This window comes from Toxorhynchites rutilus, chromosome 2 (assembly GCF_029784135.1).
Source record: "Toxorhynchites rutilus septentrionalis strain SRP chromosome 2, ASM2978413v1, whole genome shotgun sequence".
Taxonomy (NCBI): domain Eukaryota; kingdom Metazoa; phylum Arthropoda; class Insecta; order Diptera; family Culicidae; genus Toxorhynchites; species Toxorhynchites rutilus.
In genome coordinates, this window is record NC_073745.1 from 271,473,624 (window position 1) to 271,545,712 (window position 72,089).

The 72,089-nt window shown below is 37.6% G+C and overlaps 5 protein-coding genes across 8 annotated transcripts; 3 read left to right on the forward strand and 2 right to left on the reverse strand.

Annotated features, from left to right (window-relative positions):
• Positions 1–969: 969 nt before the first annotated feature.
• Positions 970–34,586, reverse strand: LOC129770369 (SEC14-like protein 2). Of its 2 annotated transcripts, none has more exons than XM_055773157.1 (6): positions 34,509–34,586; positions 33,818–34,026; positions 8,831–8,900; positions 2,461–3,265; positions 1,660–1,814; positions 970–1,588 (listed from the first exon to the last, which is right to left on the reverse strand). In XM_055773157.1, the coding sequence occupies exons 2-6, from the start codon at positions 33,869–33,871 to the stop codon at positions 1,440–1,442; spliced, it is 1,233 nt and encodes a 410-aa protein (XP_055629132.1). In that variant the 5' UTR covers positions 33,872–34,026; positions 34,509–34,586; the 3' UTR covers positions 970–1,439. The 2 variants fall into 2 exon arrangements, with proteins under 2 accessions (XP_055629132.1, XP_055629131.1); XM_055773156.1 differs by having other exon boundaries at positions 34,488–34,583.
• A 7,534-nt stretch (positions 34,587–42,120) lies between these two features.
• On the forward strand, positions 42,121–43,106 carry LOC129771624 (NF-kappa-B essential modulator-like). Its single transcript, XM_055775460.1, has 3 exons — positions 42,121–42,277; positions 42,335–42,687; positions 42,762–43,106. Exons 1-3 carry the CDS (start codon positions 42,182–42,184, stop codon positions 42,937–42,939), a joined length of 627 nt encoding a protein of 208 aa, XP_055631435.1. The 5' UTR covers positions 42,121–42,181; the 3' UTR covers positions 42,940–43,106.
• A 10,435-nt stretch (positions 43,107–53,541) lies between these two features.
• On the reverse strand, positions 53,542–55,924 carry LOC129768474 (phosphoglucomutase). The gene is made up of 3 exons (XM_055770158.1): positions 55,591–55,924; positions 54,133–55,521; positions 53,542–54,070 (listed from the first exon to the last, which is right to left on the reverse strand). Exons 1-3 carry the CDS (start codon positions 55,666–55,668, stop codon positions 53,852–53,854), a joined length of 1,686 nt encoding a protein of 561 aa, XP_055626133.1. The 5' UTR covers positions 55,669–55,924; the 3' UTR covers positions 53,542–53,851.
• A 112-nt stretch (positions 55,925–56,036) lies between these two features.
• LOC129768477 (uncharacterized) lies at positions 56,037–57,625 on the forward strand. 2 transcript variants are annotated; one of them, XM_055770161.1, is made up of 4 exons: positions 56,040–56,177; positions 56,235–56,345; positions 56,405–56,698; positions 56,758–57,625. In XM_055770161.1, exons 3-4 carry the CDS (start codon positions 56,542–56,544, stop codon positions 57,174–57,176), a joined length of 576 nt encoding a protein of 191 aa, XP_055626136.1. In that variant the 5' UTR covers positions 56,040–56,177; positions 56,235–56,345; positions 56,405–56,541; the 3' UTR covers positions 57,177–57,625. The 2 variants fall into 2 exon arrangements, with proteins under 2 accessions (XP_055626137.1, XP_055626136.1); XM_055770162.1 differs by having other exon boundaries at positions 56,037–56,698.
• Positions 57,626–65,919: 8,294 nt separating this feature from the next.
• LOC129768475 (translocon-associated protein subunit beta) lies at positions 65,920–67,244 on the forward strand. 2 transcript variants are annotated; one of them, XM_055770160.1, is made up of 3 exons: positions 65,920–66,089; positions 66,165–66,400; positions 66,521–67,244. In XM_055770160.1, the coding sequence occupies exons 2-3, from the start codon at positions 66,205–66,207 to the stop codon at positions 66,904–66,906; spliced, it is 582 nt and encodes a 193-aa protein (XP_055626135.1). In that variant the 5' UTR covers positions 65,920–66,089; positions 66,165–66,204; the 3' UTR covers positions 66,907–67,244. The 2 variants fall into 2 exon arrangements, with proteins under 2 accessions (XP_055626135.1, XP_055626134.1); XM_055770159.1 differs by having other exon boundaries at positions 65,927–66,089; positions 66,199–66,400.
• Positions 67,245–72,089: the final 4,845 nt, after the last annotated feature.

Consider the following 72,089-nt stretch of genomic DNA (forward strand, 5'->3'; position numbering starts at 1 on the left):
TATAATAACGACGGTATATCTATTTATTTTGCACTTTTTGTTATACCTCGTGGGACTCACCAGCAATGAATAGAATAACAATTAGATATAATAACGACGGTATATCTATTTATTTTGCACGCAAGTCCCATACTCGAAAGTTTATTCTACCATAGCGTTATTTTTTTATTCGCGTTGCTGAGAATAATGGGTTTTCAGGCGTTCATTCCGCACATTTCTAAAACAAAAAATATGAACCCTAATTAACTTCTCCGTATCAAATTAATATACTGTGTAAATGGAAAAACATTTTTTACAGGTGGTGAAAAAATCTCACACAAAAATTGTGTCTGAAGATAATTTTAAAATGATTAATAATGATAAGTTCAAGTGGGAATCTCAAAAAAAAAAAAATAGAAAATAGTCAGGACAACTTGCTTCATATATAAAGTAAATAAGGTCAAGTAAAAATGATTATTCAAATTTTAGCAATTCAAAACTGCCTTCGGGCCGATTAGTCTGATACAGAGTAGTTTGCTTCGTAAAACCTAATGTTCTATCCCGATGTTGACATCGTTCTGGCGTCATCGCGGATACCTCTCTTCTCGACTTCCTTCTCTCGCAAAGACAGGGCGAACTTTTTAACTCTAGTCAAGCACAGGGTGCCAATCTGTTTGTATCATCCGGTGCTATGAATTATGCTAAGATCTTTGGAACAACTCAAGCAGAACTCAATTCAGGGGAACACCAACGGAAATGTCAGTGGGGAGCACGATATGTAGGCTCCTGTCAGTTCAAAAAGGGGTTCAATTCGGAGGACACTGGTTTGTGTACACTTGGTGCGTTGGAAGTATTATTTTGCTTTGTTCATTGTAAACGTGGCATATTAAAGTTCTTAAGTACAAGTATATAATTATGGTGATTTTTTCTGATATAATCAAGTAGTATGGATTTGGAACAGGCTTTCTTTTCATACATAAAACATTAATGTTTACATTAACCAGTCTATGTTTATTACCATTAAATTAAAATCACACTTTTCTTTGACATACCCACCATTGCTTTATTGCATGTGTTTTTATTGTATTTTCACGCCTCTTCCCTAGTTTTGCTATTTTGAAGCAACGATTAATATCTTGGAATTCAGCACCAAAAGATGCCAAAATCTTTGGTCGAAAATGAGCTCTAATGGGGCGAGAACAATAGGACATGTCATAAACTATATTGAGTGATGGACAGAGATAAGAATATGTCTGATAAAAATTAGTTTCGTCCATAAGTATGCTTCCACCAGCGCCTAAAGAGAAGCAAAAACTTCGTGTTTACATTAATAGTGCGTGGTTTTTCGGTTTTATCTACCCGCCTATATAAAAAAAGATGCCAATATTATATACAGATAGGAAAGTCTAGTTGATGACTGAATGTGATTAATTAATTTAATTTGTCCAACAGTGAACGGCCTAATCTTCCGTTTCGACAGTTGCCTCGTCTGTTACGGAAACGGAACTAGCTGCCTGCTCAATTTCACTGAGCGGTGTAGTGAGCAGGACCGAATATCGGATCTTTTTGTTCTTGAAGTAACTGTACGAGTTGTCAAACATCACGAAATCTGAAAATAACAAGCAAAGAACTGTTAGTATTTGCTCGTCTCGTTTCCTTTATGGGAAAAGGGTAGCTTACAGGTGCATCCCGGTTGACAGGTTATGAATCCAGATTCGTCCACCTGATGCGATGCAACGCGCTTCAGTGGAACTTCAATTTCGCTTTCTTGGGTCTTCTTGTTGACACATTTGATACCGAATTTAATGTCATGGTCGTACGTGCGGAACTCCCATCTGGAAAAAAATTAAAAAATGAAAATGATATACAAAAGCACAATTGAACTGTATTTTCGACAATGGAAAAGAGTTAGTCAGGAGAGAATGATGACATACTGCGAAAGCAACGATGGCTCCATGATTATAAATTGTATTTTTGGCTGTTTCAATCTCTCTGCGATACTGTTCTTCTATAGAATTTTATTAATCTTCACAGCAGTCGAATAGAGCACAAAAAAACTACGAATGTTAGATGGCACCACTGTTAATGAACCCAAATAACGTTAATTATCAACTCTTCAACAATGCACAAGTTAGACTGGGTTTAAGTGAAAGAACTGTTTTATTCAAAACGATTGGAAAATAGGATTTTCATTGCCCCGAAGATAATTTATAAAATTTAAACCGGAATATGACTTCAAAAGTGCATGGATCATCAGATAACCTCAATAATTTTAGATGAAAAATATGACTGAACACATTTCACATTCGTTATGCCTACTGACAAAGCGATAAATCATATTAAAAACTATTAGAAATAACAAAATGATAGCATTTGAATCACACGATCGCTAGCAATTTCTAGACACAACGCATAGCAAAACATTTAAAAAGTGTATTGATTTACTGTCGTTGCAATACAGTCATTTGTTCGAAAACTTACTTCAAAAAACAGCCCGCCTTCTCACAGTCGAATGTCAGCTTCACTCTGCCGCCTTTTTTAATCTCAGTCTCGGTAAATGTCAAATTGTTGTTGAAGCTATCTTCCTTGGATGTATACATCGAGGGTGGCACCTTCCCACCCCAACAGATTTTCTTCTCGCACCTTGGATTACCATCCTCGTCTGTTTGGGTACCGCCAAAGTACTTGGGAATCTGGTCAGCGTCACACTGCTCTAGAATCGCCGGGAGCCACTTGCTCTGGTCCGACTTGTAGATCTTTATTTTCTCTATCGTGTATTCCCCCAGTAAACCCTTTACCATGTTGTACGCAAATGCGAATACTTTTGGTGCGTTGATAATATAGCAACATTTGAGAATTTCCGGATAGTTAGCCTCATACATTTTGATGAGCGCAATGACAACCTCGCTAGCGGGTCTCCACACGTACTGCTTTAGGTTGAAGTTTTCCATGTCAAAAATTACCACAAATTGACGACAGATGGGATCGTCCAACTTTTTGCTCTGTTCATACGCAAGTTTCATGTATCCTTCGAGTGCCTGCAGTGTCATCCGCACGATGTCCGCCCTAGAAACGGTGTGCAGTAGGCCCCAGATGTCAAATCCGGCGAAAGGGATAATGATGATTGGAGATCCATCCTTGTCGAAGCCGGACACGCCGTAAGGGAACAGTTCTCGCAATATTTGTGGCGTCGGCCATTTGTCGATCTCATCGGCATTCCAACGCTCGCGGAACTTCATCGACTCGCGCAACATCTTCTCGGCAGCTTCGGGGTTCCATGAACGTGCTGAGAAAACAAACAAGATTCGCATCAGATGATTAAATTCATTACAGGTGCAAACAACTAAATGATTAACCAACAAGTACAATAGGTTCTTTGAACGAATAAGAATGATGAATTGAAGTACACGCTGGGATCAGCTATGCATGATAATGTGCTATAGCTTAGAACAATGCATTTGTGTTGAGGTAATGAGTACACATTCGCTTCAAATTTTCGCACGATGCTAAGATATCGCGCTATAGCTTGCACGCGTTTGTTTGACCTAACTGTAGAAACATGCAATGCTAACATCTCAGAAAGGTTCAGATATTTTCTTTCTTTTTAGTTCTGATTATCACCTTAAAGGTTCATTACGACTGAACATCCTTGGCATTATTTATATAAAGGGTGTGTCACATCAAATTGCATCATGGAAAAAACGCTGTAGAAATTCGCCCAGTAGACCGATCCTTTTGAAAATTTTAGACAGTAAAATAAAAACTATTAAACAACTTTTGGCATTTTCTTTTTATTCATACTTCGAGCCCAAGCCCGTATGCTCGCACCTTCCTCTTTAATCCGTCCATAAGGTTCTGTACAACGTCAGGTTGTAGTTTTTTTTTTGAACAGAAATCCATTTTCTCTTGAAGTCCGCCTCCGATTTGACAACTTTTGGGTTCTTCCGGAGGGCCTGCTTCATAATCGCCCAATATTTGTCTATTGGGCGAAGCTCCGGCGCGTTGGGCGGGTTCATTTCCTTTGGCACGAAGGTGACCTCGTTGGCTTCGTACCACTCCAACACGTCCTTTGAATAGTGGCACGAACCGAGATCCGGCCAGAAGATGGTCGGGCCCTCGTGCTGTTTCAATAGTGGTAGTAAGCGCTTCTGTAGGCACTCCTTAAGGTAAACCTGCCCGTTTACCGTGCCGGTCATCACGAAGGGGGCGCTCCGCTTTCCGCAAGAGCAGATCGCTTGCCACACCATGTACTTTTTGGCAAACTTGGATAGTTTCTGCTTGCGAATCTCCTCCGGAACGCTGAATTTGTCCTCTGCGGAGAAGAACAACAGGCCCGGCAGCTGACGAAAGTCCACTTTGACGTAGGTTTCGTCGTCCATTCACAGGGAATGCGGCTTCGTCAGCATTTCGGTGTACAGCTTCCGGGCTCGCGTCTTCCCCACCATGTTTTGCCTTTCGTCGCGGTTAGGAGCCTTCTGAATCTTGTATGTACGCAGGCCCTCCCGCTGCTTGGTTCGCTGGACGAATGAACTTGACAAATTCAGCTTATTGGCGACATCCCGGACCGAACTTCTCGTATCACGTCTAAACTGCTTAACTACGCGCTTGTGATCTTTTTCACTGACGGAGCATCCATTTTTGCCGTTCTTCACCTTCCGGTCGATGGTTAGGTTCTCGAAGTATCGTTTTAGTACTCTGCTAACCGTGGATTGGACGATTCCCAGCATCTTACCGATGTCCCGATGTGACAACTCCGGATACTCGAAATGAGTGCGCAGGATTAATTCGCGACGCTCTTTTTCGTTCGACGACATTTTTCCAAATTTACGAAAAATTGACAGTGAAGCATGGCCAACGTGATCTATACACTCTTATCTGATTATAAGCGAAAGCTGAAGATATAATTCCTAAAAATTAAATTTCTACAGCGTTTTTTCCGTGATGCAATTTGATGTGACACACCCTTTAGAGCATAAATACATTCGAAAACTGCAATGGAAATTCATAGGAAAAATAACAACACCTTACTTTTCAATATGATCGATGATGTTTGGAATAGTTTTGTATTTTGTACAGTATTCTCTGTGTACACTACAATTATTATGAATACCTTCCTTTCAGATGGTATACTTGAGGGTTGCTCAGTAGATCTTATTAGGAGACAGTTTAGCAGGTTAACGCCCTTCTCAACGAACCTAACTCATCGTATTCCATTGTCACAGTTTGGAGTGCCAAAATTTTATATTTTTCCTGGGATCACTGTGAAATAGATTTGATGTGACGTGTTACTTGAAGTAGATTTGACATTGAAGAATTAAAACGATAAACTGAATGCAAAATGTGGCCAAACCATTTGTTAAAAAATAATAAAAGAAAGCTTGCCGACAGACGGGAAATCTGGAACGGGAAGAAATCGAAAGCCGGAAGGCAAAAAAAGAATGGCCAGTGCTATCAAGCACCAACCTCTCCGTCTGAGATGTCGCAAAAAAACCGGAAATATCATCTATTAGCATACCTCGAACTATAAATCGAGCCGGACGGTCGACTTATAAGAGTGACTTCAAATCGCGACGATAAACAAATCATGATGGCGTGGTTTGATCCGGTAAGTTGTACAGCACGAACCTGACGAAATTCGGTTGTATGGTGATGTACGACGAAACCTACGTCAGGGCAGACTTCAAACACCTTTATGGGCAGGAGTTTTATACGACAACCGTAATATATCTGGTTTGGCAGGCTAATGTATGTATTAAAAAATGAAATAATTTCGGATGGTGATAAACAAAACTACAAATGATAATTCAATAGAACAAATTTTACTCAAACCCTACATTTATTAGGCCTGCTACAAGAATGCTTCGACGTCAGTTGATTTACTGCAGCCAGGACGAAAATAGACAAGGAATTACGTTCGATGCTTTGTTCGCACTGTCAGCGTGGAGCGTGGGGTGGACCCAGAGCGAAGAAGGTAGATCGTAAGCATTTATTACAGCATTCTCTTCAATGACAAAATCCTCTCCATTCTGGAGGAAAGCGATAGCGTTGAACGGAAGTTTGGTTTCAACTGCTCGACGGTGCAGCGTGACCTTGAAGTGCAGCAAAAGCTGAAGACGAAGTCCCGGTAAGGTGACCCCACCGTTTCACTTCTTGGGCGGGGAGATCGGAGTAACCGGCCAAACGGTGGAGAAGTACCCGCCAAAATGGACATTGTAGAAGCGCCAGCCGTGATCAGCAGGCAATCAGCCAGAGGAAGCGGCTGGAGCTGCTCGTGAAAAACATCTTTTCGGCGAAGCTTGACGCAACGACCGAGAATACAGACAAGATCGCCGACCCTCTCAACGTCTCCCAGCTGTAATCAATGGGAAATTTTTGGGCGAACCTCAAACGGAGCATCTGTGCCAATATTTTCGTGACCAAAATGGATAAGCAGTTGATCGCCAAGGTCACGAAAGAACTGAAGTACACGCCGACATCCATCCATCTTTCATCGGTCATGGCTAAGGTTCTGGCCAACTGCCGTACTACTACCCGGTAGGGAATTGAAGTATTTTTGAAGAAGGCTTAAGAAACGTAGGATTTAAGGTAAAATCGTTCCATTGAATTACCTTTTGGAATCGAAAGCGACATTTTCATTGCAACTGGGACCGTCAGTCAGAAAATTGTTTGTCAATCAGAGATTGTATGCATGCAACAACGTGCGAAAGGTGTCCAAGGACCTTCCCAAAACGACGGGGCTTCGCCCATAGTTAAGAGGAACCTGAAGGAAACCCAAACAACTGTGGAAGTGAGAAGCAGCTTAACCGTTTGAATGCGGAAGCACTCATCTTTTTATGTCTCAAAAAAGCGGGGAGCGCAATAGCGCTCTTCATGGTTTATGTTAACGTTTTTGATTTGACACCTTTCAAAGTTGGATCTCTTTTTTCGGGAACATTTATAAACGAGAACTTCACGCGAAATTTACGAGGACTTTCCGTTAACACAACTTTTGTGATCTAATCAGTTATCTACGTTTATTAGTATTATTCTAAATATACCCAAACTCATCCGCATTTTTTTGCATATGCTCACAAAATTTGATCCGCACTCAAACGGTTAAGGCAAACTGGTGTTTTGCGGTGAGCAAAATAGGCGATGTCACTGTACAGATACTATTGGCAATAGACCCAGTTATTTGATTTCAGTCAGCCGGAGGCCCCATTTAAATTTTTTCTCTGTATTTTATTCTGAAACTCAAGAAGAAAAATATTTCAATTCTTTAAAAGAAAAAATAAATCAATTTACAGACCAAATTTTGCTCGTAGCGCTCCTCACCACCGAAAAACTTAATTTTAGTTATTGAATAATGCGAGATTGGATAGAACAATTTATATTTTTTGAAATGACTAACCAAACTAAACATAAACCAAGGGAGAACTGTCGCACAACAAGCTAATAACTACAAAATAACCATCAGAAAATGGAACAGAACTCGAACATTGCTAACGGACTCAGTTGAAAAGAAGTTTACAGAATTTTACAATGTCGTGAATTTTCATCAGAAGCTCAGCCGGTTGAAACGACATACAGTAGTTGGCAAAATGAAGTGCCCAATCATTTTTTTTCATTTCTTTCATTTTTTTGGGTTAAAACAAAAAGTAAACACATCGTAGTCTTTATAAAAATCTTATTTCTTATGTTATTTTTGAATTTCATTCATGTGAGACTGACAAAAATAAATGTTTTTTTAAATAAAAAAATTGTATTCCAGAAAAAAACAGTGACAAAAAAGTGCCCAGATCAAAAAAGCTTCAAAAAAGTTTAACTGAAGACAAACAAGAATATTTCAATAATTGATATGACCTCCTTGAGCATCCATGACCTCCTGTGAGCGCTTCGGCATGTTCTCCACACGGTTTTCAGGTGCTATGGGTCGAGTACTTTCCATGTGCGCTCCAGGGCTTCAAAATAATTGTTTTTTATTGGTGACACCCTAGTGTCGAGGATGGCCCACAGCGATCGGGGCTTTGTAGGGGCCATTCAAGGGGATTGATGCGACACGACCGGAAGAATGATTTTGTTACATTGGCCACTTGCTTCTGATCGTTATCCTACTGAAAAACGATGCGCTCTTCATAGCCCGTCTTGTTGACTTCGAGATTTTCACGCAGGATGTTACAGTATGACTCTGACAAAACACCCCCACGCCATCACGTTGCCTCCTTCGTGCTTTACCGTCCCTTGCATCTGACGCCCCTGTTGCTCTTCACCCGACATGCGCCACACACGAACCATTCTCCATTCTGGATTCGTCTGTTAACAGCACCGTTTTCCAGTACTCCAGTAGCTTATCAGCATGCTCCTTGGCGAATTTGAGCCGTTTGGTCTTGTTCGCCTTGCTAATGAAAGGCTGTTTGAAAACATAAAAAATCGATGGAAACTTATCGAAAATATATGATTTTCACAGTGGGCACCTTATTTCGTCACTGTTTTTTGGAATATAAACGGTCTTTTATTTTACTCAGTCCAAAATGAATGAAACTTAAAAAGACCATAATGAATAAGATTTTAAGAGTTATTACGATATGTTTACTTTTCATTTTATTCAGAAAAACGAGAGAAATGAAAAAAATTGAGTGGGTATTTTATTTTGTCAATCACTGTACAGCTTCACACCATCAGAACGCCGTTGACTGTTCGATCAAGTCCAAAATCTAGGGCGATAGAAAATAATATCACATTTGACGAATAAATGATCTTTTCTATCAATGTAGTCCATTTTCGAACAACAATGGGTTGCAAAAACGGGGAACCTTTCAATGTAAAATCAATCATATAATTTAGAAGTAGCGATAAAATCATTCGTACTTACCACGCAACCATCGCAGTAGATAATAATCATCGTGTTCTGGTTTGATTATGTCTGCAACTTGTCGACGGAACTGAAAAAAAACAATTGTAGGATTAGATTTTCTAAGGTTTGAAACGGTTATGAAAATAATTGTATGAAGTAGGAAGTACACTGTATGATTGCAGATAAAAATATTTGACACTTTTTGAGAGATAAAATTTGATTGCAATTTGGTACAAATACTACTTTGCTCGTCACTTTCAATCATCAACAGTGACAAACAATGTCAAACATCGAAAGTGGAAAAAATGACTGAAATTATAGCGTATTTCAGTACATGGTTGAACGAACAGGTCGAAAAAAGTTGTATCAAATGTATTTGATTGACACATGTCGATTAAATTTCATCTGTCAAAAAGTGTCAAATATTTGGCTTAGACTGAACCAAGGCGCTTATATCAATGTATAACAGGCAGAGATGCCAACCTTCCTGATTTTTCAGAATTTCCCAGACTTTTTGGCTCGTATCCTGACATCCTGACAAACACTCGATTTTGCCTGATTTTTCTGAAATGATCCTGATTTTTCCTGATTTTTTTAGTATTTTATTTTATCACAATGAAAAGGATCCGTATGATGTATACCGGGATTTCTGTAAAAAAATTACTGGTTGTTATAAGAGCTGAATTTGAAAGCTGTATGAAACATGGCGAAAGATTGTGGAACATAACTGTGCACATAAAATTGATTAAATGTATGTTTGTCCAAAAAATGATGCCTTTGTTCTCCTCAAAATCGGCACAAACTTTCCGGACATACAAAAATGACCTATCTTGATTTATCCTGATCTTTATTTTCATTTTCCCTGATTTTTGAAAATAACAGTTGGCAACCCTGATAACAGGTGAAGCAACATCATCACTTCAATAAGAAGGGGACTACGGTTTGTGGAGCGGGGGTTGTTTGTTTAGTAATTGATAGGATACACCATTTTTGCATTTCCACATGCGAGAGTAGTGGAAATGAGAATGAAATTCTACAAAATCATCCCTTCTTTTCAACATAAATTCGCGAAAGCCGAACATAGTAGGCATCGTTCGAATAAGCGTCATAGTAGTTTGTAGAGAGTCGCTGGCAGCGTTCTGATGCTGTTTGTAAACAATACCGACAGCAATTCCAATATGGCTGAAAGTGCAATTCATATGATTGTTTCACCTGGTATATATAGAGACGCCTTGGGCTGAACAGAGTACTTTTACCCTACGGTACACAATGTGTCAATTTGTTAAGAATTAAATCAGACGTTCAAAATCCTAGCAAGGCACAAAAAGTAGTGTATTAAGTTTAAAGCGAAACTTGGTAAAAGTAATCATAAATATTGCAGTTGATGAAATATATTTACGGTGTAAAATGAAAGTTTAAAAAGTGAGCAAGAAATGAAATATGAAAGATTTTGAACATTCATAGTTCGACCATCCCTCGTTGGATTGCAGAGATATATGCATCAATCGATTGGAAATATTTTTACGCACACAGAGAATTCGAGAATATTTTATTTTTTCTCTAAAATAATCGTTACACAATTAGAAAAAAACGAAGCATCTGAATGAAAATCCCGCTTTCTGATTTGTCGATTAGCACAAGCAATCTGTGCTCTCACTTATGATGTTACATAAGAATGTAATGTAGCGGTGAGGGGTCGTGCACAGATGACGTAAAGCGAGAAAGGAGAGGGAGGTGGTCAAGGTTGCGTTACTTATTGTGTGTTACAGATAGGAATTTGGTTACGTAGGGGAGGGCGGAGGATGTGATTTGAGGTGGTCCGGAATTCGATTTTTTAGTGTTACGTTATTTGGCCACTAGGCCTAATGATTCAAATTCAACATGTCACGTTGCATGAGGTGAGGTGTAGATTGTGTGGTATTGATTTCCAGTTTCACTTTAGACAGTGATCAGTCAGCTAAACCTAAGCCGATTGGTCGGCCTGGTCCGTGGATGTATTCTGTATAATGAAATATGTGTTTGTTGAACAGAATCAATGGGTGTGCCATCGAATCTATGTTTGTTGATTCTTTCTACTGATCGAGCGGTAAATATAAATTATTTTACTCTGTAATTTCCTATTTAGTTTCAATCTAAACAGCGATCAGCTAACACCATATGTCGAGGATGGGATGAAAATTTATTCAGTTTCATCTGGAAATCCCGTTCATTTGACTGTATTCAACTGATTTAATTGTACAAGTTTGACACAAGGAGTTTCATTTGATGGAGATGGTAACAATGGAAAAAAGGTTGGAAGTAATTTTATCTGCTGTCGTTGAGTAACTTCGGATGGTTTTGAAAGTGCATTTTATCTAACTAAATTCCGAATATAATTATCGAATGAGCAAAATGTCAATTATAGTAGTGAGCTGCTTCCTTCAATCTGATTGTAGTAACATGATTTTTGTAAAGTTCAAAAACCGGTAAATATCATATTTTTTTAATCATATTTGGTACACATATTTCGCATGTGAATTCAAGACGAACTTGGCATCACGTTCTTCTCTTTTGAAGTTTTTGACGAATTGCTTGAATGAACTATTCACCCTACCAGGCGTTCTGCTTTCCTCAAAATATCAGAGAGTGCGAATAATTATTGATTGAACCCTTGGAAGGAGAAGGGAGATCTTAGAAGAAAGTGGAAATGAATTCAGAAAAATGATTTACATAAATATTAGTACTGTAAGTTACCTCCAAATTCGACTAACTGGACAGTCCTGTAATGCAACTCGAATAATTGGGTATTTTCGTCTCTAATTGAACATTTTTGTAAACATTGAGTTTTTGACCCAAATTATGGATTGAAAATCGACGCTTTTCCACTGGTATGGCGAATGTCCAATAACAGGTCACAATCGCCTCTAACGCGACACTGAGTGATGTATGTCGAATTAGATGTAATTTACTGTATATAGTTTTGTACAATACGGTATAAAATATATGTTCAATACACTTTATTGATTTTGTGACGTGACAACGCTGCTGTTTGTCACGTCACAAATTGCATGCCGATATTTGCAAAATTCATGAAAGTTTTCTAAAAAAAATAATATTTCTGTTAAAAAACTGAAATTCATGTTCATATATTGATGACAAATGATAGAACAAAGTTCATTTGTATGTTTTGAATCGGCACTGAAAATACAACATTAAAGTTCAAGAGTCGGAAGCCGCATAAAGTCAGATGCTGTAACGTCACAAAAGTATTTGAATGGCAACAAGTGAATTTCAATAGAAAATATTCTCCAATATAGAGAAATAAAATCATGTGAATTATATAGATTTATTATAGAGAATTCGTCACATACCACTTACAAGATATCAAATTATTCGGCCAATTGTGCGACCCCGATAAAGGTCTTTACTTCGAGATGCGGCCTCTCTAGAAGGCATGAGCCGCCATAAACGCAGCACTCCCCTTGATCTTCCACAAGGGTCGGCTGTGTTAATTTGATCTGCCCTCCGGTTGAGTATACTCACTTCGACCCGAGTTAGCTGTGCTAAATTAACCATCTATTAGTGTCAATAGTAATTACATTGCTTGTACAGTATATTCATGCAGTTGCATCCAGTGCACTGCCAGCACGTGTAATGTTTGAACTAGGCTTAAGTTAAGCTTGTTAAAAACTTTTGTTTCGGGTGTATTCGTTTACTTCCCGATTCATTGGGGTTGTGAGATTGAAATTGTATGATTGTATTAGCAATTAAATCGAAATTATTGTTCTGTCGTGTCTTTTGACGAAATATCCCACGATGTCATGATATCTAAAGCTTTTGTGTTGTTCAGTGGAATCGAAATTGAACGTTGAGCTGTTGCATAATGCTATCCGGAAAGTAGTCTGATTTGTCTGGTAGTTGAAATTCAAAGCCCGAAAACATTGATTACTGAATAGGTCAGCATGACGTGTGAAATTACTTACAGAAGTCACGAGAATATCAAATCATCGAGTATTGAACATCTTGAAATTTTCGATAGGTAAAAACGAGCACGAAAGTACCATTTTTATACATTTGAAACTGGATTTTAAGCATTAACAGTTACACATACTAATGTAAAAGGTAAAAAGTAATATCGGAGGTCATTTTTCATGTTTTTGAAATCTGCACCGGTACGTGAATTAAACCACTTCCAATATTAATTATTGAAGCGCCGCGAAAATAACATCCCAACACCAAATCACTTGTGATGTATCGTTTACTCATCAAAATTAATATGAAATTCAACAGTTGAATGTCCATCTTACTTCCACTGTCCGTCTCACCCTCATTTCTCCTATATGTATTGACCGGGATTTAAAAAAAACTTCATTCGGGAAACACCTAGAGCATTAAAAGTAATCTGAACCAAAACGTGCCCTTGGTAGTTGACATTCTGCACAACCTTAACCAGCAGCTGCTGCTGTGCGATTTCTAGTTTTGAAAAGGGAAATTACTAGATCTGCACCACGAATCGAGTGAGACGAAACAGGTTTACCCACCTCCCCCGAATGGTAAGCAAGTACACTTGATCTGGCTTCTCGGCACTCAGTCAGTGGGTAAATTGCATGCTTGCATTGCAATGCCATATTCTGCAGAGCGTGCAAAAAATCACGACCAGCCACTGTAGACGCCGGCAACTAAACGTTTCTTCCACTCAATTTTATTTCATGGAGCAATAAATGGCTGTCGTGTAGGGTTCGTGCCGTGAAGGGGTATTGTAGACAGTTCCATTCACAACCGTACGTGGATAGAATGCAACTAATCCTGCAGAAACGGTGCTAGCCGGTTGAACTAGAAAAAAGTTGATCACCTTCACCAATCAACGTATGCAATATATTAAAAATTTAATGCTTGCAAATGCGTAGCGGTCGAGCCCATCTTTAACAGGTGTGCTGCGGCGTTATTGAAACATTCATAAGAGAATACATCCTGATGATTATATAATGAAATTAAAAATAATGGGATGTCACGCAATATGCAGCCATCGAACTCGTTTGTCGTTTATTTTAGTTTGTAGGGATGCAAATAGTAACAAAAGAGGGAGGACTCAGTTCAGCACGCGACATCAAAAACAGTTATAGAAGAAATAGGGAAATGTCGGGAAAAACGGACAGGGTAGGGTATTTAATTTTTTTATTTTAAATTTTAATTATGTACAAACTTTCAATACCTTGTATCTAACACCTTTGACACTGTGTACACCTAGCTGGGTTTCTGATAAAATTGTGAATAAAAACAAAAAAATTATCTACAATGAGCAGGTTTTCAATGATTATTTTTGTGAGGTATTTTCCGTTACGTGAGTGTTTTACCATCACTTCTCTTCCAGTTTATCGAATTAGCGGTGAAGTTTTCTCTTTTTTTACTCCAGAAATATTGACAAACATAAAATACTAATCAAGCCAGGTAAGACGGACACTCCACCGACAAAAGACAAATATTTTGTTTTGAAAACAATTTGATTAACTCCTCCTTGTTTTATTAACAGATGCCCACTAACACTAACGTTTGCAAGTGCAACCACATATCATGGACGATTTAGCAGCGCGGTTTTTAAAACGTAATCCGAATTAGTGATTCCGAATGCCGGAAGCTATTTTAGACATAAAAATGAGAAACATTACAAGCTCTTTTTTGTTAGATCATTTTAAAGCTATATTTGAAGACCTCCAAAGTTTATCGAGTACATAAACTTGAATTTTCCGTTAGTGTCCGTCTTTCCCGCCAAGTGTCCTTCTTTCCCGACGCAATCTTTTTTTTCGAAGATGCCGGACACGTATGAGAACATTTTTATTACAACTCTAGGTGAATAAACTCAGCTTAGTTCATCTTCTTCTTCTTCAATGGCACTAACGTTCCTAGAGGAACTTCGCCGTCTCAGCGTAGTATTACTTGCGTCATTTTGTATTAGTACTTAGTTGAGATTTCTATGCCAAATAACACGCCTTGAATGCATTCTGAATGGCAAGCTCTAGAATACGCGTGATCACAGTGCAAGTCGGAGGAAATTTCTTTGACGAAAAATTCCCCCGACCAGAACGGGAATCGAACCCGAACACCCGGCATGTTAGTTATGACGATAACCACTCGGCCACGGGAGCACAAGTTCATACATGTATCTACTATTTCAATAATGATTTAAACAAATTTAGATAAGGAACAACGCAATTAGTTAAGCTATAATATTCTTCGAAGAACGGAAATTGTAGCGGTATGTGGACGCAGTAAATGGGCATATTCCTAAGGGTGTTCATTTTAACCACTTTTCCCCTATTCATTTTTTCTAAAGGGATAATATGCCACCACCAATAACCTTTCTCCAATATATCAATATATTGCTGAAAATCTTAAAATCGTCGCGGTTCATAAATTCCGTTAGCTTGAAACTATTGTCCGGGCATTGAAGGTTCAGCACCGAAGCGGAACCACCGGTCGGCATTTCGCTGAGTTATTTCGGATTCGGTGAGCGTCCTCAAAGCTGTAGAGGGTGGTAATATCAAACACCCCATCATTCAAGAAATTGAAGAGCAGCTGAGAGGAAGTAGTGTTGGATCCTATGTTGGATTCCTGGTCACACCGTGATCCCGGGGAACGAGGAAGCCGATCGGCTTGCTAACGAAGGGCGGAGAGGCTCCATTACCAGTATGGGTATACCTGGTAAGAACCTCATTAGAAGGGCGAACAATTCCATTCTCCTCACTTGGGAGGCTGAATGGAATCGTGAAAGGGACCTGCAGTTTCGTAGAATCAAAGCATCAACCGGCAAATGGAGGGACCGAGCCAACACGTATGAACAGCGAATTCTCTAGCGTCTTCGCATCGGGCATACGTGGTTGACTCAAAACTTCCTAGCAAAGAAAGAAGAGCCCTCTACCTGTTGCGGCACCCGCCTGACAATGGGGCATATTCTAACGGAATGCATGCGAACTGCGGACCTTCGTAGGAGGTACGGCTTAACCGGTTGCCTAGATGTCGTTTTGCAGAACGGCACACGGAAAGAAAGACACACTCTGGACTTCCTTAAAGAGGCTAACCTGATTCAATACATTTGATACTGCAATCAAAACTTGAACGCTTACACCCTGGTATCACGTACCAAGGTAATCTAAAAGAGGCGCCTGCGCCCACCTGAAATGATTACCTACAAGTATTGTGTAACTTTGAGTGGTTGCTCCGGTGTGTAAAGGGGAATAAAGAGACGAATGACTGTCATACAGCTCAAAGTCTCTATAATTGAAAACAACAACAACAACCGGTCGGCAAAAGCGGGGTCAGTGTTTTGTACCCAGACGTACAAAATAACTATCACACAAAATCTGAAGACCAAAACAAACCATTGAAGTTATTATCTAGCACGAGATATGACTGCTACTGTAACTGTCAAACTTTTTGATGAACAAGATGATTAACTCGAAGCTGTTCAATGTTCAATGACTTTACAACATTTAAGTACATTTAAATGCGAAAGATATTAACTTTCCAGATCGAATAGTTAGCTGGGCTGACTAGCTTCGATCCTAGACGCATCATAATGTGTTTCTTAACCTTTCGCACTCACTTTAAGGTAGGTTTAGAGTTCCCGTGAACGTGAACGCGGACAAACACTTTTTTGTTAATAATTCATCAGTCCATATATAAAACGCGAGGAAAACATCTTGAAACGATAGGAAGAAACATTTTCCAGTTGGAAAACATGTTTAAACACAATTCGTATTGATAAAAGTGGATTAATTAAATATTTCACAACGCTTCTGAATTTCCACCGTGAAATCGAGATGTTGGTGAACTCACCATAGTTCACCGACTTCGGTGAACGTGAACGTGAAAACAGTGGTGAATATAGGCGTCAAAATATTTCCCCGTTCATGTTCACGTTTGAATGTCCCAAGGCATTCTGAAAATTATTTCACCGTGAACTGTAAAAGGATATGTTTAGCAATTCTTAAGTTTTCAATGAAAATTTTGATATGGATACAATTTCATTCAATCGGATCTCTGCGCGGGTTGAAAAACTTCGTATCTTCGGGTTGATTCGTGAACAACCGTATATTCTATCCGAATTACTTTATTGAAGATCGATGTTTATTTACTTCACGTTTGCTGCCGAACTTTTAATATGAACGTGAACGTGAACAAAATCATTCTATTCACCACGATTTTTTGAGTTGTTTGTTCGCAATGTAGTTCACCGTGAAATGATCGTACTATTCCACCACCTGTTCAAGTTCACGTTCACGGGAACTCTAAACCAGGCTTTATCCACGAGGGGATCAGCAATCCCGCGTGGTTTTACAAGAAAAGTAAAATATGATCATGCACTAGGCGTAATATTTCATCAAAAATACTCGATTACTGTTTTAGAGTGGTTTAACACTTTTTTCCCCAACTATTAGCCAATTCGTGAATGCCTTGCAAAAAAAAATCTTTGTTTCGTGAGCCAAACCAGTCATCGAGTCATTTTCGCACATATTCATAAGAATTGAAGCGCTGCTCAGCGAGTGCGTATCGATGAATGCAAAAGACAATCGACAGGAGCTAATTTTGGGGAATAAGCCGCATGGGTTAGTTGATTCCCCTGACCGGTCATACAAAGTTTGACGAGGCGTTGTCATCAAGAAAAATTACATCGTGATGTCCTGACCACCTCGAACCATTATAACATACATAAAAATCCATCGAGTGCGCTTTCTTATTTGTTTCGTCTCCCCTAATCACATGTTCATCAATAATTATTCAAAATGAGTAATAAAAGTGGAGTATCAGATTAGAAGGTACGATGTAAGTTTAAAAATGTTAAAATTTAAATGCAAATTCAGTGCAATATATTCTCAATTCCATTCAACTATATATCATGTTATGAGTTATTGTAGTCGGAGGCGATCTGGCGTAGAGGATACCATCCGTACCTCTCACGCTAAAGGTCACGAGTTCAATCCTCACTCCGAACATTCTTCCAACGGAATAAATCCGTTGGTCCAAGTGATGAATTAGCCAAAGGCTGAAAGTCACTATAATACAGCAAAAAAAAATATTGCAGTGTTACTCAAATATTTCGACAATGCCGCATTTCTTTTGTTTCCTCCAGGTCCTCCACACTCAAAGTTGTACGGATCGCCAACACCTAGGGTTATTACGGACAAAAGTGTAACTGTTCGACAATATCTACTAAATTAATCAATACATTCGTAATTGTGAATGCAAAAATAAATGAAAAAAACCTTCCGTCTTCTAAATTAAACAAATTATAATGCGCTGGGGAAGTTAGATTTCGATTTTTCGCACAATCAATTTCCTATTCCTATTTCTATTTTTCCTATAGGAGGCATAATCGAATGGTTTTTGACCTACATCACAATCCCCTTTATTTCGCGCAGCGAATGACGTGAGATGATTTAAGTCACGGTTGAAGTCGTGTACTCATATATTACGTTGGGGAAAAAGTAATCCATTATGTTTATGTGAAATTCAAAACTTTTTAAAATATATCGGATTGTTCGATTTGGGTCAAATATGCCCCGTAAAATTTGTTGCCATTCTAAAAGTATTTTAGCGACCTGGCTTTCATTTTCGCTTTTATAAAAGAAAAAGTGTAAAATGTCCTAGAGAAACTTCGCCGTCTCAACGTAGTATTACTTGCGTTATTTTTATTAGTGATGAGTTGAGATTTCTATGCCGAATAACACGCCTTGAATGCATTCTGAGAGGCAAGCTCTAGAATACGCATGACCGCAGTGCAAAATTTCCTTGACGAATAATTCCCGACCAGAACGGGAGTCAAACCCGAACTCCCGGCATGTTACGTGTGACGCCAACCACTCAACCACGGGTGCACAACATCTATTGTTAACACCCAGTAACTCACAACTGAATGGAACAAACAAAAAACAGCAAATGATTTTTTTAGTGTGAAATGTCACCTTTACAACGAGCCTACACTTGAAATTGTATGATCGATATTATGCGAGGTATTGATCACTAACCCAGCTACCGAGAAAATAATGGATTACTTCATCCCAACCTAATATAATCGACTCGAATATCAAATAGGAGTTGAAAAATTAGGTGGCTTTCAGAAATAAAGCGAGAAACATTGCTATCCAACGGCATTCGCCGCGCGGAATAGATGGGAATATGTGTTATTTTATCAGAGTAATACTGCAGAAAGGATAAAATATTTTTGCGTTTTATTTAGTTTTTTTTAATTATATTGAAAACACCATCCGCACCTAATTGATTTAAATCGAATGTATTGCCTAATAAATGCCTAATAAAGTTAAACTATCAAAATAAACTAAGCTATCATTGGTTGTCAAAGCATTACCATAAAATTGATTTTCAAAGCCATGAAAGATTATCAAAGTTGCTGTTCGATTTTCCGAACACATGGTACGATATGGGTTGAACAATTTCAGATTTATACTTGGAAATGGGACTTTCGAACTATGGAAATTCTGTACATTCTACAGTTTTTTTTTATAAGGCATAAATGCAAGCCAGGAAGCTGAAATTGGGAACGGTGTTTACGATCTCGGTAATATCACAGCCAACTATGCACAATTTTGGTTTCTTTGATTAAAAAACTGCTCACGTAAACACATCGGTAGTGACTCGCAAGAAGCTACGAGAGCATGGCTGACAGGTTTCTATGCATCAACCTCATAGTCGGGGGTCTCCGTAGCCACATTGGTTGCGCGTTCGCTTAGTAAGCGATCGATCGTGAGTTCATAACTCAGGGCCCTCATTGATCATCTTTGTGTTGTTACAGAATATCTACGTCCACGCAACAATCATCAGCGATGGAGATCGATCCACGGTCGAAATAAGATCGATTCATCCATACAACTGCTCTGCTCTGCCAGACACATCGGGCTACTGTTCTATAAATAACTCAACAATGATCAATCAACTGTCTCCGCTGTCCGGTGGTCCAACTGGATAATGGAAGAACAGAAAGAATAACTCTTACGTCTAAATGGCTACTATGTGAATGTACCATATGTAATGGTATAGAAGGAATACTGGCGAATGGCAACTGTGTAATGTGCTAATTATAGATATGATAACCATGTGACATGTACACGATTAAAATTCGGCTCTGTTACAGCTAAAATGCTAATGAGCCTTAAACAAATAAATGGGATAAAAAAAATAAAACCTCATAGTCCAGACCTCACACCAAGTGAATACAACCGGATTCTGTGCATGTAAAATGATTTGCCTACGAAAATCGATCGAGTTTTGCATGTAGAACATTCTCATTGATTTTTATAAGACCAGCTAAATTTTGCTTGAGAAGTATACTGAGAAAATAAAAAAAAAATCACGTAAATTAAAACTCTTCAATTCAGATTAAGGGAAAATTATATTAACTGCTAATTTGAAGTACTGAAAAATGTAACAAAACATTGGCTCAAAACTCTTATTACAAGCAATGGACAGAAATGCAGCCTTGTATACTTTAGGACGAAAAAGTAAACGATATTTCTAAAATCTGAAATCTGAACTTGTGGCAAAAAGAGTACCTGCAAAACCGTTTGCTTAAAGTTTGAAAAAATGGCAACAAATTATCGAGAAAAAACCATTATGAATATGCCAAATGAATTCATGCAATTTACGGATATCATCTTCTCTAATCTACTCTAATCTACTATAATCTACTGAAGTATCGTTGATGAAGTTTTTTTTTATTTTGTAGCAGGAACGTCAGCTCAAATCGATGATCTCACTCCGACTTGGAACCGGCTTTCGAAGTTGATCGATCTTCGGACATACCCTCAGAGGATTAGCTGTTAGATAACAGCGCTATCACATAATTATCAACAGTTTTTGCTTGAAAATTTAAAACGTAATATTTTTATCGTACAAATGCGACGTTTCATCAGAACGTTAAGAATGAAATGATTGTGCACCATATTCCAGCGAGTGCATTAATATAAACAGAATTCACCAACGCAGTTCTTTTCCTGTTTTGTATTTTCATTTACACCTGGTCGCGTATATTAAGCCAACAAGAACTTATGAATATGTATCGCAAACAGTCATAGTTGAAGTGTGTAGCTCTTTTCAAGCTCCAGTTGAATAAGAGATTGGTTAGTTTTATTTGCGAATAAAAAACTGCAAGGTCATCTTGATTTATTCTTACATATTGCGAATTTTAAATGGACAACAGTTCGAGCCGGATATTTGTGTATGTGGTTGAGCAGTAAAATATTTATGGTTTAAGCATCGTATATAATTATTGGAAAAAGATGTATAAAATTTTTTTTTCGGGGCGTTGAATTTGACGTTTGCTGACGTGCAATAACGTTGTACGTCACAGTAAGGTTATTAACAGCAGGAAATGTATGTGGATATGTGAAGTTTTGAAATGCTGATATCAGCAACGAATAGTTTGTCAAAAATTAAAGCGTTTAGACATTCATTGTGTTGTTTATGGTGATTAGGAAAAATCGTCTCCGCTCTAAAATGGAATTGAAACGTGAACAAATTCGTGCGACGATTTATTTAAAGTGGCTTTCTTCTTACATAACTCGTTGTTGAGCTACCTCATCCCTAAGATTAATTCAGTTGTAATGTGAATCATAAAGAGCCATACCATGCTTCAGACATACCCTTTCAGGTACTATTCAAGGTCGGAGTGATGTTGTTTTCATCTATTTGAGTTGTACTTAAAGCGTAATCACAGCGTTTATTATGTCGGCGTTCTTGTAACAAATTATCGATAATTAAATTAATTGTGCTACCATAAATAAACCACTGCTCACACATCATTTACTTCAAAGTCAAGTGTAACCCTCACGGCCAAAAAACAGGTGATCACCGTTAACACTTACCGCGGACAAATCGCGTATCTTGCTTAATTTTTTATAAGCCACAAGCCTGCCTATTTTGGACTTTATTGAGAGCCGACGTGCTTAAATGTAGGTTTTCAAGAGCGACAATAAATTTCATGAAAAGATGTTTATTTCTGCTTCCTTTGTGTGAATTAGACTTCAAGTTTTAATTGAAGTGTGGTTCTGTTCCATCTTTGTTTTTTGATGTTTTCGTTTTTGGAAAATTACCAGATAATTTGCCAGTTTGTGGAATATTGTCGATACATTCGGGAGGTAAAAATTTTGCGAGTGGGTCAATTTTACTTTGACGACAATATATAACTGCAAAGGAATTTAGCTTGATTAAAAGAACAAGTTCGATCGATACCAGTTCTCGAGAATTTTGATACAACAGGAAGAAGACAATCAAACAGTAAAAAATATTTTTTCCCGAGTTTTGAGTTCAGATTCCTAAGCCAGATAACGCACCTTGGCAAGCTCTAGTATACATACATGTAACCAGCTGGTTGGAAGATATTTCTGAGGCGAAAAATCCCCCGGCCAGAGCGGTAATTAAACTCCAATTTGTAATCAACGTTAATAAAACGCATTATATAACAACAACAGAATGTGTTTTCATAACACAATTTGTAACACTGTTGATCGCAAATTATGGTTCAATTCCCGTTGAAATATCGCGTGTATAATATAAAATAAGTAAATTTGTAAAATAAAAAAGAGAGTATAAAAGCTGTCATTCGCAATTTCTTTTTTCATTAGAGGCGAATGAACTGAAAAGTTTAAAGCCTCTTTAATCCAACATCATCATTCTTTTTTTATAACTACCCAAGCCAGCGAATAGTCAACAGCATATGGATATGCTCAGAGTCAATTTCAAAATTTACTTTGTTAATTCTCACTCTTTGCGCTTGCACAGCACCAGCATCTGGAAAAAAAAGAAAGCAATTGCACCGGCCGAGAATATAAAGTATATCAGTTCTCATTCCAGTGTCGCTCTATCAAGAGAGCGGTCAACAGCATTTGAATATAATAATTGATGGGCTTAGAATGAAACGGGTGTAAGTGATTTGATCGATTTCTCTCCATCAACTTTTTCTTCAGTTAATAACTCAACTGCAAAAACGATTCAATTTGAGTTTGCTATAGAATCCGATAGATGTAGCTCTGACCTATCTTCCACATAGTCAAATACAGCTGGGAATGGTCTATGACTAAAAGAGAGAGTCTCCTTACACTCCTTTCATTTTGAGCCCTTCAATTCTGTATCTCTACTAGTGATGAAACGAATAGTAGTTTGGCCGGATACCGGATACCGGATATCCGGCGGTCGGATATTCGGTATCCGGTATTCGGCAAATAAAGGATTACATTCCAGAAAGTAATAAAACCATTTTTACATAAAAATAATGAACTATGATTAAATTTTCCGTATATAATGAATATCCCTTAATAAAGTATCAAGTTTTCTGCAAGCAATATTGAACTTAAGGATCAGGAACAGAAAAGGTTACAATGATGAAATTGGATATATTGAAATAATTTTAATACTAAACTTGGAACTGTCTTCAGGTATGATCATCTGAAAGAGGGTACACTTGCTTCACCATAAATCAAATTAAACGAATCGAAAGAGACTAAACCTTATACGCGAAGCTTAAGACAACGTTTTGAGACTGTTTCAACGAAGTGCCATACAAAAATGATAGTCAGCATCGCGTCCAGGAAAAAAATCCATTGCCAGCGAAATCGACTGTTATGCGAAAACATTTTGAATCAACCCCAATCACGTTCCTTATATTTGGTGATCATTAACACTTTGACGGCCATGAGTTTCGACATCGACTTGAACATTGGGGTTTTTGGGGTCGGGAAGATTCTTATGATAGTTCGAGACTCCTGCAGGCTGCCATACAAACACAAATTTCTGCATTACTCAAGAATTAATCAAGCAAATAAAACCAAATTTGGCATGTGCAGGTTTTAGGCCGCAATAAATGTTTCTATGGTGGTTAGACACTTCTCCCCCTCTCTACGGGGGGACTGCCATACAAATGAAACACAAATGTCTGCATAACTCAAGAAATAATCAAGCAAATAAAGCCAAATTTGGCATGTGTAGTTTTAAGGGTGCAATAAAAGTTCCATGGTGGTTAGACACTCCTCCCCTCTCTCTAAGGGGAGCTGCCATACAAATGAAACACAAATTCCTACATAACTCGAAAACTAATCAAACAAATGGAGCCAAATTTGGCATGTGAAGTTTTGAGAGGGCACGAAACGTTTCTATGGTGAATAGACACTCCTTCCCTTCTAAAAAAGAGGGCTGCCATAAACATAAATTTCTGCATAACTCAAGGACTAATCAAGCAAATGGAGGCAAATTTGGCATGTGAAGTTTTTAGGGGGCACGAAACGTTTCTATGGTGAATAGACACTCCTCCCCCTCTCAAAAGGGGGCGCTGCCATACAAATGAAACATAAATTTCTGCATAACTCAAGAACTAATCAAGCAAATAGAGCCAGGTTTGGCACGTGAAGGTATTAAGGGACACGAAACACTCAATTGCATCTATGGCAGTCGATAGCGATCTCGCATAATAATAAATATATAATAACTAGTTGACCCGGCAAACTTTGTCTCGCTCGAAATGGAGTTTTTGTTATCAATGCGTTTTGTTATTTTCACATTCCAAATTTGGTTCCGTTTACTTGCTTAGTGGTCGAGTTATGTTGAAATTTGTTTTTCTTTCGTATGACAGCCTCCCTTTAGAGAGGGGGAGGGGTATCGTACCATAATAAAAGCATTTCTTGCTCTCTAAAACCTCCACATACAAAATTTTATTCCGTTTACTTGCTTAGTTCTCGAGTTATGCAGAAAAATTGTTTCTCATTTGTATAACATCCCCCCCTTGGAGAGGAGGGAGGAGTATTGTACCACAATAAAAACATTTCTTGTCCCCTAAAACCTCCACATGCAAAATTTGGTTCCGTTTACTTGCTTAGCCCTCGAGTTATGCAGAAATATGTTTTTCATTTGTATGACAGTTTTTTGTGGTATCGTACCACAATAAGAACATTTCGTGCCCCCTAAAACCTACACATGCCAAATTTGATTCCATTTGCTCACTTAGTTCTCGAAATATGCACAAAAATGTTTTTCATGTGTATGATATGGTACATAGTGAAAGCTTGAATGAATATTTTTGTGTAATTTTGATTGAACCACTAAAAGAAAAATAAGACGTAGTTTTGACGTAGAAGCAGTAAAGGAGCCAAATCAGAGAAGAGGTAACGTTTATGAGAAATAATGTCATGGTTGAACCTTCTCTGGAAAGTCGAAAAAATCGTTTTTCTGCATTTTCGAGAGGCTTATGTATCCAGAAATAATGTGTCGAAAGGATTTTCGATATTTCATCTCGTTGAAGAAATATACCACAAAGGAAGTAGCACTGCTGTACGAATCTTTAAACTCGGTTTTTTTCATAGACCCCATGTTTTTTCAGTTAAAGTATCCGTTAACAACAAAAAGAAGAAGATGAAGTAAGAAATATGTTTATAAACCACTGCAAATCAGTCGCATGTAAATATGTCGCTCGGAGTGCAACTGTAGAGAACAAAAACTGCAACATGTGAACGGAAACTGTGTAGAGAGAAGATATTGCAATTTAAGCAACGCCCGATGAATTTATTGACTCGTGAAACGGCCAGAGCACCAAAGCAGAGCATTTGCAATATATTTTTGTAAAGGTTTCCGAAGCCACAGCGGTTTCGCGTTCGCTTATTAATTTTATTAGAGCAAACATCAAATGGACTAACAAAGCTTGTTACTATGTAATTGTCTACCATATGAAATGTAGAACACAAAATTTTCAATTGTCATGTTTGTTTGGAATATGTTTGTTTAAAATATACGTAATATTTTTATGGGACCACCTCTCTATTCCAGAGGAGGGAGGGGTGTCATACAATCATAGAAATATTTATCGTACCCAAAAACTTTCACATCTCTAATTTGGCTCCATTTGCTTGATGAGTTTTCGGTTTATGCAGAAGTTTATGTTTCATTTGTATGACAGCCCCCTCCCCCTTAGAGAGGAGTAGGTATGTTGAACCATAATAGAAACAAATTCGGCTCTATTTGTTTGATTAATTTTTGAGTTATGCAGAAATTTGTGATTTATTTGTATGGTAGACCCCCCCCCACTTTAGAATGGAGGGAGGAAAGTCTATTCACCATAGATACGTTTCGTGCTCCCCAAAATCTTCACATGTCAAATTCCGCTCTATTTGCTTGATTTCCAATTTTTGAGCCAATTGGCTCAGTACTTTCCAAGTCCATAAAAACAGAAAGACAGAAAGATATAAAGACAGAAAAATAGAAAGACAGATAGACAGAAAAACAGAAAGACAGACAGACATCACTACATTTTTATATAGATATGAAATCAAGGTGTTGGTGAACAAACATGTAATCGCCTGTGACCGATTTTTCGATTTCAATCCGGATGTGAAGAAACTATTTCCACCGGTAATAGTGTTTTGTGGAAAACTGAATGTGGAACTTTGTTGTACTAAAGTGTACATTCTCAAATTCCTATAATGTTTATTCTCGCCGGATATAATTTCGTAGTCCTACGTTAACAATGCCGTCGTGTCATTCTATTTTTTTCTCAAGAAAAATACATCCAAACTACACGCATTCTTCATTGTCTAAATCGTGATAGCTCCACCCTTTATATTGGAAACTTTCGCTTAGAATTAAACGGTGGAACGATCAAAATTTTAGAAGAAAAGATGCTTTTCACTAGTGTCTTACTTATTATTTTTGTCATCGCTGTTTGTCATGTCATATAAGAAATCATTTCAGCAGGCATGTACCAGGGCGGCAGAGTATGCAAATATTACACAAAACAAACATGAGTAATGGAAAATTATCTGGCACAGTCAAGGTTATATGAGTAAGTCACGAAATCATATTTTACTTATATTGGATGTATCCTCCGTGACTTTCAAGTTAAATTACAGATTCGGACCAACTCTGAACCAACAATCAGTTGTTGGAAGAAGATTTCCCAATAATGGTTCGAATTAAGTCTCTAAAACGAAGAGTAGATTTATTGTACTGCATACATTGAAATATACAATTTGTGCTGAAATGAGACAATATTAGCATAGTATAAATAAATCTTCCTCTATTCCGAAAATGAATTGTATAGAACACAAATTCGAACTCCAAAAAAGATGATCAGAACTTTTCTTCTTCCACATCGCAATCAATCAAAGGAATCATAAGTAAAACAAAAAACGGATTTGAACAGTTTGTTGTTACAAACCGTAGCAAAATAGGCACACACTCAAGGCCATTCCTATTTGCTGCAAAATATTAACAAAAAAAAACAACACCCAGCGCAATAATTGCAGCTACGAGTGCATGTGTGAGAAATAGCTTTAACTAAACATGCACAGGTGAGCACTTTACGAAACAAGTAAGTACACTAACCCAAGGCAAGTCGGATTAGGTAAAGTAAATGGTTTAGTGATTTCTTCTTACCGGCTCAGCCGACCTTTTCCTCCTTCTTCGCGGTTCATCGGAAAGCTCTTCCGTTGATGCGTGCGTTCGGTGTAAATTTAATGACTCAATAATATTGCTTAGTTCCGTCGTTCCGTCTTTTGGGGGAACTCAAGGCACGTGTGACATTGTCTGGATATCTCATCTGAAGAAGGCTTGTCAAATAACCCATAAACGGCTTTGCTTTCTTTTAATTTCGCGCAATAAAACGAGAAGCTTGAAATGAGTCTTTGTTCTTGGAAGTCCAGTGAGGGATAATCTTTATTCGTGTACAATCGTCATGTTTCATGTGCAATAAAAAACTGTGTCGTGTCGGTGTAACGATTTCGCGCTAATTCGAACTGGTTTATCAGACATGCAAATTTACTACGTCAATTGCATTCATTTCAAAACCTCTGGAGGAATCATTGAGATTCAAGGCCACGGATGAATATGCTACTGCTAGGCATGTACCATCAACTGGCTTCTAGCGGCAGAGCAAGCAGTGACCAACCGGTTATTGTAGAATGGTAACATTTAAGAACAAGAATGGTATACAGACGCATATTCTTTTTATTAATTTTTATTCAAGCGATCACAACATTTACTCATATATTGGATTGCCCGAAAAGTAATCGCCGAGTTTTTTATTACATATAAAATAATATTTTTTCGTACATAGAATGAAAGTACAAAGATAGTATGTACATCATTTTAACGAATTGGAATATTTTACGGACATTTTTTTCATTGTGTGTTTAGAACAAGCGGACAAAAATATCGAACGGTAATAAAAAATCGATTTCTTTTCTATTTTTTCAAAAATTTTAATAAATGTTTGAATGACAAATTTCCCCTTCGTCTTTGATGATTAATTGTTCAATAAATAATGATCGACCAAAATTAGCTGCCGTGCCAGAAAATAATGATTAGGGGACATGTGACATACCGGAGATCCAAGCATCAATGGCTGTTGGTATGAATCGCACAAACATCTGGTCATAAACAAAACTGTTCACCCTAGATTCCACATGATTTGACAATTGCTAAAAAAAAGGATCGTGTACATTGGTGCAAAAAATGCTGAAGAAATTAGATTGAGGTGCGTCAAATGCCGTGTATAACCTCTACACAGGTGATGAGTTATGCATCTATGCACAGGAACCAGTATAGATCCATAGATTCATCTTCTGAAGCCAGAATCCAAACTAAAAGGATTTTACTGAGACCATACAATGCCTTCTTCAGCAACGAAATTTTATGATTGTTGAATGTGACATTTCAGGTACTTATGAATCCCCCAAACCAATCACTTCCGGTTGAGCGAGTTTTGAGATCAAACGGATGAACGAGCTTATTTTTCGGTCAATTCAAATGCCATTTCCCGGTTATCATATGACGCCAAACCACAAGGAGAATCCGCTTTTGATGGCTTACCTTGCTCTTTTAAGCTCCCCCTTCTTCCGACATTTTTCTGTCAATCCATTTTTTTGTAATTCCACGGCGTCTGGAATCAATTAGACCAAAGAAAAGTCTCAAATCTGTATGACCAATTCACTCCACAGAAATGTATCCATATCACCCGGGAAAATTGGAGTTATATGAGTTATAATTTTCAAAGTTAATCGATGATCGAAAAAAACAATTTTCCCCCATTTTTTCCACTACAAAAATTCATAACTTTTGAACTACTGGACCGATTCACATGATCGACATATCAAATTGAAGCTTATGAGTTAGTTTTCTTTGAAACAATATTAATTTTGCGAAAAATTTGGATTTTTTTTGTAATTATTGATTGAGTTAGTTTTTTATAGTTTTCTCGGTTAAAGATAGAGGACGCTATATTTTTTATATTTTTTATGGAAAGCTGAGGATTTTTTAACAAAACATATCTCGATATCAGAGATGCAATTTTTTTCGTTTCTGAATTATTATTTTGCAAATTTAACCTGTTTTGAGTCTTCGTTCAGTATTCCCATGTGACTAGACTAGACCTATGCGAATAGAATCCAATCTAACCGCAAGTGTGATACTTTTTCAAAGAAGATTATAGGCTTCAATTCAATATATCGATCATCTAAATCGGTTCAGTGGTTCAGAGGTTATGAATTTTTGGATAAAGGGAGAAAAATGATTTCTCGAACCAAAAATCATATCTCAAAAACGGAAAAATAGCATCTCTGATACCGAGATATGTTGTGTAAAAAATCCTCAGCTTTAAAAAAAAAATTAAAGAAATATATCGCCCTCTAGTGTAAAGCCATGAAAACAATAAAAAACGACTACAATCAATAATTACAAAAATAAAATCCAGCAAGTTAAATATTTTTTAATAAAAGGCTAGCTCATTGGATTCAATATATCGATCATCTAAATCGGTTCATTGGTTTCATGCAATTTCAAGACATTTGACATTAATTTTTTTTCGAAAACCCCGAAAACTCCCCCCTTGGGTAATTTTTCGATTTTCAAAAAAACTCAAACTTTGACCGCTTTGCGCCAGTCTCCCTTAAGTCCGATTGAGCTAAAATTTTGCATAGGGTGCTTTTTCGAGGTGGTGAACATTTTGTATGAGATAACTTTTTTCCCATACATCAATTGGCACCCAAATACAGTTATACCTCGATATAAAGCAACTTTATTTCTTGTTCTCGTTACGTTATATCGAGTTACCTTATATCGAAGCGCAAAAACTAATTTTCTATCACCAAGCAGTATTTATAAACCTTTAACCTTAAGATTAAGATAATTTTCATAGAAAAACATGATCAGTCTCGAGTAGAGGAAAAGGTCTGAAAGAAATTAAGTGAAATTGGTATCAATAAGTGATGAAACGGATAGGATACGAAACTGGATGACACTGCATTTGTGCATGAAGCGAATAAAGGATTACATTTTAGAAGAAATAAACACATTTTTACAAAAAAGTAGAACACAGTTATTTATAATAAATACAAACCCAACATGACTGCCACTACAAAATAGCGGACTGTATGTTTTCTCAAAACTTCATTAATATGGGTATCAAATGAAAGGGCTTGACTAGTAGAATACGGTTATTTATGAAACATATAAATCCAAGATGGCTGCCACTATAAAATGACGGACTACATATTTTCTCAAAACCCGATTAATATGGGTATCAAATGAAAGGGCAGGTCACAGTAGATTATGCAAAAACCAAATCCAAGATTGCCGCAATCACAAAATAGCAAATTACTTCATTAAACGGTTTTATTTAACTTGAACTGTTTGTATGTATGTTTGTATGTCTGTAGGGTTATCCCATATTAACAGAAATTTGAGCAATAGGAACTGACCGAATTTATATAAACACCTTTATCTCTGCTGTCATTTTAAAACTGCTTATCTTGAAAAATCCAACCACCGGTCAACCAATGGCCACCGCTACAAAATAGCTGACTCCATATCTACTCCAAAAAAAAGGTTGATTGAGATATGTGTATCAAACGAACGAATTGACTAGGAGAACACACTATGTATTTTCTGCAATCCACTTAATATCGGTATCAAATGAAATTATTTGACTGATAGAATACAGTACAATGGTTTTATTGTAGAGAAATATTCTAATGAAACAGATAATGTACTAAAAGCTAGAAAATAATTAGGCAAGTAGCAGTTAGCAATTATCACACCTCTTCTTCATTAGTCTAGGGCATTGATAAGATTGCTATGCTACGCAAGCTAGCTAATGATTTGATTTGTTAAGATGTTGTTTTTTTATCTTCACTAATTTTTGTCGGCCTATTTCCGCCACTTCAGTGCGACTCACCGACATCAGGGATGCGACTACACCTGTTCCTACCTATTAGACTCAACAACTCATGAGTCAGGCCAACTTCTTTTACTTTCCTTCCGAAGGAGGACGTAGCCAGAGATTTTTCGCCTCAGAAAATCCCAACGACGCCAGCTGAGAACCCAGGCCGATCGGATTGTGAGGCTGTTACGCTAACCACACAACCACTGGCGCCGTCCGTTATTTATGTTGTGTTAATGAGAAATTGTGGTTTTTTTTCAATATCCGGTATCTAGCCGGATAGCTCAAAAAAATGCCATAATAATACCAAGTGGAAAGACCGCCCAAGAATATCAGGTTGAAGTCATGCGTGGACTGTAATACAAAACAATCCGTACATTGCTTTTCCACAAGCTCTTTTTTATCAAAAAATAAAAGTGAGTGACTTACTAGAAACATTCATTAAAAATAATTTATACTCCAGAAACTATTCCTGTATCGTTTATTTTTACATCTTAAAAAAATACGCTAAATCGAGGCAAAAGTTACGTTATATCGAGTTACGTCATATCGAGGTTGCTTTATAACGAGGTTGCCTTATATCGAGGTATGACTGTATATACATGTAACAGTGGAGGCGAATAACATACCTAATACGACTATTCTCTTATGTATATACCTGAGTATTGCGGATAGAATCATATTGGTAATCAAAAAGAATCCAATATAAATGTCAGAAGAGATTTAATAAGGGGGGAAAAGTATTACTTTTCTTATAATAATACACTACCTAGAGAAAATATTGTTATTAATAGTAAAAATAATCGAATTAATAAAAATTAACGAACTATATTTTTTCATCAATTTTAATTTTCATCGTTTCAAATCATAAGGGTCCAATTGACATTTTGGCAGATGCTAAAACTTCACTATTATTGACTTCTATATTTCTCTAAAATCGAATATAACTCACTTTACTTCTCGACTAATGTTAGGTATTATTATTATGAAATTAGAATTGCATTGTTTGAACTTATTTCTTTCATTAAACAATTAATAAATACGAATTATACAAATTACAACATTTACCTCAATTCTGGTTCGGTCAAAAAGGTAATTAAACAAAGCCCGAGTCACGAAAACGTTTGCTAATTTTATAGGAGAAACATCTGACAGCATGCGGGAAAAAGACAGCTTCGGGAAAAAATGTGGAAGAATTTTTTTTCAAGCAAAATTGACTTCGCACCACCTAGCTTTCAAGTAATAATTATATAAGTTGAAGTGAAAATTTTCATTCAAATTTTAACAATTGAAACTGCGTCTTGCTAATCTGGAAGAGATTATTTGCCTCTCTGAATAGATATTACTACTAGACGGTGCTCGACAGGTGTTGCCACAGATTTATCTGGAAAGGTACAGATTTTTTCGTTATTTTTGGTACAGATTCTGTGCGGTACAAATCACAGATTTTCGTAGTACAGATTGATACCGTTTTTTTCCACGTGTGAAATTTCTCTTTTTTTTCTCATCATTGAATTTTTTTGAATATTCCAGTTATTGTTGGCGTAAGAGGAATGATATTAGATGAATAAATTTGAGTGGCACTTTTCCCTCTATTCCACATGGCGAATTACGTGAGATGACTGAAGTCACAGTTTTACCGAAGGCGAGCTGTGTGACAATACTCTGTCATTGAATGAGATTTGCAACCGTGTCCTCATATGTTATCCACAAGGAAATCAAGGCTAAAGTGGCCTCCAGAATGAAGTGAGGATTGTCAGGACCTACGGCATCAAATTTTACAGAGGAAATCCCAAGAACAACATCATAATCACGAACTGATGTAAACTTGAACTTATCATTCAGTGGTTTGAATGATGTGAAAATATTATCGTAAACAAAATTCGAAATATTCATTCATCTCGTTACTAGAATGACTAAACAGCGCTTGAAGATAAAGCTTTTTTCAACTTATTCCGTAATTTTTACTGGAATTAGAAGAAATATTCAACAAAAAAAAAGTTTATTTGGCTACATTCATTTAACTCTTCACTCTGATACGTAATTGTTTATACATGATTTTGAAAACTACGGATTTTGCTTCACGTTATGATTCGGTTTAATTTGTGCCTTGAAATTTCTTAAAACCACCCTTCTTTTTTACTTTCTGGATATAAGATGGCGTCGCCATTTTCGTCGCTTCTCCCGATGATAACTTCGGGTTTCGTTTGAAAAGAAATGAGCATTGCGAACAGCTGCCTTTGCTTTTTCGTCATTTCAAGTCAATGATTAACATCCCGAGCATGCAGGATCGTTTCGCGACTCACTTGTTCCGGTATCACTATGATGGAAACAAACAAGGTTATCCGATAACCAATGCCTACTGTGACTTTATACGCTCTTAACGTAGTTCAGTATTTTTTGTGTTCAACCTTTTTGAAATTATAAAGAAACCATGCTCAGACAACAATGCTGTCAGCCATTGACATGTAACTGAGTTTGCGTAAGTCGACATTCTTAAAAAAATTGTCCCTTTCTAAAATCGTTGATTACTTTGGTATTATATATAGGGTGAGAGTTAGGCAATCGAGCATTTTTTGGAGCCTGATAAAAAATTATGCTTCGGAATCCCTTATATGAGGAAATCCCAAAAGAGTCGTCGGACCCTCATAGTTTTGAACTATGTATCGGTTTTGGAATTTTGTTCACAACATTTCTGAATAACATACGAGGTCATACACTTTTGCCATAGGCAATCAATGATTTATCATCGTTTTTTCTCGATATAGAGCACCGCTTAATGAATCAATGTTACACTTTTTCACGTTACTTCTACCTACCTTCATTAGCGCGAACCTTTCGTCATCTTGCAATGCTGGCGTTTTTGATGCCATTGTGGAACCACAGCTGAGAGCGCTTGTTTCAAACAACGCTTATAATTTTTTTTCCGATTGTAGGCTATACTGAAGTGACAAAATCTTTTCCCTGTAGCTTGCAGCTGTTGACTGATTTCTATCACACACTCTAATTGCTCACCGCTCTTCCTTATCTGAATGAAATGGCAAAGAAACTATATTTTCGAACACTTGCCAAAGAATGATTTTAATAACGCGAACACTTCGATGAGAAGAGGAGCTCGATTCAAGCACGATTTTATGAAACCGGATGGAATCACTCCACGCAATAAGAAAGACAGCTGATTAGAATGCTACTCCACAATGCGTTCAGCAAATGCGCGTGAAATAACAGCAAAACACAACAGTAAAATTGAAATGGTAAGTAAAGCGCGAAAAATAAAAGTACTGGTAGCCACTTAATGTATGCAAACACAGTAAAGTGAAGGAAAAGTTCACAATCCGTAAAGAGCAATAAAAGAGAAATTCCGAAACACCACAATCCGTCTGCACTATTTGCCGAGTCCGATGCGCACACGTTTTCGGTTGCCGTAAAGCTGCAACTTAATACGTAACAACAACGACAACAACGAAAAAACGGTTCCGCAAACCGTACTCTATTTCGAGAATATAATACGTTCAAAAAAGAGTGGAAAAATATTGATAATTTTTCCACGGTGTTTATTAAACTTCCATCCGCAACCCGTCGTGAATCACACGAGACTGACTGACTTAACCTATAGCAGACTTAAGTCTCGGAGTATTTTGTTGCTGTTGTTTTTTGTTTTGTTTTGTGCTCAATCAGCGGAATACACCTGCGCTCGGTATGTGTCCGGAAAGTCGACAGTGCTCAACTTTTTTTTCCTATATGAATTATGCTTCTCTTTGGCTATTGCGAAGCCTCAAAAGACAACTTGTGAGAATGTGATTTATTTTTTCACTCTTTCCTCTCGAGGTTTCTCGTTTATACTCTCATTGTTTAACTCTTCGATGCTCAAGTGGTATGGCAAATTAAATGTAGCCTTACTTATTGTAAACTATTGATTTACTATTCCTGGCGTCACTTACTGTTTGCTAGGATTGCTTCTCTCTCTTTCCGTTGTGTTTAATAGCAGTTTAAAATGTGTGAATGGAAAAATTGTGAATACATAACACGAAATATACAGTGAACATACAATTTCGTAAACTGTTGTTCAATATAGCTACAGAGCGTGTATTGCGAAAAACGGAACCGGATTTGATTTTTTTAACATACCAGGTCAACGTAGACTCAGCAAAGAAGAGCTGAACACAAAACTGAAACTAAACGTATTGAACTAGAGGGGGTCGGAATAAACGAATATCCATGGAGCCCCAGTGGTTAGCGATGGTATGATCTACTGCAATGTGTTCAAAGTGGTAGATCGTGGTGACGGAAATAATAATCAAGAAACGGCGCATTAACAACGGACCCATCACCCATCGACCAGGTTTATTGGCGAAGGAAAGCATAAATATTACTTTTAGATATAGAAAGCCGATATTATAGAACTCTATCCAGTATTCCGATTAGATTAGGTTCGGTTTAGTTCGATAATTAGCACAGACTGCGACCAAAAATGGAAAGTCATATGCTGTCTGTCGAACAATTGTTTATGGTATCGATAAAACGTCTATTAATAATCGTGAACATTCTGAACAAGTTCGTGCCCACTTACACAGTTGCTCGAAAGGTGTATTTGACTCATTACTTATCTAATCGCGGAACCGTGGATTAATCTGTCTTTGGTGTGTCATTATTAGCACATCTTCCAAGTTCAATGTGACAATTCGTAGCTGATTTTATATTGTATTTCAAATTGTATTTTTTAGAAATTATTGAATCTTTTGAAGCAATATTAATTGTTTCGATTAATAGAGTATGTTCTTTGATATTATTTGTACACGTTTTTCTTCGATCACTATTACACTTTTTTGAGTTTTTATTTCGATTTCGATTATAAGAGTTTTTTATTGTAAAAATATGCGCTGAATATTCAAATTCCATCATCAAAATCTTCTCCTGAAAATCTAGGCCGAGTTTAGATCGCGGAAGCAGCTTTGAGTTCGCTCCTTTCTGATTGAAGGATATTTTTCTTAAAATGGCCTGCCGACTTGCAAGCGTGTGTCTGAACTTGCCACTCGAAACACATAACAGATTTGTGTGTACTTAAGGAAGAATAAGAAATTATATATATTATATTAGAATAATATTTATTCCGTTTCATCATTATGTTTTTGTTGCCTTCTCCTAACCGAATCAGAGATGCATCTCGAATACGTTTGCTTAGCGCAAACTTATAACTCGTATATCGTTTTCTACCCATGATGTTTTTCCCGCGCCACAATAGCCTACTACTCTTTTTCTGAGCGGTTGTTTCTGTTGCAGTTGTTTTCTGGAGTTGTCAGTTGTTATCAACGAGCCAAGGTTGACACATTCCTCTACCAGCTCGAGCTCGTCGCCGTCGATCACAACACTACTACCAAGAAGGATTCTGTTACGATCAGCCACTCTTGCTAGCATGTATTTAGTCTTCGATGCATTGATCTCAAGTCCAATCAGCTCTGCTTCGCCTTTCAGTCGGATATACATGTAGGCTACCGTCGCATCTGTTGTTATGTCCACGTAGAGGAACTGGCCCATTCCCCTATAGGAAAGTATTGTTTTGTGAGATCTGAGGGCACATATTGTTATGTTTCCCTCACAGAACCATTGTATAGATTATTTTCAATGAGATATAGGAAATATCAGTGCTTTGAAATGGAAATTTTACAAGTAATAGTCAATTTTCAAAGCCGACATAAAAACGGAGTTCACCAGTGCGGATGAAACCAGCATCCCATGGGGGTAACACCGGTACCTTTAATTTGTCAATTAATATACTTGAAACCAGTGTCCTATCCGCACATCATTTTCTCTGTCTGGTTAAAGTTTTTCCTTCTGCCGATCAAAATGTACAACACTGCTGCTGCTGCTCTGCTGCTGTCCAAAGTGTACTCCGCTACTGTCCAAAGGGCTAGTTCCTCTGCTGCTGCTGTCCGATGTGTGCTCTATTGCATCATTCATAAGAGCTCACTCGATTCGATTCGATTCTTTGTTTTCAAGAGGCTTTAAACTTTGCAGTACATTCGCCTCTAAGCTCACTCGAAATTGCGTGGCTGCTTATAAGAGGCTTTAAACTTTGCAGTACATTCGCCTCTAAGCTCACTCGAAATTGCGTGGCTGCTTATATAGCGATTCACTCTTATTTCCTCCTGATAATTTGCTCTCTTTTCACCTACCCATGGATATGCACTGGTATATACGATTGAATAATAATATTTATGCTTTCGATTTCCAACATACAATCCGATGAGTTATTAGTTATATTTATTTATCCAACATCCCTTTCCTACAACTAGCTGAACTAGTTTAACTGTGGCAACCGATAAATAGTAGGTATTCTAATTATAGATGTCGCTATCGAATATAGTTCGAAACGCTCAACTGATTTCGGAGATAGGGTCGGAAACAAGGCCCGGTGAACATGGAGTATGGAAAAGAAAGGAATTTGATATTCGGCAAATCTATCATGCGGCACCTCAAACCACACCACAATTCAATCCCTAGTTCGATGGAATCTAGGTCCTAGTTTCGTTCTTACCACATTTCACAAAACGTGTAATGTAGACCTGGGGATTCCAAAGTCTTGGAAGCACGTTTGACAGAAACTCCACCATCGATAGCCTTTTTTGCAAGGGTGAGGTTCTCCTGGGACCCACTCTCATAATTCGACTTACTTGGGAGCTGCGAGGCATTTGAAATAAATGGAAAATATGTCCCAATAACCTTCAACTAATTAAAAATCATCCCGGGCTTACTCCACTCAAAGGATGATTAATGTATTGCTTTCACTTCATTCAAATCGAATCCCAGTGATAGTTTACAATCCAGGGGACAAACAACGAAAAAGGATTAGAAATCTCATTCAAGAATAAAAAGTTAAATTCCACTACCGAAAAATTACATCCGGTTGCACATCATCGGCACTCACGTTTGTTTTGATTAATATTTTAACATTTGACGAATCACGATGGATTGGATTTGAATTAAAATGTCAGTGTTCAAAAAAATGATTAATTAGAGTTTTCTAGTGAAACTCAAGGGGTGCCGGTCTTACCCCCAGTTCCCCTAAATATTTTTATCTTGGTGTATGTTGGTGTAGTGGACAACAATATCGGGAAGAAATAAAAATCATCAATGTTTCACTAAGCGACTCTCTTTAATCGACGATGAAGTATTTTTGTGACGTGATTTCAATGAAATTCCACATTCACGACTGGGCACTTCAAATAGTTCAAAAGCTTGGGAATCAAGCATAATTTTGTATATAGAACCGTGATACTTCCTTACTTAGATGAACGACAAAGATATTGCCGGTCGTGTTCAGTTGAAAATGAAGGATAAATAAAGTTCTCTAGAGAACAAATTCATTTTTTTCCAAAAAAATTTGTAGGGAAGGGGGGGGGGTTTAGTTGGTCATATAGGTAAGTTCGTCAGTGACGATATCTCGGGTTCTGAGCGTCCAAAAAATTAGCGATCTATGGATGAAATATAGCCGATTACTGATGCAATAAAATAAGTAAATCGGCAAAACTTTGTATTAAGTAGGTTGAAAAATATGGACATGGTTCCGATTTTCCCAAAAATCATTCACAGGTTGTGCATTATAAAATTTGTTTTAAAAATGATTAATAATCATGAAAAAATCGGTTCTAACGTAAAACAATAGTTTATTGTACGTCATAGTTTTAAATGTTAATTGAAAACACTGCTAAAATAATTATTATTGGATTTTTACGAATTTTCATTTCTATATATAGAGGGGCTAGTTGGTCACACAACAACCGGGCTAGTTGGACATACGAATAGCACGGTTGTAGAAATTTCCCGTCTGAGAGCAACGCAAATAACATTTTCACGTATGCCGTTTTTCATTGTGCAAGCTATAAACAAATATAGAAAGCATATGCTCTACTGCTAAAACCCGTGTATTTGAAGCGAGACAAACTAATACCAACCACAGCACAAACCACTTGCAATATAATCGTCATATTTGTATTTTTTTGCTGTACAGTTTTCATGAAATATAATAAACGCTAACATTACATTTGAAAAATTGAAGCGAACGAAACAAATGTCAAAACAAATGCAAGCAAGAAACCGGCTGTGCTTGTGATTCTGCAGAAGCGAATTAGTTCCATTTTCTCGCTGATTCCGTGTCCTAGTCCTTGTCCGTGTCCTTTTCCAGATACATCCAACAGGCAACAAATGGAAACAAACGTTTGTTTGTAAAATTATTGTTTACTAGCTGACCCGGCAAACTTCGTCCCGCCCAAAATTTATTTTTCGTTATCAATATCTTCAAACATTCACGTTTTCTTTCTAAGCGCTGTTCATGGGTCCAATCGCAGAATTGTTCATTGATTGATCTTCTTATCTACCCTTCAAAATAATCTTTTACTATAAAATTCCTAGTACTTCTACCAAAACTCGACAAGCCGTCCCGCTTCCCCTTAAGAGAAGGGGAAGGAGTATCTAACCACCATAGATTAATTTATTGCACCCTAAAACCTCCACATGCCAAATTTCATTTCATTTGTTCGATTAGGTCTCGAGTAATACAGAAATTTGTGTTTCATTTGTATGGCAGAAACACCCCCCCACATTTTTATTTATATAGATAAAAGATATGGAAATGCGTTATTTCGTCTGAAAATCCATTTCCACTTACGGACAAAGATCAATTTCGATAGCGCAAACATCGAATGGACTAACAACGCTTATTATGATGTAATTTTCGAACATGTGGGAATTCAATTTTCCAACCTTTCTTCAGAGTTTTCCGAAAATTTTCCGGTTTTTCTCTCCACTATATTGATCTACGGGAAGAGACGAACACAACAAAATAAAGAAGGCTAAAATCGGACCATCCCTTTTTTGGGTTTTCCGCTTACCAACAGATTTTGCCTTACATTTTTATTTATATAGACAAAAGATATGGAAATGCGTTATTTCGCCTGAAAATCCATTTCCACTTACGAACGAAGATCAATTTCGATAGCGCAAACATCGAATGGACTAACAACGCTTATTATGATGTAATTTTCGAACATGTGGCAATTCAATTTTCCAACCTTTCTTCAGAGTTTTCCGAAAATTTTCCGGTTTTTCTTTCCACTATATTGATCTACGGGAAGAGACGAATACAACAAAATAAAGAAGGCTAAAATCGGACCATCCCTTCTTCGGGTTTTCCGCTTACCAACAGATTTTGCCTTACATTTTTATTTATATAGATTTTTCGATATTTTTGTTTTAGGATGCGCACGTACAAGCGCAAAATTAACAGTGGATGTTACCTCTGCTGAAGAACTCCGGAAAGCAACTGCAGTTGCTAGGCGAAGGCGAGAATCCCACTAACGTGGCTCCGGCAGTAGACTATGAAACGACACGAAAAGTGTTCTCCGAGCGTCAAGAAGATGCATTAAAAGATTATTTGTTGCACATATCAAAAGCTGTTTTGGACGTTCTCCCGAAGAAATACATTTTTTTGGCCTACCAATGCGCCGCAAAGTTCCGGATTCCGATGGGGGAGAGAAAAGGTCAAAAAAGATTGCCTGGCTAATTTGTTGTAACGGAATTCCACGATATCGATTAAGAAAATAGGATATAAAAATGATGAGAATTTTAAATTTCTATTTATTGTTTTTTTACTTAACAACATAAAATTTGTTAACTGTTTTTGTTTTAATTTGATTAACTTAATAATAATAAATGAAACCTCTAATGAAAAAACGCTTATTTTTTGACCAAGAAGAACATGCTTATTATATGATGAACATGTCCTATATATAGACCAACTTACCCCGTCTGTGGGGTTAGTTGGTCAATTCCTTCTGAAATATAAAGATGTCCAATAAAAGAAAAATGCCAAATAAATGATTCTCTTGTTATTTTTCATTGAAAGGGTAGAAGGTCAGCTTCATTGGGGTACATAACATTCTAACGTAAAATTTCGTACTACAAAGTTATAACCAGATTTATTAAAAAATGAGCAACCAGCCCAGCCCTACACTACTAACCCGATTTTTTGTTAACCAACTCAATAGCAAGTCCAATCAACCTTATCAACCAACTTTTATTTGGTTCCTGACGTTCCTATAGGACCTTTACATACCAATATATTTCTGTTTGAATAAAAAATTACCTCTTCGTCTTTGATGATGAATAATTCAATAAATAATGTTCGCACCGCAAATCGAAAGGCAGTTCAAAAAACTACAATAAATTCTGAACAAGGTAATTTATTGTTTTGACAAAAAATGGTTATTCAAATTTTTCGCGTCGATTTCAACAAAAGTTCCATAAACAGTTTTTTTGTAGTGTTTTAGAAAATCATCTGTAATTTTGCAAATATTACAGTATGTTCTAATGCTAGCGACAAAATTTTAGGCTTGTATATTCCCGAAACACATGTGAACGTTTCATATTGATACGTTCCACCGGGTTTTTAGTCGATCGATCAAAGTTTGGAATTAATCAGAGTCGCATATTGTACCAAAAATACAGGATTCTATGCGTGTTCTCAGAATTAACGAATCGTAACTTTTCATTACAATCGGGTGGAATAACTTTCATTGGCATTTGGTCACATATTCGTTGAAAGAAGCTGTTTTCGTAGAATTTGTTGTCTAGAGAACTTTATTTATCCTTCATTTTCAACTGAACACGACAGGCAATATCTTTGTCGTTCATCTAAATAAGGAAGTATCACGGTACCCCCCAACGGTTCTATATACAAAATCATGCTTGATTCCCAAGCTTTTGAACTATTTTAAGCGCCCAGTCGTGGAAGTGGAATTTCATTGAAATCACGTCACAAATATACTTCATCGTCGATTAAAGAGAGTCGCATTGAACATAAACCGACCATAAAGCAGAGTCGAAAAGTGTATGGAACTATACTGGACAATGTGTAATAAAGGGAACACGTTTCTGCATCATCGAATCACGCTCAACCGTCAACCTTTGGACATTTTCTTATCGAGTTTTATGCATATGTTTATCTTATCGTGTGGCCGGAAGAATCTTATACTAGGCCTGATTACATTTTACTATCTTTGTTTTGACTGAACTTTGCTGGTAATATAGCTACTAACCGAATTTTCAGTATGTTCTTGGATTTAAATTCAGACGGGCGCAAAAATTAGTCATCTCCTCAATAGAATAATTTCTTAAACGTTACTAAAATGTCGAACGATCAAATCGTTTGCCGGGATAAAGTGCGCGCTCTAGAGAAGAATATTCTGCTTCTTGCAGGTCAAGTGGCAGGTTGTGAAGAAATGGTGAGTTTCGAAAATTGATATAAAAGAGGTATAATAATCTCTTGATTCCATGCACAGAAGAAAAACTTTTCCGACCACCTTGAGTTCATGAAACTCAACGTTGATGCTTTGCAAGGATTGTTGGCGAGATGCCAAACGGGACCATCATTTCCCACAAAAAGCCGGAATCATAATCTGACATCGTTATGTCTAGCGAAAATGGGAATCGATGGAAGTCATTTGAATAGTCCAATGGTAGAATTGAAACAAGAAATTGATCAACTCAAAGCCCAATTGGATGTGTATAAGAATGACTTCGCTGTAGAAAGAATAGCGCGGCAAGCATTGGAGATGGAGAAGGAACAACTAGTTGCGGAACTACAGCAGTTGAAATTGCATAATCGAAATTTAATAGATAAGGCTTCAAATGGGTGAGTAAAACTTCTAACTGTTCGTTTATCGTTGTAAGAGCAAAGATGTTTACATATTTGAATTTGGTTTACAGTCCAGCGGGACAGCAAATCCGAAGTCGCAGGCGAAGGCTGATATCTCATGAAAATGATATATGGAATAGTGAACTTCACCATTCTGAGATGCAGGCGATGCATTGTTCACACTGCAATCGAGTCTACGGAGACATCCACTCGCTCGAGACGCACATTGACGATTGTCCGGCTTATTGAACGTAAACTAAACACAAATTAAGTGTCTGCCTTCCACCGTGGAAGGGATGATTCAAATGAATGATGAGTATACATAAATGCATAAGAGGAGAATTGTGTGTTTGGAAGAACTGTTATCGTAAGATTTTTATATTATACTTTTTGCTTAAAAGCATGGCAATTCCAATATTTTGTACCTGTTAAATAAGTGAAATAAATTAGGTTTAATTTTTCAAACGCACCTGTTAATCTTAATTTTGTTCCGGAGAATACAGAAGCATCCATTCGTTCAAACATACACCAAGGGCAGTACAGTAGTCGTTCGCAAACTGGACGTACTTTAACTGGATTGCTCTTTAACTGGACGTGTGTATCAATTATCGATGCACATTTATGTGCTGTCAAAAGATTTGAGGGGCATTCGAATACATTTTGATGTTATGAAAATTGACAACACTTTCGCATGGCGAGAACACTTGAAATGAAATTGCATGAATTTTAGTCGAAACCTTTTGGATATATAATTTTACGATGTTTAACACTGAGAAAATGCAACAAAAAACGTTACACTGCGCTTTATGGCAAAATTGAAACTGTAGTATATTAGGCTACACTTAATGACGATTATTCAAATATGTCTTACCTTCTCTATTGACTAACCTTTGAACCTTTGTACGACCCTGGACAGAAAGGATGACATTATATATGTTTAGGAAAGACACGATTCGGAACGGACGCTTTAAGTGCGCTACAAGCGTCACAAGCGTTTTTTTTTAGAGCCAATCAAACAATTCATCGAAGTTCCTCTCAGTTTTATTGGACGTTTGACATGTCAGCCCAGTTAGCGAGTGGAATTCGAAAAATGGGTTACATTTCTAGTCCACTTAGCAGAGGCGTCGAGTGGAGCTATCCCACCAGGGGCGGAAGTGTCTAGTTGCACCCCGCTTTCGTTGTTATCTATATATGGTGTATGCCGAATGGTGCCAAATTAGAGCTGTTTCTGCACCCCTAAAATTGTACACTCGGGGCGATCCGCACCCCTCGCACCCTCCGTTGACGCCACTGCCACTTAGCAAACAATTACTATGGTACATATTTCGGTTTTGAAATATTCTTACGAACGAAACAGTTCACAAATCTACTTTCCTTTCTAACTGAACTTCAGTGAACTTTGACAACATTCTCTTGTGGTTTACTCTTGAACTCGAAGGCCCTGACCAGTGTAGTTTTGGAGATAAAAGTATATACCCAAAATACGCTCCGTTGACAACTATGATGTATCCGATATGGATAATGATGGCTAGATATCAAGGAACATGAGGTAGGAACGTAAATTCTGGACCGTTTCCGATAATGTGAGGCCTTCTCGTGGTACATGAGAACTCACTAAAACAAATTAAGTAATCAGACCAAGGACTAACCCTTCTACTTCGTTCAACGTCTCAATAATTTTTCTCGTGCCTAAAGCGGCCCATAGACGTTCAATATTATTTCACAATATTTTGGTTTGTGCAATATACGAGGGTCGTTCAAAAAATAAGCTTCAGTGCCTCAGAAATCGCGGAAAAATAAAGTTAGAACAAAAAACGAGGTAATTTTCGTAATCTACGTTTTATTTTCTATTTTTCTACATAATCGCCGTAATGTTCGAGGCATTTTTCATAGTGAGGTATGAGTTTTTCTATTCCGATCGCGAAGTGCGTAGCGTACAACTTTTTGAAGTAGGATGTAACTGCGTTACGAATTTCTTCAGTGTTATCGAATCGTTGACCGCCGAACGCCTGTTTCTTCATCGGGAATAAGTGATAGTCGCTAGGGGCGAGGTCTGGGGAGTAAGGAGGATGCTCGAACATAGTCCATTTGATTTTTTTTCAATTGCCTTGAGTTACGCGAGCAGAATGGGGCCGCGCATTATCGTGGATGAGAAACACTCCTTTCGTCAATAAGCCTGTCCTTTTGTTCTTAATCGCGGTTCGTCCAAAACTTCACAAGTCATATTTTTGAAAATTTTGAAAATCTTCTCCAACCGACTCCTCAGTCAAGTTTTGTGTATTTATATCATGAGTACCTTACCCACGACCCTTCACCAGGAATCTCCAACCAAGTTGATCTGCAATTCCTCTGTCATTTCTTATCTGTCCATGTGTCATGAAATTCATGGAATCCTAGATCATCTACTCTCCGATGTAATTCCGCCGATTTCCAGACCGTGACCGGAATAAATCGCTACAGTAAACAACTTCAACAGTACCAACCGCTTAGAAAAAGTGTAGTAGACTAGAAATATTGTAAAATTCTATTACAGTAAAACCTGTTTTTGTGCGATTTTTTTGTGCGTATTTTTGTGTGGTTTTTTTTGTGCGGTTTTTTTTGTGCGATTTTTTTGTGCGGTATATCAAAAGAAACATATTTGACGAAGTTATCGTCTATTCAGTTTTTTTTTCGATGGTTTATATGCATTTCAGTGCGAAAAAGGCATATTTGCGTCTCAATTTATCCACTTCTGAAATCATTCCCTTCCTCCCATCAAATGCTCTATGTTTTTGTTTGCATGACATGATTTCTAACAGCAACACGTTTCGACATGCAACTAAAAGCACAAAACAGCCACGCGCAACCGAAAAGGCAAACTGTCCCGTCGCAAAGCAGGGAAACAAAAGGAAATTGAACGGTGAACGGCGTGGATTTGAGTTATTTTCTTGGGGGAACCTTTTTTATGCGGTCCCTATCTACCGCACAAAAAAGTTTTTTTTTCAAAATGTGTACCAAACACGATTTTTTGAAGTTACTGGTGAAGTTTTTCACAATTTTTTTATGCGATTTTTTATGCGGTTCTTATCCCCCGCCAAAAAAAGGTTTGCCTGTATAAATTTATTCTCTCGTTTTAATTTTTCGAAATTTATTCTGTGAACCAAAACACGTGTGAGAACAGCAGTTTTCAATATATTCACATTTGGGATGTTGCAGTCTTCAATGCTCTGAACGTGTGGCCAATACGGGATACTTCCCCTCAGGGTTGCCCCATTTAATTCTTCAAACTTTTCTGAAAAAAATATGTATAACTGTATTTTTACCAAAAAAAAATCTGTATAAAAATCTGTATCTAAAAATTAAGGGAAAAAATGAAAACAAAGGTTTGTTTTCATTTTGAATTTATTTTTCTTATTTATGGGTTGTTAAGTCGACAAAATAAATCATAAAAAGGTTTTGTCATAATCCTCTGAATTGTATGATGTTTATACATGGTTTTCCTTGAAGCTCCTCCTTGAGACCATACATAGTTCTTCACACGAAAAGTTCGAAAATTCATCCGAACAGTTGACAAATAGTTTTTAATGTATTTTTTTAAGTGTATTTTTCCCTTAAAGTTCATGATAAAACCTACACAATGACATCCTTCCATTTTCTATACGTTATTTCTATGCTGAGAAATGTCAACTGTGCACTGTAATGAATTTAATGTTTAAAATTGAATTTATAAAAAATCTGTAAATTCTGTATCTTTGCTGAAAATCTTTTTTATAAATTTGATGAAAAATATGTAGAATACAGAATATTCTGTATGTGTGGCAACCCTGCTTCTCATTGAGGTATAGCTGACCATTAATCAGCGATGCTCCTAGTTTGTACCCCATATCTACCGCGGTGCGTCTCTCTTGACTCGAGAAAACCAGGGTAGAATGGTCAGTGGTCTGCAGAGACTGCAACATCTCTCAATTACGAGAACACATTGCTGTGGCGTCGAGTGAAGCTTTTGCACCCGGGGCGGAAGAGTTGATATACGCATCTCGCCCCTCCCCCTCCCGCAACAAAGAAAATTTGAAACATTCTCATCAGGACGGATGAATCGGTGTCGTACCCGGTGCGGAAGAGTCTGAAGTTTTTCAAATACTTGTCAATGTGGACACAATGGTGGTTTTTGAAAATGCTTAAAATGAAATTGCCATAATAATCTTACAATTAATAATTTATTAAATTGATCAATAGCTTCTCGATAAACTACCAAATATTCTATGTATACGAGACGTGTCAGTTTAATTCCGTAAATTGCGAAATAAAATCTATGTCTACGTAACAGCCTCTTTTTTAGCTCAAAAGGTCGATTCCTACGATTCCATCAGGAGTGGAAACAGTCTTGATAGTCCGATGCAGTTAAATCTTGATCACTACTTCCTCGAGTGCCTCAACGCTTTGGCAGTTATTTTTGAAACGATATCGGGACTAACTTTGCATTAAAAAATGGACTTTTTTCGGATGGTGATAAAAAAAACTAAAGACCCATTTATACGTTGCTAGTAGCTGACTTGACAGTGAGCAGCTACTGGGCCGGTGAACTCGCTTGACAATTGGTTGACTCGCCTTGTCCGTTCACTCAGTGCGAGCTGCTGACGAGAAACTAGATACTACAGCATTGGCTTACCAGGGATGCCAGATGATTTTTCAAATATTCATCAAACAGTCAGAAACAACAATCAGGTCCGAATTTGACAGATGATTGATCCGAAATCGACTTCTCTATTGGCAGTTTTCGTCTCAGGTTTTCAGTTGCATTAATCATTACACAATTTTATCTCGAAATACTCGCTGACCGTGTATAAAAATGCTTTGTGCTGAATTTCTACGAACAAAGGATTTGGGCCAAGCAAAAGGAGCAACAAATACAATATTGAAGGAACTCTACGATGATGATCCTTTAGAGTACAGAGCAGTGGTGAGAAAAATACCTGAATAAGTGGAAACACTGTTGGATTTCATTGGTCCAAAAATACAACGCCAAGATAACTCATGATGGATGCTATACCTGCAAGAGTGAAATTAAAAAATGACATTGATGTGCCTTTCTTTTCGAATATCGTTCAGATTGTTGTCAATATTTTTTGGAATCTCGAAAGCATCCATATCTAAGATAATTCCGGAAAAATGTGATGTTATAAATGGCAGTCCGAAAGATTTTTTAAAATTTTATTTATTTCGCCTTGCCAGCTTCGTGTACCAATTTGTGAAATGAAAATGATAGTTGATTTGCAGGAGAAATAAATACGCGTCAAAAACTGAAATAATGAATTAAAATGTACCTTTTTAAATCGAATATGTATTCTATTTCTTAGAACAATACATTTTTTTGGGAGTTGTGAGTGAATTTTGAATGAAAATTGTGCCTGATAATGATTCTATATTAGAGATTCTCAAGAAAACTATCTCAAAAAGAAAGCGTGCTCCGCCAGCGTGGAAAAAAATATCAACGATTTCGTTTAGAAACTATGAGGGTTTTATTTGTTTTTCCAATAATTTTCAAGTCTATAAATATCTTCGCATATTTTCCAATATCTTAAAAATTGAGACATTTCTTTATATTTGGCATCTCTGGCGCTAAATTCTGTTTTTGACGTTTTGAGAGATGCGAGTGCGAGTAAATTCAAAAACCGTTGAAGTAGCTCGCACGCCGGATCACATATGACACTAACTGGCATGATGTGTTCACTCGGTGTGAGTAGTTGCACTGCAGTAACTGACTAGACCGACTCGTATGCTTACTCGCACCTTCTGAACCCGGCTTAAAGGCCCATTTATACGTTGCTAGTAGCTGACTTGACAATGAGCAGCTACTGACCCGGTGGACTCGCTTGACAATTGGTTGACTCGCCTTGTCCGTTCACATAGTGTGAGCTGCTGGCGAGAAACTAGATACTACGGCACGGGTTTACCTGGGATGCCAGGCGATTTTTCAAATGTCCATCAAATAGTCAGAAACAGCAATCAGGTCCGAATTTGTCAAATGATTGGTCCGAAATCGACTTCTTTATTGGTAGTTTTCATCTTAGGTTTTCAGTTGAATGTATCATTACACAATTTTATAGAGATTACAGAGCAGTGTTGAGAATAACACCTGAACAAGTGGAAAAACTGTTGAATTTAATTGCTCCACAAATACAACGCCAAGATACACTCATGAAGGATGCTGTACCTGCAAGAGTGATAATATAAATGACATTGATATGCCTTTCTTCTGGAATATTGTTCAGATTGTTGTCGATATTTTTTAGAATCTCGAAAGCATCCATAGCTAAGATAATTCCGGAAGTATGTGATGCTTTAAATGATAGTCTAGAAGACTTTTTAAAATTTTATTCACACGCGTCAAAAATTAAAATAATGAATGAAAATGTACTTTTTTAAATCGAATATGTATTCTGTTTCTTAGAACCTTACTTTTTTTCGCAAGTTGTGAGTGAATTTTGAATGAAAATTGTGCCTGATAATGATTCTATATTAGACATTCTCCAGAAAACTATCTCAAAAAGAAAGCGTGCCCCGCCAGCGTGCAAAACAGAATAACAATGATTTCGTTAAGAAACTATGAGGGTTTTATTTGTTTTTCCAATAATTTTCAAGTCTATAAATATCTTCGCATATTTTCAAATATCTTAAAAATAGAGACATTTCTTTACATTTGGCATCCCTGATTCGAACGCTAAATTCTGTTTTTGACGTTTTGAAGCATGCGAGTGCGAGTAAATTCAAAAAACTTTGAAGTAGCTCGCACGCCGGATCACACATGACAATAACTGGCATGATGTGTTCACACGGCTTAAAGCCGGGTTCAGACGGTGCGAGCAAGCATACGAGTCGGTCTAGTCAGTTACTGCAGTGCAGCTACTCACACCGTGTGAACACATCATGCCAGTTATTGTCATGTGTGATCCGGCGTGCGAGCTACTTCAAAGTTTTTTGAATTTACTCGCACTCGCATGCTTCAAAACGTCAAAAACAGAATTTAGCGTTCGAATCAGGGATGCCAAATGTAAAGAAATGTCTCTATTTTTAAGATATTTGAAAATATGCGAAGATATTTATAGACTTGAAAATTATTGGAAAAACAAATAAAACCCTCATAGTTTCTTAACGAAATCATTGTTATTCCGTTTTGCACGCTGGCGGGGCACGCTTTCTTTTTGAGATAGTTTTCTGGAGAATGTCTAATATAGAATCATTATCAGGCACAATTTTCATTCAAAATTCACTCACAACTTGCGAAAAAAAGTAAGGTTCTAAGAAACAGAATACATATTCGATTTAAAAAAGTACATTTTCATTCATTATTTTAATTTTTGACGCGTGTGAATAAAATTTTAAAAAGTCTTCTAGACTATCATTTAAAGCATCACATACTTCCGGAATTATCTTAGCTATGGATGCTTTCGAGATTCTAAAAAATATCGACAACAATCTGAACAATATTCCAGAAGAAAGGCATATTAATGTCATTTATATTATCACTCTTGCAGGTACAGCATCCTTCATGAGTGTATCTTGGCGTTGTATTTGTGGAGCAATTAAATTCAACAGTTTTTCCACTTGTTCAGGTGTTATTCTCAACACTGCTCTGTAATCTCTATAAAATTGTGTAATGATACATTCAACTGAAAACCTAAGATGAAAACTACCAATAAAGAAGTCGATTTCGGACCAATCATTTGACAAATTCGGACCTGATTGCTGTTTCTGACTATTTGATGGACATTTGAAAAATCGCCTGGCATCCCAGGTAAACCCGTGCCGTAGTATCTAGTTTCTCGCCAGCAGCTCACACTATGTGAACGGACAAGGCGAGTCAACCAATTGTCAAGCGAGTCCACCGGGTCAGTAGCTGCTCATTGTCAAGTCAGCTACTAGCAACGTATAAATGGGCCTTAAGACTGATAACTGAGTTTGATCAATTTCTTATGGAAGGTAATTATATTAGCTTATTGGAAAAAAAAGCTTTGCTCTTGAGAGCGGCCTTCCGGTAGTTAACCGAAACATTCGCCATGGCGGACGAAATCATGCATGTAGGCCAGGGTACGTTTATGATAAGGTAACCTGGACTGTGTGTAAGTGTGTAACGACATGATTCACTTATAGCGAATTCGTTTTTAAAACTGAGTCAGTGCCAAACTGACTCTGTAATAAAAAAACGTTTTCAGTTTCACGAATGCGGTGGTTTGTTGGTGTGCGTTATATAGTCTGATTTGTTTATATTTACGAAGGCAAATGTACAGTGTCGACGTCTGGTGGTGATATTAGTGCTTGGGAGGTAAATTGTTCTCCATCAGATCAGAAGGGCCAAGTGCAGTGTAAACATATAAAAGTTTGAATGAAAATTTTTACTTAATATTGTTTGATTACCTAACACATGTAGTTCTGACACTCACTTAACCATTTGTCGATGCTTTTCCTGTTTGTTCCACAAATAATTACTATTAGAATATAAAACCATCATTAGACACAGTTTTCGTTCAATATTCTGCGATATCGGAAAAAAACTTTTATTTAATCACATAAAATAAATATTCGATACGTTAAAGTAAATTTTCATTCATAATTTTGATTTTGAAATTTATTCCACCTGAATATCCATCATTATTTTCACCTCCCAATGAAAGCACACGTAGCTTAATGCCGTCTACTCTACTCTTCAAAATCCGAATTGGATTACGAATTGGATTACGATTCCAATAATACAAAAGCAAAAGCAGCAGGTTTTCCATTTTCATAGTCTTTATTTTTAGATTTTCCAAAACAATATTCGGAGCTTGACAGTTCAGTATAGTTGTATTGGTGAACCCGAGTGCCAACCCGTGAAACATCTCAGTGCGAAACTAACAGCTTTCGGGGCAAACTAGTGCGACACTGAGTGCGAAACTGAGTGAATAAAAAAACCTTTTGACAGCAGTTAGTGCGGCACTGGGGTTGAAACTGAACAAAAACGAATTCGCTATTATACACTCTCAACTATGACATCTTAGCGTGTTTTTTGTTGTTACGAACACTACGTTTTTTGCTACTTTTTTTAAAAAAATACGTCAATAATACGTGAGATAGAGGAGTTAGTGAACCATTAAAGTTAAAATAAGGGAACTAGTACCCAATATTTGTTGTTTCTGTGCTGCTTTTTGAAACTGTTTTTTTACGGCGGTTCGACTGCGAAGGACTTGGGTACCACATCGATATTCAGCCGCTCTATTCTGGAGTAGCTTCACTGTTTTCGCCATCACTTATTACTATTAGCGAATTCGTTTTTGTTCAGTTTCAACCCCAGTGCCGCACTAACTGCTGTCAAAACGTTTTTTTATTCACTCAGTTTCGCACTCAATGTCGCACTAGTTCGCCCCGAAAGCTGTTAGTTTCGCACTGAGATGTTTCACGGGTTGGCACTCGGGTTCACCAATACAACTATACTGAACTGTCAAGTTCCGAGTATTGTTTTGGAAAATCTAAAAATAGAGACTATGAAAATGGAAAACCTGCTGCTCTTGCTTTTGTATTATTTGAATCGTAATCCAATTCGGATTCTGATTTTGAAGAGTATATTCGTGTAGACGGCATTAAGCTCCGTGTGCTTTCATTGGGAGGCGAAAATTATTATGGATATTCAGGAGGAATAAAGATGCTCTCAAAATCAAAATTATGAATGAAAATTTACTTTAACGTATCGAATATTTATTTTATGTGATGAAATAAGAGGGTTTTTTCCGATATCGCAGAAACATTGAACGAAAACTGTGTCTAATGATGATTTTATATCATAATAGTAATTATTTGTGGAACAAACAGGAAATGCATCGACAAATGGTTAAGTGACTGTCAGGACTACATGTGTTAGGTAATCAAACAATATGAAGTAAAAATTTTCATTCAAACTTTTATATTTTTACACTGCACTTGGCCCTTCTGATCTTATAGAGAATACTTTACCTCCCAAGCACTAATATCTCCACCAGACGTCGACACTGTACATTTGTCGTCGCAAATATAAACAAATAAGACTATACAACGCACACCAACAAACCACCGCATTCGTGAAACTGAAAACGTTTTTTTTTTACAGAGTCAGTGTGGCACTGACTCAGTTTTAAAAACGAATTCGCTATATGATTGATGCTGCATGGTTGGTTTCGTCAGTGCGTGTGAAGGTAAACCCATGAAAAATCGGCATTTTTTGTCCATTTTTTCAATGCAAACCTTATAGAGTGGATGGGGTAAATTTGATGCGGAAAAAAGGCTTCACTACCTTTTTTTCGCATAGAACTCGCTCATAATATTGGAAAAAGTTATTCCCAAAATTGATTTCCCTAAATTTTTTTTTTTTATTAATAAAGAATCAAAATCTAACATGAAACAAACTTGAAATGGAATTAGGGTACAATTGAGGTATTTACTTGGACATTTTTAATTAAAAAATATCCAAGAATGTCCACGGATGTAGGGGGAGTCTAAAATCGTGCTTTTTGAGTCCACGTGGTATGTGAATAGCCCCTAAACAAATCTGATGTCTGAAATCTACATAAAAAAAAATTACAAAATTAACCTTTACAATTTAGAGAGTCGGTTTAGGACCACTCTTCCCTATATTGCTTGTTATTTCATTTAACCGGTTGAGCTCCCCTTTTTTCTTTCTAGATCTTTTATGCAATTTGATTCCGGTTACTAAACTTTTGTTCAAACTTGTTAGCAACTTGCATTATAGATTCAGTGCAAAAAAAATAATGATTAGAAATGTTATCGAAATTAGTAACACAATCTGAGAAAATCAGTTATCGTCATAGACATATTTTGAATTTATTAAGTAAAGTTTTCATACTATTCTTTATTATTAACAATCTTTTATTCCGCAAAACAAAATAGTAAATAAAACCAAAACGAAATGCACAGTTGATTAACATCATTTATGAATATACCTTCACTTGTAATGTAAATATCAGTTACTTTTCACTCAAAGCTAAACAACTTCCTGCACTCTGTGACTGTGTCATTTATAACCAACTGATAAGGAACATCTAATGTTTTCTTTCTGACTTAGCCTGAACTTTTAGACTTAGCCTGATGACTTTTTTTTGTAATCATTCTTTGTCTCGTGCTTCTGTTTTCTCGTTTCATTATCACGTGGCAAAATTTACGTAATAACCGTTGGAGCGCTACGACCGGTGAAGGTTGGCAGTTTAGAGACCTCGAGTGCGATATCGATTAGTGGTTTTAGCATATCGGCGGCTTGTCCCAGAACGTTATCCTTTTCGTACGAATCAATGTACAGACGCACCGTTGCACCGGAACTTCCGGTTCCGCTAAGTCGCATCACAATACGACTGCCGTCGGTGAACACAATGCGGAGACCCTGTTGGATGATTAAAAGAAGTATTAAAAATTTAAGGCGGAACTGCAAAGGATTCTATTTACCTGTTTTGTCGATACTGATTTATCGATCGGATCGTTATAGCTAAAGTTATCCCCTAGTTTAACGGTGTATGTTTTGCCTCCAGCAGACAACTGCTTGCCAATGAATCCGCAATCGGTGATTGTCTTTTCCAGCGTGGCCATCATTTCATTGCAAGGCGCCAGATCACACTCTTCGTAGTCATATCGTGTGAAATAGTTTCTACCATAGCGCTTCCAATGCTCGACACAGATTTCTTCCACACTTTTGCCGGTGTGTTCCATAACAGAGAACCAGGCCAGAACGGCCCAGATACCATCCTTCTCACGAATGTGATCAGATCCCGTTCCGAAGCTTTCTTCGCCGCACAAACAGAGCCGTCCAGCGTCCATTAGATTTCCGAAATATTTCCAACCCGTAGGAACTTCGAACATTTCCTTATTCAGCGCTTTAGCGACCAGATCAACTGCCGAAGCCGTTGGCATACTTCTGGCCAGACCAGTCACACCGTGCTTCTTGAAATACGGAATACATTCCAGATAGTGCGCGATAACAGCCAGTGAATCGCTGGGCGTCACAAAGAAAGCTTTGCGGCCAATAATCATGTTACGGTCACCATCCCCATCGAAGGCAGCTCCAATGTCGTAATCTCCGCTGCGAACTGCTTCAACCAAATCCTTTGCATAGGTGAGATTGGGATCGGGATGGAGCCCCCCAAAGTCCGGCAGAGGAGTTGTGTGTACGACACCATCCTTGGAAGCTCCCAAACAATTTACGAAAATTTCATTCACGTAACCTCCGGTCACACCGTTCATTGCATCGATTCTCATCATGAGGGGTTGACCATTACGAGATTGTCCGCTGACAAATTTTTTGAGTTTTTCAAAGTCAAAAATCTCCTTCATCAGCAGAACGTAATCTGCGACGGAATCAATCACTTCCACAACAAACGGCTTTCCATTGACCTCATAATTGTTGACCCCAACCTTCGATACATCAATTGTGAGACCTTCGGTGGTTTTGTACTCCTTAATCTGTCCCGTCAAAGCATAGATCTTATTGGTGAAGCTATCCGGAGCTGGTCCACCATTCTCACAGTTAAATTTAATTCCAAAATCATTCTCAGGGCCGCCTGGATTGTGAGAAGCGGTCAAAACAATTCCACCGAGAGCCTTGTGCCGGCGAATAAGACTAGAAACAGCCGGAGTAGACAAAATTCCGTTCTGGCCGGCGAGAATCTTCGCAACCCCATTAGCGGCACACATGCGAACAATTAACTCACAGGCTTCGCGGCAGAAATAACGCCCATCACCACCCACCACCAGGGTGGAACCATTGAGCGCCACACCGTTGGCCTCCAGAATGCATTGGACGAAATTTTCCGTATAGTTCTTCTGGGTGAACACTTTGACCTATAGGGGTGACATGAAAAATTTCCACTAGACTTAAATGCGAGTATTGCACATCACATCAAAACTCACCTTCTTACGAAGACCACTGGTTCCGGGCTTTTGGCCCTCAAAAACAGTTGTTGCAACGGTTGAGATTGTGATAGTCATTGTTCTGCCCTTTGTGCAACCAATTATAAAATTACTCCTACTATTATACGGTGGAGGAAGCTTTCGACAGCAGCGATCCGGCCAACAACACTTCAGCAGACGGAAGCTCACGAACGAATAGTGTTTTCTGAGCGGTTGGAAAAATATCAGCTCTGAATGTCGCGTGAAGGTCGCGCTTGAAGTCTGCTACTCCTTCCACCGGACGGACAAGACAGACAAGATCACTCCGCGGAGGAGGCGAATTGAGTGATAGAATGGCGGGTGGCAACCATTTGTTACGCCACATGTTGTTTGTGAGTAGTACATGTTATGTGGTAACGAAACCAATCTGTTTATTGAGAAAATTTCTACTTATAGCCAAGGCGTTATACTATAGGTGGACCGCAATGTCAAAATTGCTGTTCGGCCATTGCTCGTGAAAAAACAAATTTGTTTACAAAGCAAATCATATCTTTTGGTGACAAATGCATTCGTTGGCAAAATAGCTGCTCGCGCTTCACTGTAGGCAGGTAATTTTCTGGATTTTTTTGTATAACAATTTCTCATAATTGCTTCTACTTTTTCAGATATCTACAATCAGCGGTCGAATTAAAAACAGTGCAGAAGGATGTTTTGAGTATATTTTACCTTCTAGCCGCGCAATCAATGCTTTTCTTTCCAAGCAAGCAGCGTTTTTCGTATGTGGTTTTATTGAGCATTTAAAAGAAAGTGTTATTTTTTTTTGTTTTATCACCAGGGCAAAAGCATGAAATAGAATCGTACGTGGTACGATTTTATCGGCACAATCTGATCAAGGACGGAGGCATCATCAAACGGAAACTACGCGAAAAACTTTTCGAAGAGATAAAACTGCGCCGCAACACTCGTGTGAAAATGGACGAGTTGGGCTGGGTGCTGATGAACCACAATTTGATAACACGTAATGAGCCAATCCAACAGCATGCCAATGGTAATCGACCAAATAATTTTAAATTGAACATGGAGCGGTTGCGAAACCTACTGGAGCAGCAAGAACAGAACAATCACGCTGGTAGGTCGGTTTGATATATTTATTCCGCTAAAGAATGATTATATTTGTTGATTTTTCAGAGTTGACTTCCAAAAAGCAAAACAAATCCCTGCGTACGCTGGATGCAATTTTACAAAACGACAAAGTTTTGAAGGAAATTAAAGAGATGGTAGCGGCGAATCGACTTCTATCGGAAATTCGTTATGTGACTACGGTGGAACGTATGCTGAAACACAATTTGGACCCCTCTTTGCGCTGCTGCTTTGTATGCCGAGAGTATTTCCGCACTGCCGATGAGTGTACCAGTCATTTCGAAAAATTGCACGGTGAGAAATTTCTTATTGTTGCGGAGGTGGATCGATTTCAGACTAGTCAAAAGTTCAACGTTCTACATCACTACAATGCCCTTAATCCGGTGACAATATTCACGATTTGCAACGTATACCACACAGCCCTAATAAAAAAAACAAGAAAAGACGGGTCTAATATTTTACAATAAAGTCTACAATCTACCACTTTCCACGAAAATCGGAGAACCACTATATCGGTTAGACATGGAATGGCTGATACATATAAGGCAGAAAAAATGTTTAACTTTGGAATTCAACATCCTATATTTCCTCGTACCATTAAGTTCATGGCGCATTTGATGTCGGTCATCGTAACTGCTTCTGTGGAAATGACGTGAGCAGAAAAGTGTGGTAAACAATGTCCGGGTTATTTTTCGTTATGAGAACCTTGTTTCCACATCCTTTTACTGCACAATAATACGGCATCTGAAGTAAATAAAATATTCACAATATAATTTTGGCATGATAGAGAACCGCGAGATGAACGATTATCTGTGGAGGAGTTGGACAACAGATTTCTTAGACTTATAGCACTTTTATCACACTCACAAGCTAATCAAATCCTCACTGTCCCCCAAAAATATTGAATAATATATAATTTTTTTCCCAAAATATATATTTTATTAAGGCACGTAGCTTGACGGGGCCGGGACTCCAATATTTTAACAATTTTGGTCTTACAACTATGTTAGTAATATGTAACCGATTACTCGCGGTTGGCTCGAGGTTAGTATTACAAAGATCTCATAATTGGGATGTTGCAGTCTCCAGTACTATGTATGTGTGGCCGACACGGGATACTTCCTATTGGAGTATAACTGACCATTGATCAGCGACGCCCCCCTAGTCTGTACCTGTCACTGGACGGTACAATCTTCAGCTCGTGTAGAGTTGCCATGAGCGGTACAATCTTTGGCTCTTGTTGAATGATTAGTGGCCTTCGACCTGTGTATCTGTAAAGAGTATGTGTATGTTTAATTACATTACATGGAGCGGTTATAATATATAATATAAATACCTTATTGCAGCTATAGTACACTATTTTTCACGAATATATATTTGTTTATTTCTTCCTTCAGTTGTTTTCCTCAGCGAGTTGATATGAAACCATAACCACACAACCAAACAAAAAGTAAATAATTCAGAAAGCTACGTCTCGCTACTCGTCTCAGGTATTGTCATGAAAGTGTCAAGAACGAAACACCTATAGTTTAGCATCTTGCTTATAGCTATCTCAGGAAACACATTTTGAAAGGTAGCCGTATTTTAAGGTGCCTCCCCATTTGTTATTCAAATGTTTATCGCTCATTCAAACAGAGTCGAACTCTGAGTTGGGTAGATCAAGACGGGTCTATGGTACTAGGTGAGGCCGTTTCGTCACTAAGTTGGTTAGAGGAGCGGTATATGAAAACAGTACGGAAGAAAGCAGAAGGGAAATTATTTGCTTGAAGCGTGAAAGAGACAGACTGATCATGAGCGAGCTTGCACTGAGAGAAATAATTAGTAAATATAACGAATTTTTTGGTAAATACTACCAATCTATAGTCATTTTCGACCGTACTAATAAACACATATGTCAAGCAGAACAATGATTCGGAAGCCCAATATCGGCTACATTTTCTTGCCGAAAATGCACGTATCAGAATTATATCCTTATTATACCTCCGTATTGCCTTATAGGAACAATGAAAATGGTTAATACGCGCTTTTCTCACCAATTTTCAGATATGACAATATCCAAGCTTACTAATGTTATCGAGTAAAATATACTAATCTCTGGTAGGGATGCGGGTTTGTTGACAATATGTACAAAAAATTTGTACATTCTACTAATTTTGCATTACCAAATGTATTTAGTAGTTTTCGACCGAGGATTTTTCTAAGGGTGGGCACAGGCGTATTGTGCTTTATTTACCAACAAAACACAGTAGACTCTCAAGATGGCTGAAGAGTGATTTTAGCAAGTTGGCCCACCTTAGGATATACTTCTAGGCGCCTTGGGGTAGATAAGGAGAAGGCGTTGTACTATAGGTGGACCGCAATGTCAAAATTGCTGTTCGGCTATTGCTCGTGAAAAAAACAAATTTGTTTACAAAACAAATTTATTTATTTTATTTATTTATTTTATTTACAAATTTGTACAAAACAAATCGTATCTTTTGGTGACAAACGTATTCGTTGGGAAAATAGCTGATATGGCTTTACTATCAAATCATAACAGGGCAGAAGGATGTTTTTAGTAAATCTTTTCGCTTCTAGCTGTGCTATCAATGCTTTTATTTCCAAACAAAATGTTCTTCTGTTTGGCTCCAATCGGCGAGAAAAAGAGTACTATCAGCTTATGGCGATTGTGACAAGAAATAACGCTGATAGTGGCTCCACTGATTTCGCTTAGGGAGGGGGAGAATGCTGTGCATATACCGGGAAAAAGATTACCAGATCCAGAAGGTCCGGAAAGGCTCGTTACAAGTAGTTGGCTAGAGCAAAAGGAGGTTGTGCATTGTTATTCACGAATATATATTTGCTTATTTTTTCCTTCAGTTATTTTCCTCAGCGAATTGATAGGAAACGATAACCACACACCCAAACAAAAAGTAAATAATTCTGAAAGTTACGTCTAGCTACTTGTTTCACGTCATGTCCTGAAAGTGTCAAGAACGAAACACCTGTCGTTCATCAAATTGGATAAGGGTGGGCATTTCTACAGTGCTGCCGATACGTAGTCACATATGAATCCTTATTTTAAACATTTTTATATGAATTGAAACTATTAAGTGCGCTACACATATCAAATTTAAGGTGAAAGTGGAAGCAAGCCTTTTCAGTAGTATAGGTAAAACACAGTGTAAAAATGAGGTAGTAATTTTTGTGAGAGAAGAGCAATTTGTTTCGTTTGTTTCGATCTTTGTACGTAAAAAGATCAATTCACTTATCAGACTGTGTGGCGCTTCACTGACACGAGTCTTAGAATACATTTGAAAAAATAACAATTCAATACTGAAGTAGGGGGTCTTCGTAGCCACTTGGTTACGCGTTCGCTTACTAAGCGATCGATCGTGAGTTCAAACTCAGGGCCCTCAATTGACCAACTTTGTGTTATTATAGAATAAATACGTCCACGCAACCATCATCAGCGATGGAGATCGATCCACGGTCGAAATAAGATCGATTCATCCATACAACTGCTCCGCTCTGCAAGGAACATCGGGCTGCTGTTCTATGAATAACCCAACAATGATCAATATCAACTGTCTCCGCTGTCCGGTCTGCTGAACAATGGAAGAACAGATAGAATACCCTTACGCCCTAAATGGCTACTATAGTGTAATTTACCATAATGGAACAGAAAACCAAACGCCTAAATGTCTACTATTACTACTGTGTAATTTACAATTTATAGAAACATAAACATATGTACATGTACACGATACAAACCCGGCTCTGTTACAGATAAAATGCTAATGAGCCTAATAAATAAATAAAATGGGATAAAAAAAATACTGAAGTAAAATGTATGAACGATGTGTTCCGATAAACAATTCTCGCGTAATTTTTGAAAATGTCCAATGTAACATTTTCGTCAACTCGAGAAAAACGAAGTTGTGAGACCCGGACATTATTTCGCAAATTGTATTAAAAGCTATCGATCTTTTATCGCTACTTTCCCCACTAGCGGTCATGAATAACTCTGAAAAACCGATCGAAAAACCAATCCGTGATTTGAGATTAAAGTTGAAGCCTCGGAGCGAAAAATGTTACATTGGATGTTTTGACTGTCCGTGTTTGCAAATTGGACATATTACGTTGCACGATAAGAATTTGAAACTAACTACTAAACAACAATCCAAATATCAGCATTTCGTTCTAAAGACATATTAGTATTGTTATCGTTGAATTGCACTGAAATCGATAACAACACCTGCAAGAAACAAAAACTCCAAACGGCCGAAGTACGACTTCGTGTTGTTTTGACTGTTTTGTTACTTCAGACGTTTCGTGCGTCGGAGGAAAGTGGCGTCCGAAGTAACAGCCGGGTGCTTAAAATCCAAATCTGTACATTGGACATTTTTTATATCGGCGAAAAAAAGATGAAGAGGATAGATACGTGAACGATTGTTTTAGTGATGCATTCAATGATTGAAAACTAATAGCGTACATCCATTAACTCGATTTGTTTACATTTGTTACATAGGTCCTTTTCAAAAGTTACGCGAGAACTGCAAATATAAATATATATAGAAGGTGTATTTGCATATGGAGTAAAATTCTGATTATACGCGAGCGTAACATGAGCAAATTTATAGCACATGCGAATTGGGGCTCTTTTGGTATTAACAAGTTTTTCCGCACAGTAACTCGATGTTGATAATTCCTTAATATTTTACTTCGTTGATCGTATTGTTTTCACATATTCACGTTGGAGAGCCCTAACCCTTCTCTTCGATGGCCGAGTCATTTTGATTGAATGTAATACTTATCCGTTTACTATTTTTGAAAGGCATAGGCAGCCATGGCAGTGATCCGAAATTTGCAATACAATTTTCTTAACCAATGTTAAAGTTGCTAAAACTTACATTATAGTCCCATTAAACGTAAAAATAATAATTGTATTGATATCAACACAATTTTATTTTATTAATTTTCATGGCATGAAGTCCTATGACTCAGGAATACCATTTTATTGAATTGTTTTTATAGCTGTTTCGATTATGTTGTCTGGAATCAGTGTCGAAAAAGTAACGATGTTTTCACCAGTACAAACAAAACCATTGTGGAAAATTGAAAAATGAAAAGTTGACTTTCGGAGCACTAGCTCGAGTTTTAAGACGTTTTCCACTATATATTGCGACGGCAAATGAAAATTTAATATTTAGCGATTAGATTTTAGTTAGTATTACTTGGTGGGAAGTATGTGCTGTGAATGTGAAAGAAATGAGCGCCATTGTGGCAGCCATTTGTGGCTAGCAGGGCCCGAAATCTTCAAAGGTGAAAAATGAGGACCGACTACTCTCAGCAGCTTCGCTTCGACTAGAACTGCTTCGGCAGTCGCCGCCAACAAAAAGTGACTTGACTAGAAAATGATTTGACTAGCGTTGACTAGCGAGGATGACTGGTGAACTAGTCCAGTCAGTTGTTATTTTAACTGACTCGACTAATGAATACAAATCTGCCTCTTCATTCAACTGACTTCAATCCACACTTCTATTTCGCCCTGACACTAATTAATACCCGCGTACACAATATTATACTTACGTCCATATAAAGAGGTACGAAAACATGATTTCTGATGCAAAAAAGAAGTTACCCCATCAATGGACGGTTTATTGTCTACTCATCTTGAACTCAAACCAACGAACTTAGACATTTATCAAGTATGCTATAAAGGTCATCGCGTTAGTATTAGTTAGTTTTAGGCTCGCAAAATAGCGCACACACTGCACGTTATTTTATACGTGTAAGTAATTTTCGTGTACGATACAAAATAATCTAGCTCACCTGTAGCGTATGTCAAACCACGTTGAACTCAAACATCGATGCATGCACATGTACATGGGAGAGAGAAAGAGAGGAACGAATTCGTTTTGGGGGAAGTCACTTCAAAATGCAATGAGGACAATTTGACTGGGAAGAATGAAATGATATAGTCGAGTCGGTAGAGGGAGATAGCAACTAAACGCCCGACTGACTGTTCAGTCGTTTTGGCGGAGAAACCGCTTGAAGAAGCCAAAAGTCATTACTAACTGACTATGAATATAGTCAGTCAGATATTCAGCTGACTATCCTCAGTTGACTATGACTATGCAGAGCCCTAGTGGCTAGCTTCCACCTTCACCTTAACCGCGATTGAACGCAAGTGATGGTTGCTAGACGATTTTCATAAATATCTTCACAATCGAACTCATCGAAATTATAGATGGAGTTGTTAAATTATTTTTTTTTTTTTCGATGAATTGTATAACTTTATTCTAATTTACATAATGCATATAATGAAAACGTTACATTAAGGGCTTTCCATTTATCATGTTCACAGATAAAAGCGATCTCACAATTCAACTGTTCACAAAATGAAGACATGTTATCATATCTGGCATCCTTGTGCTGTTTACAATTAGAATGGAGTGGAATGAAACATCCAAAAACGCGCGATCCAAAGAGATCAGTATGTCATAGCACGCAATTAGCTCCAATTAATCGCTCCGTTTCGCATCGCATCGCACCGCACCGCACCGCGTTAACTATGTCCTCGGCCTTAGAGTAAGGGTAAGGTTACATTGGCTCGGAGTACGCACGAAAACTTGATTGTGCGATAACTGACGAAAAGAAACAATTTTGTTCGATAGAAGCTGGCGAATTCGAACGAAGCAAGGGGGAAGCAATGTAACCACACCAATACAACTCAATGTGGTTGTTTACTTTCACTATTGCATACAATCCGTACGACCACTCTTCTGCATCCAGTGTCACCGCCGCCTTAGGAATATAGTCGCGAAAATCGCATGAATTTGCCGGATTCATGCATTTTTTTCACAGAGAGGAAATAGTTCACATTCTATCGGGACGAATTTTGTGAGTTCTGTGCAGAGATGCCAGGTTTGAAGACATATCTTCATTTCGAAGACTTTTGACTTACTGTGAAGACATTTGGCGTTTTGAAGACACGATGAAATATGTGAAGACATTTCAGTATGATAGCGTACGTGGGTTTTTGAGAGATATTATTTCTATGAATTTCTAAGACTTTTTTCTCGGGGTCATTTACTTGCTTTTTTCAAACTCTTTCAAGCAGAAAATCCACAAGCATATAGAATGAGTTCAAAAACAAAGCGACTTTTACTTCAAATTCTGGAGAACTTCAAGTGGCCTGAATACATATTGTCTCTAGAAGAAATTAGATCATTTGCGCTCGAGAATTCTAATGATTGTGACATTAGATTAAATTAGATCTTTCAAACAATCACTTCACAAATCGATGGTTTTCCGGTTACATATGGTTTCAACAATTACTTTTATGGATATGGATATGGCTCATAACTGAAATATATTAAATATAAATTTCGTGCTTGCGCAACGATCCTATAAACTGACATAAATAGTATATTCCTACAACTCCCTTTTTCCCTTTTTCTTCTGCTTTTCAATTTATTGTTTTTGCCATTTCCGTAATCAAAGAGGTAATCTCTACGCCTACGCTAACTTGAATTGTTCAAGATTTCAATTCTATTTAAATCTAAAGAATTTAACTACATTTTTCAATTTTCTCAAACTCTTTAACTCAAAACTCTATCACTCTTTCTACTATCTTTCGCTACATCTTATCGATTCATTTCTCTAAACAATTGTCAACAATTCGGAAAATCGAAGCTTAATTCGACAGTCAGTTTTACTTAAAGCAAATATAAACAAAACGCGAAGCAAAAAGTGATGGATTTGAACACATAATTTATCACGTGTTATAAATTTAATGTTTATAGTGGTAAGTATTATACGAAATAATAGTGTTCTGGTAATTGATTGAATAGTTTTGAGCTAATTAGGCTGAAATATATAAATTGGAAACGTTCCCTTCAGCGTTATGCTCATATTTTTCAGTATCACTAACCTAAGCAATTTTGTTATCTTTGTCCAACTCTCAGATTTTAATTGAACTTAATTGTAATTCATTTTTACTTCTCACCAAAAATAAGGTTTTTGTTATTCTGGACATTAAAATTATATTATTGGAACTTTTACCTTTTATTAAAACAACTAAAAATACGAATTACACAAATTATAACATTTATTCCAATTCTAGCTCGGTCACAAGAGCTAAATAAGCAAAGCCTGAGTCACGAAAACGTTTGCTCCTTCTATAGGAGAAATGTTTGACAGCATGGGGAAAATTTTTCTTCAAGCAAAATGCACTTGAAAAATAGATTCGATTGAGTTCGCATGACCCAGTGTTCCATCACCAGCTCCTTCTGCAGTTTATTTTGATGATTCACCTGCTGTATGTTTGCCCTGAGGTAGTGTATAGAAGCTTCCGTCACCTAACTTGCGTTTCGTTAGTAAGATCAGTGTTTGCTCCTGCTTGTAATACCATGGACAGACATACAACTGTACTAGCGTTGTACGTGTACAGCGTTGTACAGGTACCACGATAGCATGACACACATACTTTGGTTGTACATTGTACCGCATGTCAAGCTGACAATCATAAATTTGAATATATTGCATTGTATTTTCACCAATATTTGAATGAAAAAGGTTTTTATTTAGCGTCTAAACTATCAAACACAACAAATATGTTTCCAATCTGAGTTATTAACTCAAGAGAAAGTCAATGAAAAGAATGTATACCAAGTGTTTTGATTCGGTTTGTTCATGCTACTCACCACTAACCGTCTATGGCGCTGCGCACAGCACAACTGTAGCCACGTACAGCGGTATAATAGGTCGGTACAGGTACAGCGATTGTACCGAGTTGCTTGCATGGTTCTAGCGCTGTACATGGTGACAAACATACAATTTTCGAAGTACAACGCTAGTACAACTGTATGTACAACTGGATTATACTTATAATCCATTGATTCAGTATACTTCTGCTTGACGACCTCAGTAATGCGCGGAGCTGGCCTGAGCTCGCAAAACTCATCGTTATATGCATCCTCCAAATTTTGAGCGATTTGTTTCAATGCTTCCGAGTCCGATTTTGTTTTTTCAAACGAAATGCACTTGAGAAAAATACTTCAATTAGTCCGCTTGACCTTGGTTTGCATTCATTATCTTTTACAATTGTTTCATTGGACCTTTTTGAAAATTACGCGAGTAATGTCTTTAAAATTTACAGACAAATCTGTTAAATTCGCATTTCTCTTTCTGACAGTCTCTTTGACAGCTATCGTACACGTATTTTGACTCGCTTGCGGTGTTGGATTGAATTTGATGCAATGTGAGGCTGTCATTTGCCTTTCATCCCATTTCACTGCAACGACGGCGGACGTGTACACACATTGTGCGAGAAATCGGTGAAGTAGTTCGATATTAACAATTACACTGTTTTGCTATTTACGATACTGATACGCGTAAGTATTGCTGCCTTCGAAATATTCGTGGTGCTGACTTTTTCATTGAAGAAACTTCATGATACTTCCTCACAGTATTCCACGTCGTTAACAGTTTGTTTTTTTATAGACAAACATGAGGAACTTTGTGTACGCTGTTGTGCTAGGGTTACTTGCCCTTAGCCAGTCCGGTTTTGCTAATGAGGAGAGTTCCGCCCGGCTGCTTGTTTCCAAGCAGATCCTGAACAAATATCTGGTCGAAAATCGTGATATAGTTGTTAAATATACGCTTTACAACGTTGGCTCGGGAGCCGCCGTCAATGTACAGTTAGGTGAGTTTCTATTTTGTTGCCTTTCCCTTATTAATTATTAGAGTTTGTCGTTCGATATCGCACTATTATCCTTCACTTCCATTGGATGTCTTTTTCAATTTTATGTTGCATCACTTGCAGTCGACAATGGCTTCCACCCGGAGGCATTCGCTGTGGTGGGTGGACAGTTGGCCGCTACCATCGACCGTATCGCTCCACAGACCAATGTTACCCACATCGCAGTTGTGCAGCCAAAAGCCTACGGTTATTTCAACTTCACCGCTGCCGAAGTGAGCTACCAGCAAACGGAGGAATCGACAACTCTGCAGTATGCCGTCAGCTCGGAACCCGGTGAGGGTACCATCGTGGGAGAGGCCCAATTCAACAAGCAGTTCTCATCGCACTATCTGGACTGGTTCGCGTTCGCGATCATGACCCTGCCATCGCTTGCTTTCCCCTATGGCCTGTGGTTCGTTTCTAAGTCTAAGTACGAACAGTTGGCCAAGCCGGCGAAGAAGGTCAACTAAAATGCAGCTACAGTTAGGTGCTAGGGAAGGTTAGGCCAACCATCGTGATCGCAACCTGGGGCAGATTTTTCCTGCTCCAATGTGTTCGAAGTGAGAAACTAGATTTTCTTTTCTTGAAAAGACTAATTTATTACATATAAGAATGTTTTTTGTTCTAATTCTCATCCCTCCCATTCATGATTTTTTTTGTCGTTGTCCTCTAATAATTTCGAACAAGGAGAGAAAAAAAGATGCCGCATGCTCGAAGGAGCGAGCAGGAATTGCGAAGTTTTGTTTGTTGCTTTGAATTGTATCATCGAATAAACGGTAGAAAGGAGTAAAAATCTGTTGTTTCGTAAGACTTGTTCATAATTTACGTGTCCGAAAGTCGGCGTATTATCTTCTATCTGGTCGGATCAAAGCGGCTTGCCATTCAAAGGAGTCCTTGCATGAGACTATAGTCTCTTATCGAAAATCGATGTAATGATTCCAATGCCATTTTTTTGCATTTCGATTACCATTCTAGAGATTTATGCAAAAGAGAGAGGACAGTTGGAGGTTTTTGAGAATCGACTGACCATTATACGGTTTTTTTTGCTATCAATACCTTCAAACATTCACGTTTTCTTACTAAGCGAACGTTATGGGTTTAATCGTAGAACGGTTCTTTGATTGATCTTCTAATTGACCATTTACAATTACCTTTTACTATAAATTTCCTAGTACTTCTACCAAAACTCGTCACTATAATATCAAATTACTTTTAGACACAATTCTCGTTCAAGATTTTTCAATCACTTGCAATTAACATGTTTCTCCGTTAAATGAAATGCAAAATGATGACATCCCAAATCGGACGATTCTTTCCTCGAGTTTTGCGCTTACCTACACATTTGGCGTTTTCATTTATATACAGTAATTTACATTTAATGCGACATTTTTTTAATTGGACATACCTGTAATGCGACACGTTTAATTGGACATGTTTACATCTAATTGGACAGAGGTGAATCCGTACTGACAGTGGTTAGTGTCGACGTCTGGTGGCGACTTTCAATTTGGGACAAAACTCGATAGTGTAATCTATATCAGATTAGAAGGCACGAAGCCAGTTTTGAAATAATAAAATTTGAATGAAAATTTGTACACCATGTTAATTAATTACTTGAAACACGTACTTTTGATTCTTATTTAATCGATTGTCTATACACTTCTGATATTTTGACTGAAGCCTTTCATTATATATAATATAAAATTGTTCTCAAACACGATTTTCGTATGAGGTTTTTTTACCCCATGTAAAAATGGAGGTTGCAATTTATAAAAATGTTGAATAAAGTCAAATATCTAATCGGAAGTCTCTAATTCGCATCTCAATTTTTACAGGATTGTCATTTTCGCTGCAGAAAAGTGGAAATCATGTGTCACTTGCCATCTGTTTGTGAGAAACGCAATATCCCATATTGCTATACGCCGAGTCGGAAGACTTGGGAGCAGCAGTGGGTGTGAAATGAGGCACAGTCGCAATACTAATCCGAGAGCAGCCCGATTATCAGGAACAGTTCGATAAACTAAAAGTGAAGAATCAATGCCGTCAACACGAATATACCATTGTGCGAGTTTTTACAACACGATAAATTTTTAGGAGTATTTTCAACCATTTTTCCAATCAAAACAATTTATGGTGTTACAATCATTCATTTTGTATTTTTGTTATCATGCCATATACTTAATTAAAATTCACTATTGTTATTCGTCAAGAAGGCGAATAATTTCATTTTCATATTCGTTTTTTCATTTTTCGGCTTCCACTAATTTACGGTCATCACCAACAGCAATAAGAACATTTTTGAGTACATCCATGATGCTGATAGCCTACTTATAATCATTGCGTTTTTCGGATTGACTGCTCCAAGAGTACATATAACCGAAGTACTAAGATCACCCTCAGCATTTTCGTTAGCATCGCAATCTTGCTCTTCATGGTCGGCCTCGAAAAAGTCACCACCAGAGGCTTGGCCAATTGCTCGTCGGTATACATTATACTTTCGTCTCTTGTATTTCACTGGACGGTCATTTTGATCAGGCTTGCTGTTAGCTTCGCTGACGGTGATTTGTTCTAAAGCAATAGAACAGCTCGAATGAATGTTGGCCGGTAGTAGATCTTCTAAATGTTCATCTAAATATTCTCCTTGCATGTATCCTTCACCAATGTCTACGAAAATTGAGTCCATTTTGCTGTTTTTCTTTTCTGGTTCTAACTTGTTTTTCACATTCTGTTTTTCGTTTGTGCTGTGTTTGTTGATATTCGCGTTGACGGCACTGAGCTTTGTTCCACGATTTCGGGAGCGTTGAAGATAGTAAATAATTTTCAGGCGGAATGAACACGTATTCAAAATTACAATTATGAATAAAAGTTAATCTATCCGTATCGAATTAGCATTCTATTTAAATAAAATACACTTTTTTTTACAGGTGGTGAAAATATCTCATACGAAAATTGTGTTTGAAGACAATTTCAATTTTAATGAAAAGTTTCAGTCAAAATATCAGAAATGTATGGACAAACGGTTAAATAAGAGTAAAAAATACGTGTTTCAAGTAATTAAATAACATAATGTAGAAATTTTCATTCAAATTTTAACATTTTAAAACTGCATTCGTGCCTTCTAATCTAATAGAGATTATACTATCTAGTTCGGAGCCCGAATTGAAAGTCGCCACCAGACGTCGACACTGACCACTGTCAGCGTGAATGTCCAATTACAGGTCACAATCTCTTCTAATGCGACACTGAGTGGTGCCTCGACATGTCGCATTAAATGTAAATTACTGTAGTTATAAGATATAGGAGTGCGTTTTTTCACCTGAATATACATTTTATCTTTCGAACAAAGATCAATTTCGTTAGCGCAAACATCAAAAGGACTGACAACTCATGTCACGATGTCACGATGAGGCGTGCGAACCACCATTTCTTGTCCCTTAAAACCATGACAAATTTGGTTCTATTTGCTTGATTAGTTCTCGAGTTTTGCATATTTTTTTTGTGTGTTTGATTTGTATGGCAGCACACCCCCAAGCTCGGTTCAAAAGAGTCTCGGCTCAAAAAGAGCCGCGGTGTCAGCTAGAGGCGAATGATCTGAAAAGTTTAAACCCTCTTAAAGCCAAAAAGAAGAAGAAGAAGAGCCGCGGTTCAAAAAAGAGCCTCTCAAATGAGCCGGATCGTTTCAATGAACGATCGACTCTGAGCCGCTCACTGAAATGAACCGTTTTGCCCTAAGATAAAATCAGACAACTGGCTTCTTACTCTTCTTCGTCGTCCAAAAACGAAGCCATGACATGAAGATGCCAGAGTTGCCAAATATTTTAAAATTTCGGATTTTCATAATTTCTGTTTTTATAAATCGTAACATTTGGTTGGTGCGAATTTAATGTTTTTTTCATATTTTCAACTAGGCAATCTCAAAAATATGTTTTAAAAAGATAAAATAAGTCTTTTGAATGCCCATATCTATAATATAATAATGATATCCATAACAACTCGTCCAAGTTTGTCGGAAGAGTCTTTTCGCCGTGCAAAACAACGACGCTCAACTCAATTGCAATTCAGGAACGACTTGAGAATTGTGACTCTTTTGCAACACATGACCATAGTACCGAATGCTTCGTATACAGCCGATACACAAGAACATCTTGTTGGATTGATGGACTTGTTATCAAAGCGGCGAGAAGAATGTTCAGCACAGAAATTGATGGACAGTGAAGCAGCATCGACATCATATCGAATTTAAGCTTGATCTAATTTTAGTGATAATGTGGATGACATGAATATTGAATTCGACTATGAGTACACTGTCGATAAAGCGAAAACTTTCCTCGACAGAACAGAACAAAATTCGTTGTTCTATATAGCTCTTTACATCATCAAAATAAATCAGCGGGAAAGAACATGTCAGCAGTGTAAAAATTGGTAGTCAGCAAAACACAACATGGATGGCATCAATCATCTCTTTTTTCATATTTACGAGCAAGAGCTAACAACTCTCCCATCTGCATAGTGAATTATGAGACTCTCCATTTCTTCTTAGCAATGGAAATTATATTCCGAAATATGAAATCGCATTAGGGACCTAACGAAGCTAAATTGACAATTATGTGTGTGAAAAAACACATACATAAACTTGCATATAACTCCTTCACATTTCCTTTAAACTAAATATCGTACTATTCATTAATTTCACTATTTCTAAATTCAATACAAATCCACCGCTATTTATTTTTATTGGCAACACTGAAAAAAATTTACTTTGTTTACAAAATTTATTGAAATAAGCCAATCAGGGGGGGGGGGGGGGTTTGGTATATGCAAAGCGACTCTTCCGCCCCGGGTGCAAAAGCTTCACTCGACGCCACTGTCACCATCTTTCTGGCTTTCTACATAGAAGAGATGCCCCATCATGCTATACCTGACATCTACTGTGTCGTTCATATGTTCACACGGAGCATCAGCGTCCATTATGCGATCACTCGTACACCTCATACGCAGAATGACGAGACAGTGCTCCGCCTTGCATCAGCTACTCAGTAAACCCTCTGCAAAGAGGTTGTTCCGCCACGTATTTCAGTGATGTATCATATCTCACAAGCGGAGAGCAATCAACGGTGCACTCCAACAGAATTGTTCATTTTTTCACATAAGTTGTACAACCCTCTGCATACTTCAGCACCTCTCACACGAAGTTGTAAAGTTTCTATACGTGATATATGGCGGAACAACGGTTGGAATATCACCATTTTCACATACTTGCACCTCTCATACGGAAAGTATGGCCGACCTAACGTGTGACACCACCTTTTTCACACTCCGGTTTCTCTGACACGGGGGGTACAACCCATAGAGGCACTGGAGGTTTGCTACCTTCTGTGCCTCTTCTCGGAACGGTATGGTCCATATAGGGACACTAGCGTTATACCCCGGCTGAATCTCATATCTACTGGAATTGATACAAGCAGTGAGACCTCGTGTTATGGACCCATCATTCAAGCTTAGTCCTTAGTAGTGTAAAACATACAGTTCTTGGCTTAAGGTGGCCGTACACTGTTTGCCCGGAGGTCAAATATTTGATATTTTTTGACAGATAAGGTTTGATTTGATATTTGTACAAACACTATTTTGTTTGCCACTCTTCAATTTTAAACAG

Excerpts from the sequence above, each read along its gene's own strand:
- LOC129770369 (XM_055773157.1), bottom strand. The coding sequence starts at position 33,871 with ATGGCATCAAAAACGCCAGCATTGCAAGATGACGAAAGGTTCGCGCTA. Across the intron at positions 8,901-33,817 it reads AAAGGTTCGCGCTAATGAAG|TTCCGTCGACAAGTTGCAGA; the intron begins GTAGGTAGAAGT and ends GTTTTTTTTCAG. Across the intron at positions 3,266-8,830 it reads TCTACTGCGATGGTTGCGTG|CACGTTCATGGAACCCCGAA; the intron begins GTAAGTACGAAT and ends TTGTTTTCTCAG.
- LOC129771624 (XM_055775460.1), top strand. The coding sequence starts at position 42,182 with ATGTCGAACGATCAAATCGTTTGCCGGGATAAAGTGCGCGCTCTAGAG. Across the intron at positions 42,278-42,334 it reads TGGCAGGTTGTGAAGAAATG|AAGAAAAACTTTTCCGACCA; the intron begins GTGAGTTTCGAA and ends TTCCATGCACAG. Across the intron at positions 42,688-42,761 it reads ATAGATAAGGCTTCAAATGG|TCCAGCGGGACAGCAAATCC; the intron begins GTGAGTAAAACT and ends TTTGGTTTACAG.
- LOC129768474 (XM_055770158.1), bottom strand. The coding sequence starts at position 55,668 with ATGACTATCACAATCTCAACCGTTGCAACAACTGTTTTTGAGGGCCAA. Across the intron at positions 55,522-55,590 it reads CCAGTGGTCTTCGTAAGAAG|GTCAAAGTGTTCACCCAGAA; the intron begins GTGAGTTTTGAT and ends TCACCCCTATAG. Across the intron at positions 54,071-54,132 it reads AATCAGTATCGACAAAACAG|GGTCTCCGCATTGTGTTCAC; the intron begins GTAAATAGAATC and ends ATCATCCAACAG.
- LOC129768477 (XM_055770162.1), top strand. The coding sequence starts at position 56,542 with ATGGACGAGTTGGGCTGGGTGCTGATGAACCACAATTTGATAACACGT. Across the intron at positions 56,699-56,757 it reads AGAACAGAACAATCACGCTG|AGTTGACTTCCAAAAAGCAA; the intron begins GTAGGTCGGTTT and ends TTGATTTTTCAG.
- LOC129768475 (XM_055770160.1), top strand. The coding sequence starts at position 66,205 with ATGAGGAACTTTGTGTACGCTGTTGTGCTAGGGTTACTTGCCCTTAGC. Across the intron at positions 66,401-66,520 it reads CGCCGTCAATGTACAGTTAG|TCGACAATGGCTTCCACCCG; the intron begins GTGAGTTTCTAT and ends CATCACTTGCAG.